Source organism: Lithobates pipiens, unplaced genomic scaffold (assembly GCF_037356315.1).
Source record: "Lithobates pipiens isolate NorthernLeopardFrog02 unplaced genomic scaffold, aLitPip1_a1.2 Scaffold_19, whole genome shotgun sequence".
Classification (NCBI taxonomy): Eukaryota; Metazoa; Chordata; class Amphibia; order Anura; family Ranidae; genus Lithobates; species Lithobates pipiens.
The window spans coordinates 386,952,276-387,024,364 of NW_027507764.1; the positions used below are offsets into that span (position 1 = coordinate 386,952,276).

The following is a 72,089-nucleotide window of genomic DNA, read 5'->3' on the forward strand; positions in this document are numbered from 1 at the left end:
CGGGAGCCTCCTTTAATAAGGGGGCCCCAGATACTGGCCCCCCACCTTATGTGAATGAGTATTGGGATACCATGTACCCCTATCCATTCACCTGGTGAAAAAAAGTGTAAATAAAAAAACACAACACATGTTTTTAAAATAATTTATTGGACAGCTCCGGTGGTCTTCCGTCTTGGGGGGTCTTCTTGCCGGACTCCTCCGCTATCTTCTGCTATCTCTTTTACTAGCAGAGGAGCACAGCTTTCTTCTTCGTCACCGCCGTCCGGGGGTCTCCTTCCAACTTCGGGGGACTTGTCCCCCTCTTCGGGGATCTTGTCCCCCTCTTCGGTTCTTCTTGCTGGGCCACCGCTATCTTCTGCTAACTCTTCTACTAGCAGTGGCCGCCTCTTCTTCCGAGACGGTGACATCGCAAGGGGGCGGGGTCACCACATGGCATCATCCGGTGTCCCCACCCATTGTCCCTATATAAGTCGCCGCACAACGCCTCCCTGTCATTGCGGCCAGAGAGAGCGTTGAGTCAACATCTCAAGGAAGAAGAAGAGAAGGCGGTGACAGCGACAGAAGACCGGGCCACCGCTAGTAAAAGATCTGGAAGAAGAATTCAGAGGCCCGGCAAGAACAACGGAAGAAGGGGACAAGAAGTCGGAAGAAGAGGCAGCGGCGACATTGACTTCCTTCGCTAGTCCCGTCTACCTGGAGCCGCGTTCAAAATGAACAGACTTTCCTGTGTGTGGGCAAGTCCATTCATTTCAAAAGTCCAGCGGACTAGCGCACAGAGGGGCGGATTGTCCGCCGTACTGCCGAGTCTGGCGGACAATTTTGAGTCAAAACTTCTTTCTAAGTCCACCGGACTTTTGGAAAGAAAAAGTCCGCCGGAGCCCACACACGGTCTGAACGTGTGTACGCGGCATAACACTTAACAAATGCTCCTATAGCGTTAGTATGGGTATTAGACTCACGGTAATGAGCTTTAGTATGGGAGTTGGACTGGCGTTTAACAAGCATTAAATATGCTCCAAAAATGCCCTATGGTGATGAGCGCTAAGGCGTGTTATAAACACTCCACAAATGCCTATTCCAATACAGAAAATAAACTAATCTTAACACCCGGCAACTGCCTGCCAGGGCATTTGCTAAGTGTTACCATAGACTTGAATGGGAGGCATTGAAAAGCTTCAAATGCCTCCTGACCCCACATGAGGCTTCCATTTTGAAGTGGCGCGGCGCTAACGCTTTATGTTTTGATAATGTGAACAGCACTGTATGTTGTCCATTGTATCATTTGCATAGGCATTTGAGGGGTGTTTTTAACGCATCTGGAACGCCTGCTTTTAATGTCAGTGTGAACTTAGCCTAATGCCGTGTACACACGATCGGACTTTTCGATAGACTGAATTCCCGTCTGACTTTTCGACTGACTTTCGACAGACTTCCGTCGCTTCGGACTGTCTACACACAATCACACCAAAGTCCGAAGGATTCTAACGTGATGATGTATGACCGGACTAGAATTAGGAAGTTCATAGCCAGTAGCCAATAGCTGTCCTAGCGTCGGTTTTCGTCCATCGGACTAGCATACAGACAAATGGATTTTTCAACCGGACTCGAGTCTGTTGGAAAGATTTGAAACATGTTCTAAATCTAAAGTTCGTCTGATTTTTCGACAGCAAAGGTACGATGAAGCCCACACACGGTTGAATTGTCCGACGGATTCGTTCCGTCTGACCTTTGCTGTCGAAAAGTCCAGCCGTGTGTATACAGCGTTAGGCATTCTATTAATTTCCTCCACTTTATTGACCCATAGTTGTAGTGAGTGAGGGGGTTCATCTCTCCAGTAAGCGCTGGATGCATGCTTTAGTAGCATTAAAAAGATATCTCAATTGGAGACATCTGTAAATTTTAAGAGGTATCTAATTGTTATGAAGTAGGAAAAAAAAAAAAGTTTCCAAGGTATCTGAAAGTCTTTAAAGCATTTTGAACGTACTATGCTCAGTCCTCCAGAAGGAGTAAAGTGATAATTTCCCACACCCGCGATCACGCTGTGAGCTGAGATGCGTGAGGGTGCCTAAATCTTATTGTCCATTCAAAGAAATGCAGTTCTGAATTAGAGGTGATAATTAATAAACTAAAAAGCAAGTGGGAGAAAAACCTTTTTGTGTTTTATTTGCAACAAGTCCATATTCCAGGGCAGGCCTTCGGGGAGGAGTTGAGAGCAGACTCCAAGTTACATGCAGAAAGAGAGACAAGAAAGGCACCACCAGATTAAAAACCGTTGCATTTATTTAAAACACACAGGTGCATACATCCACTTACATATGTTATAGGGGATTTTCAGCACAAGAGTCCTCTGTGGCGTCAACCAGCGTTAGATAGCCTATAGATGTTTTCGTTCAGATGTAAGGTCCCAACCCGCAGGATAGGAAATTTTATTTTGTTTTAAGTAAATGCAACTGTTTTTAATATGGTGGAGCCTTTCTTGTCTCTCTTTCTGTAGAATGAACAGCAGCCCAGCGTGTCTCGCAAGAGCAGCACAATTCGACCGTGGGTGGTTGCGGGAATTGATGCGATTACCGCACCCACAACTGGAATGCACAGTCCAGGCTAGTGTGAACCTAGCTTAAAATGGGAGTACTCAGAATCAGGTGTAATCAGCCTCAAAATTCTTGTTTAATTAAGCTTTGACAACAAAACCTGGAAGCTGATTGGTTGCTATGCAGAGCTGCACTAGATTTTGCCCTTTCCAGCATTAGGAAATAACATGTTGCATATGTTGGCAAATGTAAAGCCTCACTGCTGTATCAAGGCACCTCTGCAAAGTGTGGCCTCTAACTAAAAACTGTCTGAGTTCTCAACTATTGGACATAAATAGAAATGCAAAAATTGAACACGGGCTTACCAAGAAAAGAAATAACTCAAGGCAGCTGAAGTCCCCGTGGTGTTGATTTGGACTCCATAGGTTCCTTTCCTCTCAAAAGTACCCTCTTTGAGCTTGGTCTTGTATGGCATACTCCCTTTGACTGCCATTTATTAATACACTATAATTGAAAGTTTTGTGTACTCATATATTTAAAATTTGCATTCCTAATAAAACCTTTATCACAATAAAAATGACGTATGAAGTTGTTCTCTTCATTTTTGAGACTTTGCCTGAGCCTCTCTCATCCTATGGAATTCCTTACCCCAATCTTTCTGAAGGTCCCCTACTGTGATTCTTGAAAACCCTTCACTTCAGAGAAGCCTATTCTGCCCCTATCTAATAACTAATAACAGTTAAAGTGTAACTAAACCCAGGACCCTGCATTCACTATATCTAGTCTACACAGTACATAGAACATGGGCATGCAATCGTTTTAGTATATATAGACTGCTACCTACCTTATCAGCAGTAAATAGCAGTCTTGTGACTAGTATCAGTGTCTGCTTGAGCTTGTAGGAGGAGTTTTCTTTCCCCCGTGACCCTCTGTCTGGATAGTGCTGATTGGCCCTGTGCTGTTCACATGCACTCTCCCAAGAAAAAACAAAAACTCCTCTCTACTAATACACACCAAACTGAGCATGTGCAGCCTGACTTCTAATGCTCTGTTTTATCACAAGATGGGTTGGACTCAGTTAAAGCGGAGTTCTACCCAAAAATTTAACTTCTGCTTTAAGGGAGGTGACCCCCTGACATGTCACATTTGGCATGTCATTTTTTGGGGGGGGGGGGGCCGGTACCCTCTTTTTAGAGGGTTCCAGCTCCTGCTTCCCCCCCGTGCACCGGAATGGAATCACTTCTCCCCCCTCCCTCTTGGCAATCATCTGGGACCTGTGACGTGTCGTGCCCTGGTAGTCATGCCACGCGGCTTGCACATGCGTAGTGGGTGCCCAGCTGTGAAGCCACAGCCAGGTGCCCACAGTTACAATGCCAGCACCGCAGAGAGGAGGGGGAGATGAGCAGGCCTTTGTACCCCCGCATTGTTGGACCATGGGACAGGTAAGTGTCCGATTATTAAAAGTCAACGGCTGCAGTATTTGTAGCTGCTGACTTTTATTTTTTAAGCAGAACTCCACTTTAAAGAAGAAGAAGATCAAAGAAGACAGGGCCACACAGCAAAATGCAGAGGATTAACCCCTTAGGTTCCACTGTGAGTATAACAAGCATGCTTTGCTGCATATACAGACTTATTTTACTGTTGTGGGTTTAGTAACACTTTAATACCTTTGGTATCATTTCACCCTCCCTTTTAGATTGTAAGCTCTGATTCCTCCTGTAATGAATTGTATTGTAACTGTAACTGTACTTTCTGTCCATACGTTGTAAAGCACTGCGCAAACTGTTGGCACTATATAAATCCTGTATAATGATAATAGTAATAATGTATGTTATTGACTTATTGTTGAAATAAATTTCTAAAGTGCTTAAAGCGGGAGACCCACACTTTTTTTTTTTTTTAAGTCAGCACCTACAAATACTGCAGCTGCTGACTTTTAAAATAAGGACACTCACCTGTCACAGGGTCCAGCGATGTCGGCACCCAAGACCGAACTGTCCCTCGGTCCTCGGATGCTGCCGCCGCCATCTTCGCTATGGGAATCAGGAAATTAAGCCTTGTGGCTTCACTTCCTGGTTCCCTACTACGCATGCGCGAGTCACGTAGCGCAATGTAAATGGTCCGTGCTGTCTCTGGGACCCGTGTTTCCCCCAGCGGACAGCACGGTGGGACGGGAAGAGGCATAGACTCCCATGGGAGTCTTAGAGAGGTATCTGCACCCCCCTCCTCCTGAAAGTTGCCAAATGTGACACCAGAGGGGGGAAGGGTTCCGAAAAGCGGAGGTTAAATTTTTACGCTTTAATAAAGTTATATTTATTGAAGTATTTATCTGAACCACCGTTTTTAAGCAAATAGTAATTTGTGTGTAATACGTTTCTATTTGACAATGAAAAATATTCATCAAATGTATGTTTCCTAACTGAAATATATATTAATGTAAAGGTAAGTTAGGTAACCTTTGTTTGCAATGTGTCCTTTGATGCACATGAATAGTAGTTGGATTTAACAACAGCAATATCTCAGAAAGAAGTGAAGGTTTTATTTTTTATTTTTAAATAAAATAAATATGTTACTCCTCTAATAAAATTGATTTCAATACTATCAAAACATAAGTAGATCTGAACATAAGCATACATACTGTATACAGTGTAGTAACAATGGCATCAGTAAAGCTCATTTGTTAGAATAGATTTAGTCATGATAAGTACTGACAAATGTCTGGGTATTGTAATTAATAAGAATATTCAAAATGAATAGTGCTATCTACAAAGCCCTTTGGGCTTATTTAAGAGAAACCTGACCCCAGACTATGGACATTATTGGTTTTACATTATTTTAACATGCATTAAAAGGGCTTTAAAGCAACTCATCCTTGACCTCTCTAGCTGCATGTACTAAAGTAATTCATTCTCAAAGATCACAGGAATTACTCTAAAGTTTTTTTAGCTGGTTTGTAGCAGCTTAGAAGCACCTTCTGTGTGTTTAGATCGGAAGGCTGGCGAGCCCTCAATATTCTGCTTCCATAATAACTAAAGGGGAAAGGAGATGTGATTGCAGTGCCTCTGTTGTAAACATGAATTTCTCCACAATGCCTAAAGCTACGGAGGTGAAGGAAGACTTGTTTTAGTGTGCTTTTAATGCAAATATTTTAATGTACATGATCTGAGCAAAGGTTCATTTTAATATGTCAATGCAAAGTACTGTACAGCCATGTGAAGTACGCTGCTTGTCATGGGTACTGGTATTGGGTACTGGTACTTCACGCATCCCTCTTTCTCTTCTCAAAGGTCTATGTGTTATTGATTCTCATAGCTCATCTGCTTCCATATCCATGGGATTGACATGACCATTGGTTTGTGATGTATTTACATGGAATTCTTTGGACAGGTTAACCTTGTTTTCTGAGATCAAGGGTCTCAACTTATTACACGAGAAGAGCAGAGCAAACCGCAAGAGGCAAAAAACAGAGCTTGCTGCAATGATCACAACTGCAAAAATAAATAATATTAGCATTAGCAGTCATTGACAATAATTAGATACTGTATATAAAACAATCATTGACATTTTAGGCAAAGGACTATGTCCTTATATGTTTTGTTCACATGAATGAGTTATTAATGCTTGAAAATATAAGAATAAAAGTAGGGTATTTTGCCTATTTGGATTAATACATGGATTGTACAATAGCCAATACAAATACTGTACGTACAAGTATACTGTATATATTTTCCTGCCAGACCTTACAATATTGAATATATTAGAAACTGGAAATTAGACTCACATTTCCATTTTGTTATATTCATCAACATATTTGAGTTCATAATTCACTTGGTATCATATAACTAATGCATTCTTTTTAAACTGTTTTTCATTTTCCCAATTTGTTATCCACCATGTGATATGTATACTGACCTCTGCAGCTGCACAGCAGAAACAATGAAGTCATTGAAATTTTCCCTTAGCAGCTCAGCTCATCCTTTCCCAGCTGTATTTTAGTGGCCTTACAGTCCTCTATTCTTTAATTTTGAGGCTTTGTTCAGAACTATGTGAGCGCATTCACATGCGCTTGTCGCAGGTTGGGAAAACCATTAATTTTAATGGGCTGCCCTACCAGCTAGAAGCATGGAGAAGATAGTCCCAAACCATTTTGTTTAAATCGTGCCATACCAGGGTGCATACGAAAATTGCCACAGGTGCTGATGTGTGGGGTGCCTTTAAGAAACAATGACACACCAGGGTCTGCTAAAGTGCAGTGCATTTGTCTTCAGGTAGTGAACGCGTGCAATTTTGCATGTGTTCCCCAGCTGAAGAAATGTGAACCTAGCCTAACACAGAGCAAAAGCTCTGGGAGGTAAGAGTAAGGTTAGGTGAGCTGCCTAAGTAAACAGTGTTAGTCTGTCCGCTGTAAATTTTAGGGTTGAGTTGCTCCAGAGTGCCTGCAGGTACAGAGGTCAGTGAGGGATCCAGAATTCAATTACTGTGTATAAGAAATGTGCAAACACTCAATATTCTGGCCACAGATTCACTTTAAAAGCTGGTAGAGGATGATCAAAATTTCAATGTGTATGGCCAGTTTGGTAGTTATAAAGAATACTTCTCTCTATGTCCAAACACAAAGCGGGGTCTAGAGGATTTATGAAAGCTGTCTTTTTTTCATTTTTTTTTATAAAAGTGCAAGTGGTTAAAGAAAAAGAGCCATAATTGGTAATTTCCTACTACTGAATACCTGGCAATAGCTGTAAGGATGTACATTTCCACAGTGTCCTATAATACTCTTCAACTCTGTAGTGTGACACATTTCCTTTGAACTTATGCCCCATACACACAATTGGAAATTCGGCCAGCAAAAGACAGATGAGAGCTTTTGGTCGGAAAATTTAACTGTGTGTATTCTCCATTGGACTTTTGCTGGCAGAATTCCTGCCAGCAAAAGATTGAAAGCAAGTTCTCTGTATTTCAGTCGGAAAAAGTTCAGATCGGCAATTCCGAACGTCTGTAGCAATTCCAATGCGCAAAATTCCTACGCATGCTCGGAAACAATTCGACGCATGCTTGGAAGCATTGAACTTCATTTTCTCGGCTTGTAGTAGTGTTGTACTTCAGAGCTTTTGTGTGACTGTGTGTATGCAAGCCAAGCTTGAGAGGAATTCCATCGGAAAAAACATCCAAGATTTTTCGGACGAAAATTCCGCTTGTGTGTACGGGGCATAAGTGATGTAATGTAACACACTTCACATTAGCACTTAACATGTGCATGTGGAAAGTTTATAAAACTCGATCTACAGTACATGAACCATATAAGAGTAAGTGATGGGCAACTCACCATTTATTACATCATTATCTGTCATTTTCGAAGACTCTTCTGCCCCAACAAAGACTCCAACTGAAGCAACAATTGCTACTGGGTAAATTGTAAAAGTATAGCGCACATATTTTTCAAAAATAAATGTTTCCATCAAGAACCTGTGAAATAGAACATAAAAATATTTGTACACTGTAACAGTATTATATGTAAGCCTATATACAAAGGGGGAAACAGTAGAGGACCTAAAGAAACAATAAAACTTAAAGATTAGCTGTGGCAGACTCTGATCATATATGTTTAAGAGCTGCATCTGGTAGCCGACAGCATAAGCAGACATAGTTAACAGCCTCCACTGTCAGCTACCAGATGCAGCACTTACTTTACATCAGCAGAGTTTGCTATTGGAATTAAAGTAATAATAAACTACTTTTTTGTTAAGTACTTTCAGCAGCTGATGTCATAACTTACTGGGATGCAGTTTCTTTATCTTTTAATCCCTGCCTATGTCCCTGTTTAACCACTCGCACTATAGTTGAATGACGGCTACAGCGTGTTTGTTCAGTTCTGGGAGGGTGTCTATTGACATCCTCCCAGAACTACGCCCCCAGCAAACCCGCTACAGTGTGCATCCCGCACTCTCTGATTGCTGTATCCTTCGGACACAGCTGATCACAGATCGGGGTAAAAGGCCAATCACAGCAGCCTTTTACGACGTGATCAGCTGTGTCCCATCACACAATGTAAACACACTTGCCGATTATTGGCATTCCTTTGTCACGCGCTGTCACAGCGTGAGGAGAGGAGAGCCGGTAACCGCCAAGTGTGCCGGGTGACATCTACACTGATAATCAGGGCACTTATCATCACTGTCCTGATTATCTGTGCAGCCCCAACAGTGCCAATCAGTGCTGCTTATCAGTGCCCATCAATGCCTCCTCATCAGTGCTGCTTATCAGTCCCAATCAGTGCTGCCTATCAGGGCCCTTCAGTGCTGCCTATTAGTGCCCATCAGTGCAGCCTTATTAGTGCTCATCAGTGAAGGAAATACTTATTTGCTAAATTTTATAACAGAAAAACATTTTTTTTCTTTTTAATTTTCTGTATTTTTTCCATTTGTTTAGCAAAAAATAAAAAACCCACTGGTGATTAAATACCACCAAAAGAAAGCTCTATTGCTGTGATTTTTTTTTATGTAATATGGGTACATTGTTGCATGACCATGCAATTGTAATTCAAAGTGTGAAGCTGAAAATTGGCCTGGGCAGAAAGGGGGTAAAGGTGCCCAGTAGGCAAGTGGTTAACCACTTCCCACCCAAGGATGTCATATGACGTCCTGGACTTTCAGTGGCAATATCTGAATGATGCCTGCAGCTACAGGCATCATTCAGATATCCTTGTTTTCAGACGGTGATTCTGTGCACCATAAGAATGATCATAGCGGCAGTTCTGCCACTAGAGTGATCTTGCAAGCGATGGGATGGGACGTCCCCCCTCCCGCCGCCATCTTCAATAAAGTTCCAATAAAGTTTCTTCGGGCTCTCCCGTGCCATGAGGGACCTGGAGAAAGAATTCGGCCTCCGCCAGGTGACAAGCATAGAGATTTCCCTATGACGGTCGGAGAACTGGGCGCGACGTTATGACGTCACGTCCGGGCCGTGGATGTAAACAAATCGGCTGGTAAGCATGGGATTTTTTGCCCGATCTCATGCTTTCCAGCCTGGAGGAGAGATGTAGGGTCTTATTGGCTCCACATCTCTCCATAAAGAGGACCTGTCATGAATGATTCCTATTACAAGGGATGTTTACATTCCTTGTAATAGGAATAAAAGTGATAAAAAAAAAAAAAAATTTGTAAAAGAAAGTAAAAATAAAAAAATAAAGTAATATAAAAAAAAAGTAAAAACGCCCCTGTCCCTGGTAGCTCGCACACGTTAGTCCCGCTCACATATGTAAACGCCATTCAAACCACACATGTGAGGTATCACCATGTGCGTTAGAGTGCGAGCAACAATTCTAGCACTTGAACTACTCTGTAACTCTAAACATGTAACCGGTAAAAAATTTCTAGCAAAACAATTATGATTTTTTACATGTAGGAGAGGAGTGCCAGAATAGGCCCGGTATGGCAGTGGTTAAGCTGGTGCCATGATCGCTGCCTCAGTTTTCCTGTTTTAGGGTGGCTCCTTTCTCTGGCACCATTCTATGGAGCCACAGTTGCATGTAGGTTCTAGAGTTGTGTCTCTCTACAAAATGTACACCAATAGAAACACACAGCCCCTTAGCCTAGGATGGTAAGGCACCCCCCTGCTAGTTCTCTCCTCCGCTGTCCTCCATTCACAGCTTGTGTTTCATTCAGAGATGCTGTAGTATGGCTTCAATGAATGTAGGAGTTAGGCAGAAAGGGTGGGCATAGTTGGGCACTCTTGATGAGTGCCTGCCACTGCTCTCTCAGCTCTATTAACCCCTGTTGCACTGCAAGATTATGGCAGTGGGGATAGGGTGGTTTAGAGGAGGAAGATTAATGCCGCGTACATACGATCGGACTATCCGGCGGACAAACCGCTGGACTTTGCAGCTGAGGTCCGCCGGACTTTTTTCCAAAGGAGCGGACCTGCCCACACATGACCAGACTTTTCCGGTGGGCTAGGTCCGGCGGACAACCCGCTGGACTTTCTGCCAGAGTCCCGGGTACCTGGAGCCACGTTCAAAAGTCCAGCGGACTAGCACACAGATGGGCAGATTGTCCGCCGGACATTTTTGAGTCAAAACTTCTTTCTAAGTCCGCCAGATTGTCCGATCGTGTGTACGAGGCATTACATGAATGCAGGAGCCAGCGGCACCATGCTGCATGGTGCATGTGAAAATATGCCGCAGGCGCTGATGCGTGTGGTGCCATTAAGAAGTACACAGTAAGTAAGGTTCCTTGTTGTGTTTTTTTTTTCTTCTTCTTTTTTGACTAAACGTGGGCTAAGACTACAATAATAATACATTATGTGACAGTGCTAGAAAAAATTGAACAATGTTGCTATGCATATTATGTCAAAACTACTTTTTGAGCTGGCTGCATAATTTGTGGTGCTTTGTAATAGATTCAAGGACAGACACCAAGTTGAGATCACTGCTCATTCAACTCATTGCCACAAGAGGGCAGTGTAGTGCTTCTCTATTTCCTCCAACTAATACAAGTTTGCCTTGTAGACTATTTTCCTATACAATATAGAAGTATAGTTTTTCCAAACTTGCATTAGCTCTACTGGATAAAGATGTGATCAAATACCCACAACTTCATATATTTAACTGCCGATAACTGAAATTCACAGACTCTTACCAGAATAAGACAGCAAAGAAAATAAGGGAAAGAACAATGGTGCTGACATCAGGATCAATTACATTAACATTATACTTGAGTACTATTCCAAAATTGATAATCGTTGCAATGGATGTCCATGTGGCATAGGTTGCCAATCCATTATGTACCTAGAAAAAAAAATAATAATACTGGTTACGATTCTATTCCTGATAAGAATTTCATTAGACACCATAGTAATGTATATATGTACATATGAGCTGGTTGGTTTTTGCTTAAGTTACTAATTACTTCCTAATTTGGGTACTCAAAGGTTTTTTTGTTTACTAAATGTATACACAATTGGACCGGGCAATAAGCCTGGTCCAATTAGGTGTACCTTTAGCAAACATGCAGGATCTAGTTGACTATTTCTTGTACATATTGGAACAAAAAGGAACATTACTGTCACCAAGCAAGAGAAAAAAAGAGATGGCTTGATGTTTCTTGAGCTGTAAAGAGTCTCCTGACTCTTCTAAACAACCTGGACCCCTTAACCCTACAGTTCTTTTGCTGAGTTTAGTCACACAGGTAGACAGTAGAGGGACAGAAAATAAGGAAAACATTAACATAGTTTGTACATTTTGAGACTCGGGGGATGATTTACTAAAGGCAAATAGGTAGTTCACTTTGAAAGTGAATTTTCCCCTAGCTTAGTGAATGAGGTGAAGCTCTACTGACTTCCACCATTCATCCATGTCCAACCAAAAATTTTGTTTGTTTAGAAATTGTACCACAAATTCACCACATTCACTAAGCTAGGGGAAAATCCCCTTGAAAAGCGAACAGCCTATTCGGCTTTAGTAAATCAACCATTTGTGCAGCTCCCTAACCCTGCACTTACTTACTATATCAGTTGTAATATATTATATAATGGTGGACATGGTACCACATGATTTGAGTTTGTTTTTTTTTGTTTTTTTGAGGGGGGGTGGTTCCCCCACCCCCCTTAATTCTTCAAGTATTTTATTGTAGCTTTTAATTCTTAGATTTGATGGCTGCATTAAAGAGGAAGTAAACCCTGATGGGTTTACTTCCTCTTTTTTTCCCTGCAAAGGTAAAGCATAATGGACTACTATGCATCGCATAGTAGTCCATTATGTGTCACTTACCTGACACAGGAGCCAGCGAAGTCGCCGCTGTCCCCTGTAGTCCGCCGCATCCATCTTGCTGGTGGCGTCTCGCAGCTCCGACGAATGACAGCGGCGAAGCCGCGATGACATCACTCCCACGCATGCGCACGGGAGTCGCGTCTCGCAGCTCCGCCGCTGCCATTCGGCGAAGCCGCGATGACGTCACTCCCGCGCATGCGCACAGGAGTCGACAAATTAGGCAAATCCATTCTTGGACTTGCCGCATTTAGTGCGCCTGCGCGCCGCTGTCTACGGCGCATGCGCCGTAGACAGCGGTGCCCATTTTCGGGCAAATATCTCCTAAACCATATAGGTTTAGGAGATATTGCTTGGACCTACAGGTAAGCCTTAATCTAGGCTTACCTGTAGGTCAAAGTGGTCTGACCCCTTTATTTTCACCTGCAGCCAGTAAGTCTTATATTGCGACTTGAGTCAAACCATTTAACACTTGCCACTTTAAGCAAGCTGCTAGCAGGCTTCAGCAGGCTTTCAACAAGCTTTAAGAAGTGCTGAAGTCTGCTAACAGCTCGTTTAAAGTGGCAATCGACACTCCAATTAGGATCTGTGTTCAACTTTTACAAACTGGAGCTGAAAAGTACATTTAAAGCATCTTCAAAGCTTGCTTAAAGCTCTGCACATACTTTGTCAAAGCTGGCTGTTTACACTACTCTTATACAAGCTGAAGACCCTGTGAAACTAGCCTTAAAGAGGAGCTCCACCATGAAGGGGAACTTCCGCTTTAAGCACTCCTCCCCTCCTATGCCACATTTCTTGTGTAATTTTTTTTTTGGGGGGAGGGGGATCGGGTGCCTAGTTTTAACACGCATGCTCTGCCATTTCGGCTTTGACTGCCTAGGCGATCAGAGCAGAAGTTCTCCCCCCCCCTCCTTGCAACCTTCTGGGACACATCACATGTCCCAGAATATTGCACGACCATTCGGGAGGTGCAGTACGACTCACATATGCACAGTGTGCACCGGGTTGTGACAACCTGGTGCCCACAGTTGTAATGCTGGCACCAGCGGGCAGAGAGGGAAAGAACCAAGGGTTCGGGCAGCCACATCGCTGGATCTTGGGACAGGTGAGTGGGTGTTTATTAAAAGTCAGACGCTACACTTTTTGTAGCTGTGAGCTTTTTTTTTATTTTTATAAATTATTTATTTTCTTTTCACAAGGATAGTTTCACAGTTATGCATCGAAATATCAGTACATCTTATCTTCCATTTAACATCTTCCCTCTTTAACACATATATCAATAAGTAAAAAATTCAATAATTATACTTTCTACCACTGGTTCAACCTTTCTTCAGATTTACCACAGAGAGAAAAAAGATACTGTACTCTACCCTTGTTACTCTTTTTCTTGCCCCTTTCTTTTTTTCCCTTATCCCTTGGCCAGGGACTTCCCTGCCCACGAGGTCTACCTTAATCACCAAAAATAAAAAAGTAGCTGTGGGCTTTTAATGCACACAAAAACGACTGGAGCTTCACTTTAAGGATGGGTAAGCTACAATATATACATTTTTGTTTTTGGGTTTAATACTGCTTTAAGCCTGAAACATATTTCAGTTGTATAAATCATAGTGTGTTTCACATGTATTAGGGACCATATTTGACTAAACAGAAAGCTGGCCACACTCGTTACAACCTTAGATGGAACCATAACTATTTAGCATGATGATTTACCTAATATTCCATTCTATTAATATCCTATCAAGTAGGTCTTAATACAACACAATTGTGTTGGCAAAATCTAAAGAAGATTTTAAAATGAGTTTGTAACATATGTGGCCAGGTTGACACTTCCAATAAAGTTTCTTATGACAAAGAACTGTGCTACCACAAAAAAGATACAACCATGGCTACGCAAAGTCAAAGGCACAGATCTTATTTTTTCATTTAATTTTTTCATTTAAAGGGTTCATATATTATGAAAGTTTCTGCTCTTACCAAAATTCTTATACACCACAGGTCAAAACGTTGGTTCTGTAACATCCAGGCCCTATACCGATAACATCTCCTGTAGGAGATGTGAAGCATCAAGAAGCATGTGATCGGTATTAAAGCCAAAAAGATATTGCCAAATATAAGAAGCCTAAAGGTAAGCAAGAAAACAAAGAAAAGAAGGTTACATGGTTGCTGTATTTCATAAGGATACTTTTTACACAAAAAAGCCTAAGAAATTATAACTTTGTATGCTTGATGAGTAACAGTATTTTCTAAAGTGTGGCCTCTCCAAATTAGGACTTCCACTTCCACATGAGCAAAAAATGAGAGGTCATACAGAACTCAGGTCATGGCGTCATTTCCTCCCCTTTGCTAACATAGCCTGGCCATCAGTATTTACAACCTCTGTGACAGCAGGTCATATTCACTACTGCACACGCATGGTAAGGCCAGGGCTACCCTGCGAGCATATTCTCTCTGCTACTTAGAGTTTTATCTACTCACCAACAGTTGTCTTAGGATCAAATTGGTGTGTTGTTAAGAAATTATTGCCAATGAGTAGTTTCTTAGTAGTAAAGAGGATTAATGTTCAGTGTAGCCCTACCCATATGTTGTAGTAGGAATCAATGGAATTCCCATCTCCTCTTACCTCTTGGTTCTCTTAAATATGTGCTTAAATATGGGCTCATCTACTGGCAGACTGGAGTAACTGAGTATGATTGAATCGTGCTAGTATGTTTGACTGTCCTCCAGTGTTGCACATGTCTATGTATCCCTAAATAACGCCCCTCAACCCTGGGAAAGAGGGTGGAATTTTTTTTGCAGTTAAATGTATAGTAAATATACCACACAACAGGTTTCTGGAAATTCCAACTACTGTCAAGCAATTGTTCGTCACAAAAGTAATTAAAGAAAGGTTATAATGGCTAAAAAAAAATTTTTTTTTTTAAACTAATGTGTTATCTTTTTCACAGTTTAGATAAACTCTTTATTGAACACTTAATAAAGAGTGGACCTTTGTAACTGGTGTCGCAGCACATGGATATTCCTGAAAAGAGCATACTAGAAACAGCTTGCTTATAGAATCTGTTTGTCTAATTGATTGTCTTATGAAGTCATAGAGAGCAGACAGCAAAGAGGGAGGGTGATGAGTCACTCTTCTGTACCATTCACATTTGTTTATAAATTGGAACTTGAGCTATTGAGCTCTGTAAACAATATTTTTCCACAAATGCATTTAAATATTATCCACCTTTTGGCTGAACATTGTAAATATGAAATGTTATTATTTAATATGTTATATATTTATCTTACTAAGACATAATATGGAAAAATTATTTTAATACATTTTCCAGTTCTGAAAATATATACAAGAACACTACACAAGTATACTGGTTTATATGATTGTGGCATTATATCCTTTATTTACTATTTACATTTTTACTGAGTACTGGGAGCACAGTATCACTATACTCCCAGTGTTTTGACAGCAGAGATGCCCTCTGCTACACAGCAGCCTTACAGCCAACCCCTTCTTTCCACTGTCCAGTCACAAAATTCTTTATTTGCATCTACATAACACAAAGATTTCTGTGATTGGGCAAAAGGAGAGAAAGGGCGGGCGATGTGGATGAAAATGATTCTGCAGATGCTGTATCAAATGTGTCAAGTGTTGGAGCACCAGAAGTATAGCAATAGCTGTACTCCTGGAGCTCAGTAAAAATAAAAATTGTAAATAAAAGACATAAGTCCACGAGGTGGTATACACTTTGTTGAACTTAACATCTTATAAGTCAGCAGATTTTTATAAGTGTTGGAGTTCTGCTTTAAGGCAAGTTTATATCTTTTTATAGAGGGACATTTTAGGCTGCCCATCTCTGACCACCAGTGTTAAAGGGATGTAAATAGAAATGCATTACTTGCCACTGATAAGGACCCCATTAATTAATTTTGCTATGGGGCCCTGTGATTTTTACCTACACTTGTCAGGAAAGACAAAGTATACCCAGGCGCATAGTTATGTGCAGACAGAGAATACCTATTGGCCAAACTTATTGTCAGCAAAGAACCAACATGCATAGACGCATGAATATGCGCAAGCGGTAAATTCCTGTTAGCCAAATATGCACTCGTGCCACTGTGCATGGGTGCATGCGCTTGCACGTCGGCATGCACGCCCGCCACTGGATTGACACTAAGTGGGCTATTTAAACACCTCTGCTGCACTAGGACCTTGCCTTATGGTCTACATCGCTCTGATACATGTTACCTTTTCCTGTGCTTGATCTCCGGTTGCCGTTCTGCTATATAATCTGAACACGCTTTATCTCTGCCTGAACCCGACAGACCCCTGGTTTGCTCTTTGACCACATCCCTGCCTGATCCTTCAGCCTATCTGCTTACCTTTGCCCTCTTCAGCCTGAACCTGACTATTCTTCTGCCTGCTGCTCTGTATCTGACATGCCTGCTGGTTACTGACCCTGCTTGCCTCACTCTGCTCCGTGTCCAGCCCTTGGAGGCCATCCCTGCAGCCTGGTAAATACCTGCTGATTGCCACCTGCCAAAAGCTTGGTGCCTGTGACCTGCCAGCTGCCAAGTGCCTGCTGACCATCTTCCAGCCCACTGTACCTGCTGCCCTGCATCACGTCCAAGCCTGCATCCAAGTGCTCACAGACCTCTCATCTGCAACCACCATGACCAGACCTGCCAGGCACTCATGCCACTCCAGGCTCATGTACCTCCTGTTACCTTATCAGTGGTACTGAGCCAGAGGTGTAAGATATCACCTTCCTCTCCACATCAGACTCTATCACCAGGTACGTGACAACACCCTTCCATGTTCCAGATGGCAGCTTCTCAGTGCACATGCTATCTATTTTTTCTGTGTTGGGTAGTCCATTTAAAGCAATTGTCATATGCAGTACATGTTTGCATCATAGTACATAATTGTGTTTTTCTTTGCAGTTTAAATGATTTCCCATCTTTGAAAATACCTAAAACATTTCTGTTTAATTGATTACGGTTTACCCTGTAAGGCCTAGATAACTAGGACTTCCATACTGCTCCTCCAGTGAAATTACTGCTGCAAGAGAATATACAGCTATTTTCAAGCAGCAGCAAGCAATGAGGTCTATTCAGCTCCAGCTTTTATTTAAACACAGAACAATTCATTTTTATCTCTGCAAGTGATATGAGCTATTTGTGCAGTTCATTGAAGTAATCTGCTCTCAATGAATTGCATAGAAATACAATCTGAATGCATTGTATATTAGTAAGATAGGATGTGTCTAGAGCTCCTCGTTTCTTATGAAACAAAACATTTGTTTAGCAAAGACCTCACAGATATAAACATGTAATACAATATGCAGAAGTTCCTTGCAGGGGATTGGAGCAAGTTTCTGATTGGTAAGGGCTGATAGGTTTATGAAAGAATAGCATGCCAACCGTTCAGTGCATTTTTATTAGACAATAGAAAGGATGTGCTTCATGCATCATACTCTATCCTAAACAATTGTACTCTCATCCTTCTTGCTAACAGTTTCTTATGCCGCGTACACGCGAGCGGAAAGCTTTTTGTTGTATAATCCGATTGGGTGTATGCCTCATCAGAATTTTTTTTAAAGAAAATTCTGACGGACCTAGAAATGGAACATGTTCTAAATATTTCCGACGGAACCAATTCCTATAGAGAAAACCGCTCGTCTGTATGCTGTTCCGATGGACCAAAAACGACGCATGCTCTGAAGCAAGTACGAGACAGAAGCTATTGGCTACTGGCTATTGAACTTCCTTTTCCTAGTCCCGTCATACGTGCTGTACGTCACTGCGTTCTTGACGATCGGACTTTGGTGTGATCGTGTGTACGCAAGACAGTTTCAGTGGAAAACTGGTCGTGTGTACAGGGCATTAGGCCCCTTTCATACTTGTACAACTTATCCCACGATTTGGGACTGCAAAGTCGCATGACAAGTCGTTCTCCATGATTACCAATGACTACCATTCATATTACTATGACTTCAAGTCGTGCCATATCGAATGAAGTTGAATCAAAGTAGGATCGCTGTATTGGCGAATCTGACTTTGGCTTCCGACTTGTGCTCTGATGACCTTGAAGGGGAATTCCACACCAATTTAAAAAAGAAAAAAACGGCACGGATTCACCCTCCAAGAGCATACCAGGCTCTCCGGTCTGATATGGATTTTGAGGGTAACCCCCATACTGAAAAAACAGAGTGGGTCCCCCCCAAAATTTCTACCAAACCCTTATCTGAGCACACATCTGGCCGACAGGTCAGCAAAGGGGCTGGGGATGAGCGAGTGCCCACCCCCTCCTAAACCGTACCAGGCTGCATGCCCACAACATGGGGGGGGTGAGTACTTTCAGGCAGGGGGGCCCTACGCTCCCCCACCCCAAAGCACCTTGTCCCCATGTTGATGAGGACAAGGACCTCTTCCCGACAACCTTGGCTGTTGGCTGTCAGGGGTCTGCGGCAGGGAGCTTATCGGAATCTGGAAGCCCCCTTTAACAATGGGGCCCCCAGATCCCGTCCCCCCACCCTATGTGAATGAGTATGGTGTACATTGTACCCCTACCCATTCACCTAAAAAAAAAAATGTCAAAAATAAAACACAGTACACAGGTTTTTAAAGTAATTTTTTAGGCAGCTCCAGGGTCTCTTCCGATTTCTTCTCTCTTCTCTGGCTCTTCTGCTTCCTACATTGATGTCTTTTAAGTTTCTCCTCCCTCTGTCTTCTGTCTTTTACTGGGTCTTTTGCTGGGTCTTCTCTGCTGTATTTTCCCTCTGTTCTTCCGATGTTGACTCCACGCTCTCTCCCGCTCTAATGTTGGGTGCGCGGTGTGCCACTACTTATATTTGCATGGAGTGGGGTCACTGGAGGCCCACCCCTTATGATGTCACCGCCCGGGGCATGATGGGTGGTAATGTCCCCCGGTGACCCCACCCCATGCAAATATAAGTAGTGGCACACCGCGCACCCAGCATTAGAGCGGGAGAAAGCGTTGAGTCAACATCGGAAGAAGAACAGAGGGAGAAGACAGCAGAGAAGACCCAGCAAAAGAGCGAGAAGACAGCGTAGAAGACCTGGCAGAGGCAGAAGACAGCAAACAGAGAGAGAAGAACTGGAGAGGACTAGAAGACATCAGTGGAGAGCGGAGAAGAACCAGCAGAGGCAGAAGACATCAGTGGAGGAGGCAGAAGAGCCAGGGAGGGGAGAAGTCAGAAGAGACCTCGGAGCTGCCTAATACATTACTTTAAAAACCTGTGTATTGTGTTTTATTTTTGACACTTTTTTTAGATGAATGGGTAGGGGTACAATGTGAGGGGCAGGGATCTGGGGGTCCCCTTGTTAAAAGGGGCTTCCAGATTCCCGATAAGCCCCCGTCCGCAGTTGTTGGGAAGAGGCCTTTGTCCTCATCAACATGAGGACAGGGTGCTTTGGGGTGGGAGGCGCAGAGCCCCCTGCCCCAAAGCACTCACCCCCCCATGTTGAGGGCATTCGGCCTGGTACGGTTCGGGGGGGTGCTCGCTTGTCCCCACCCCCTTTCCTTACCTGCCGGGCTGTGTGCTCGGATAAGGGTCTGGTATGGATTTTGGGGGGACCTCTTAAAATCCATGCCAGACCGAAGGACCTGGTATGTTCTTTGCAGGGCAAAGTCCACAGCCACACAACTGTCTTGTCGAAATCGCGGCAAAATCGTGCTACTTTGAAGTCGCACATGTGTGAAAGGGGCCTTAGCAAGAACAGATCCAAGCCTTTCTTTGCTTACCCCCTGATCTGAGAACATTGAAGCTGAAATGTTGAAATAAAACCTTTGTGTTTTCAAGATATACCCATAGCTCCCAACTGTCCCTGTTTTTGAGGGACTGTCCCTGGTTTGGAACAAAGTCCTTCTTTCCTCCCCATCGGTCCCTCATTTTGGTCTGATCTATATAGTTGTATATAAAATGCACTTTTTTCTTCCAAAAAATGTTTTCCAGTGCTAAACCTTTCATACAATTTCAAAATTTCTGGATTTGTAAATGTCATAACACAGTATAAAGGAATAATAGTGGTTAAAAAAAAGGATTTGTGTGTTTAACAATTTTTTGTATACTGTATTTATCAACGTATAACACACACTTTTTTTTCCCCTTCCCACAATCAGCGGAGATCCCCGCCAATCTCCGCTGATTGTGAGTAGGGATGAGCCGGACACTTCCCGGTTCGGTTCGCAGCAGAACATGCGAACAGGAAAAAAATTTGTTTGAACACGCAAACACCGTTAGTAAGTCTATGAGACATGAACAGGAAAAATCAAAAGTGCTAATTTTAAGGGCTTATATGTAAGTTATTGTCATAAAAAGTGTTTGGGGACCTGGGTCCTGCCCCAGGGGACGTGTATCAATGCAAAAAAAAGTTTTAAAAACTGCCGTTTTTTTCGGAGCAGTGATTTTAATAATGCTTCAAGTGAAACAATAAAAGTGAATTATTCCTTTACATTTCCTTTAAAATTCCTTTAAATTTCGTACCTGGGGGGTGTCTATAGTATGCCTGTAAAGTGGCGCTTGTTTCCCTTGTTTAGAACAGTCCAAGAGCAAAATGAAATTTCTAGCGGAAAAAAAGTCATTTAAAAGTATTTGCAGCTATAATGAATTGTCGTTCCCAGCAATACACAAAACAGCATGGAATTCCCTCACAGGGGAACCCCGAACCAAAATGTAAAAAAAAAAAATGCACGCCCCCTCTGACGCTACGGAGAAGCTGTAGGGATGTCCCCGTGCGTCAGAGGGGGGTGGGGTCATCTGGTGACGTCACCGCGTGGCCCCGCCCTCAGTTATAAAAGAGCTGTCACCTGAGAGGCCCGTCATTAGGCGGGTGCCTCCCATGGAGGCAGATCGGTAGCTGCGTGTGGCTTTTTTTTTTTCGGTCCGTCTGAGCGAGAGAAGAAGAAGATGAATGGACTTTGTGGGACTCTTTTATTTCTTTATTTATTTTTTAATAAAGGAATTGTCCCAAGCCGTGTCTTGTGTTTTTTTAACATTTTCACACTTTTTTGTGAAATGGTAGGGGTGAATTTGTACCCTGTTCTGGGATCTGGGGGTCCTCTTATTAAAGGGGGCTTCCGGGATTCCGGATTCCGATAAGCCCCCCCGCCCGCAGACCCCCACAACCACCGGGCAAGGGTTGTGGGGATGAGGCCCTTGTCCCCATCAACATGGGGACAAGGTGCTTTGGGGGGCTACCCCAAAGCACCCTCCCCATGTTGAGGGCATATGGCCTGGTAGGGTTCAGGAGGGGGGGTGCTCTCTCGTCCCCCCTCTTTTCCTGCAGCCTGCCAGGTTGCGTGCTTGGATAAGGGTCTGGTATGGATTTTTGGGCGGACCCCATGCCATTTTTTTTTTAAATGTTGGCACAGAGTTTCCCTTAAAATCCTATACCAGACCCTCCTAAACCTGCGGTGCGTGTTATATGCCGGCGCGTGTTATATGCCAATAAATACAGTAATTCTCCTTTAAGGGGGCATGGCAAGGGGTGTTTCCTATGCCTACATATATTTGCTGATAGGTGTCCCTTGTTCCCATCTCAAAAAATTGGGAGGTATGTATACCTTATTTTAGACACAGTGATATCATCACTGGGCCTCTGTGCTTTTCTATGTAATGCAGACAGATCATGGCTGGTGGGTTGGGGTGGGGGTTACCACTTTTTCTTATTTTTTGTTTTGTTTTAGTATACACAATATGATTGTAACAGACCTGGGACATCTTTGGGCACTCCAAACAGAATAGTAATGTGGCACACATAGTGCTCCCTCATCCAACGTTCCTGTCTGAACAATGTGTCTGGGTGGACTGAAACCCGGATACATGATTCAAAACCCGGACTGTCCGGGTGAATCCCAGACAGGTGGCAACACTAGGGCAGAATGTTGTATATAGCTTGCTAAAAACACAACAGCACCCTGCTTCAGTACTCCTCTCAAGATTCCTCAGCCCTGGTAAAAGCAGACAGCTGGCTCTTAGGTGGTGTTATGAAAATATCAAAGCAGCTCAATGGGTGGATGCTGGTCTAAAGAAGTGGAAGTTCCTGGCAGACTGCATTCATATGTGATGCTGATCCTACATGATTGGAAGAATTATAATCCAGTGCTGTATGCTGGGTTGGTGATGTCACTGGGGGGTGGTGTCACCAGGTGATGTCGCATGGTGGCCCCCTCCCTTAGCTATTTAGAAACTATCACACACCGGAACAGGAAGATGGTACGAGCCCTTGGCACAAACTGTGCTTTTTTTTGGGCCAGTGGTGGCAGCGGGTGCCATGATTGAAAATGAATCGACACCGGGGGGACATTGTTTTTTTGTTTTTAATAAAGGAATTGTAAAAAAACTGTGCCTGTGTATTTATTTATTTTTTACACTTTTTTTGGTGAATTAGTAGGAGTACAATGTACCCCATACTCATTCACATGGGGGGAGAGGGAATCTGGGGGCTCCCTGGTTATAGGGGGCTTTCAGATCCCGATAAGCTCCTTGCCCCCAGACCCCCACAACTATCAGCCAGGGTTGTGGGGAAGAGGCCCTTCTCCCCATCAACATGTTGAGGACATGTGGCCTGGTATGGTAGAGGAGGGAGGGGGTTCACGATTTTTCGCAATATTTTATTTTTGCTGTTAATGTTTTTTTTTTACATTCAGTTATCAGCGGGGAACCCCGCTAACAGCTGACGAGTCATCTGTTATTGGGGATGCAGCAACCACTCCTTAACAATCAGCTAATGATAAAGACTCCGGCTCCAAAAATGTATATCTGAACTGTATCTAAAATTGCAGTTGATCTGCTGAACATCTGTTTAGGAAATTCACCGTAAAAACGGAGGGGAAATTTGCACCGGATATGTGTGAACCTAGCCCTAATCTCTGACCTAGAGGAAAGTGTGTAGCAAGTGAAGACAGAATGAAATCAGAGCTCCTGATATGCAATCTGGTCCTGTGTCAGTGACTGCAATAGAATGACAGGCAACCAGTATTTTCCGCAAGGAAAGGTCAGCAGTTGTAGCCTCCATATTTCTCTCAGTACAGGTCTTCTTTAACTAAAGTAGTTTGCCTTTAATCTATGTGACTGATACATTAGCTTATAATATCACAAAGCGTATGTCTATGTCACGATAAATCTAACCTCTACACTATTAATTATCCACTAAAGCCTTTGGAGGTGACCTCTGCTGGATGGAAAAACTGTCCATTACTGCCAACAGACCAGGGTGGCGTGAGGCTGTTTTGTACATTTTCTGTAGAATTATCTGAAGCTTTCTAATGAGGTTTCACTGATGGTACCATGTGATACTTCTGCCACAACGAGGGAGAAGGAAATGGACAACTTATGCCAGCCATGCACACTTCTATTATGTCATGAATGTATGAACAGATAATGTTAGGGCAAACTCACAAAGGTATGTCTGAGGAAGAAAAGGGACAGAGATTAATTCTGTATTAGACCCTTGATCTGAGCTTTAAACTTCCAATACATTTCAGACTATGCTCTAACTTGGAGAATGCATTAGGCCCACCACAGGCAGGTAGATCTCCGACCAAGAAGGACATGAAGAAAGATATCTGCCCATCCTCAAACTTGTTGTTGGAATGCCTAGGCTAGTCACAGCCTTATTTCTGGATTGACGAAAGCGGGGTGGCAGTACATAGACATTATGCTATACTTGTTCCTCTTTTTTTTTTTAGAAGGGATCAATTGATACCTGCTAACAAAAAAAATCTAAAATATGTTGGAAGTGACTATTATTGTTCCCTAGAAAGACCTCTAGGGCCTGATCCTTACCTGCCTATCACAGTTCTGAAATGTGGAATATCTTTAGCACTTATCAGCCTTATATGTTAAACCTAACAGTGGTTACCAAGGGTCCGGCTGAGAATTTTTGTTGGCATATTCCAAAACACTTTCATGTGAGCAAAATAACATCTGAGGAATTAAAGTAGTTTTAAAGGCTCAATGTTCTTTAACATGTAATATTTCTATGAGCTCCCTCCCGATCCAGCGATGTGCACGTGAGCTGAGCTTCTCTCGTGTCTCTCATTCCTCATTGGCTGAGACAGCAGTGCGACCTTTTGGCTCCTGCTACTGTCAATTAAAGCTGAGCAATGATTCTGTGTGTCTTATGGATGCATGGGGCGGGACTCAGGAGCGAGCACGCACCAGTGCCCCCAGAGCAAGCGGCTTGCTATTAGTGGGCACTGGCTGAAGAGGAGGAACGCCAGCAGGGGACCCAAAAAGAGGAGGATCGGGGCTGCTCTGTGCAAAATCATTGCACAGAGCAGGTAAGTATAACATGTTTGTTATTTTTTTTTTTTTTATTAACCTTTAATGTCAAAGATATTGGCCATTGGCTCCAGCTGCTGTCACGCCCGGCCTCGGTATTCAAATTGACGGTGCCGATCTGGCTAGGAAGCCAGGATCTTTTTTTTTGTTTTTTTTATTCTTCCCAGCCTAGAGGTGAGATATGGGGTCTTATTGACCCCATATCTCACTGTAAATATGTCTTATCATGCCATATTCCTATTACAAGGGATGTTTACATTCCTTGTAATAGGAATAAAAGTCATACATTTTTTTTTTTAAATGAAAAACTAAAAAACTAAAAATAAAATTAACAAAAAAAAAAAAAAAGTAAAGCGCCCCTGTCCCCGTGAGCTCGCACACAGAAGCGAACGCATACGTAAGTCCCGCCCACATATGAAAACGGTGTTCAAACCACACATGTGAGGTATCGCCGCGAACGTTAGAGCGAGAGCAATAATTCTAGCCCTAGACCTCCTCTGTAACCCAAAATATGTAACCAGTAAAAAAATTTAAAACGTCGCCTATGGGGATTTTTAAATACCAAAGTTTGGCGCCATTCCACGAGCGCGTGCAATTTTGAAGCGTGACATGTTGGGTATCTATTTACTCGGCGTATCCTCTTTCACATTATGCAAAAAATTGGGCTAATTTTACTGTTTTTTTTTTAAAGCATGAAACTGTTTTTTTTTTTTTTTAAACTGTTCAAAAAATTGCTGCGCACATACCGTGCGAGATAAAAAGTTGCAACAAGCGCCATTGTATTCTCTAGGGTCTTTGCTAAAAAAAAATATATAATGTTTGGGGGTTCTATGTAATTTTCTAGCAAAAAAATTAGGAATTTTACATGTAGGAGAGAAATGTCAGAATTGGTCTGGGCGCAAAGTGGTTAAGGGGAGTTCCAGCCTGTACAAATTTTTTTTTTAAAGTCAGCAGCTACAAATACTGTAGCTGTTGAATGAATGAATGAATGACTTGTATAGCGCTACCTATACGAACTGAATCGCCTCAGGGCGCTGTTGAATTTAATATAAGGATACTTACCTGCCCAGAGATTCCATGATGTTGGCACCCCAAGTGGATTCGTCCATTGGCTCCGGGTGCAGGTGCCAGCATCTTCACTAAGGGAAACAGGGAGTGAAGCCTTGTAACTTTACAGCCTGTTTTCTACTGCGCATGCACGAGTCACGCTGTGCTTTATGAACAGTCTTCTGGGACCTGTGTGTCTCCCAGAAGGCAGCAGGGGTAAGGAGGAGGGACCTGACATTTTGTCGATTGCTGCACAATGATTGCGGCAATCTTACCCGGACGTGGGAGCTATTACCTGGTTTTCACAGGTATCCGCTTCCCCCCTGCACCCCGAAAGGTGGCAAATGTGGCAGCGAAGAGGGGGAGGAAGCAAATAAGCGGAGCTCCAACTTTTGGGTGTAGCTCCTGCTTTAATTTATGTGTCACACATTTTATAGAGCCTGCCTTCTGATTTGCAGAGGAGGTGAGAGGAGGAGTTTCAGGAGGCAGAGTAAATACTGGAATTACTGCTTGCAGGGAGCAAGGTACCATGGGACATGTAGTCATCAGACAGGAATAACTCATAACATAAAAAGGAGATTTTTCAAGTAAGCTGATTTTGGATTGTCAAAATGACTGTATTGTCTCTATTTTTACAATGCTGATGTTATAAAATAACAGTGTATGCTGTTTGATCATAGATTTCCTTTAGTATACAATACTTTGTAACATATCAATGCATTATTATTGATGTAACACTTTATATGTTTCAAGAAAAGAACTTACTCTCTATCCCACAGAAAGAGCCAGCCAATATTTATGAGATTGTTAAGTATCCATAAGGCAAAAAATTCAGGCGGATGAATGGTTGGTTTGGCATAAACACGACCCATTTTATTCCTAATAAAATGAAAGAGATTATCTTTATACAATTGCACAGATTTGTATTAATCTATAGAAATGTCATAAGAAAACTGCACAGACCCAGCTGGTAATAAATAATCATTTTTAGTTGTTTCATAATATTAAACACTTCTTATAAGTTAGAGCTTATGTCAGGTTTGTATTACCATCAGAGATTTCCCCATATGTACTGTCAGGACAGGAAATCTCCCAAAGAGGGACACAAAGAAAGAGAAATGTGAAGGCTTCACTGTTCTATCCAAAACTAAAACAAACTTGGGTGGAGTTAGGCTTTAAGACTAAGTGCAACCTTTAGTAATTCCCTAAAACATAAAGTAAACCTTGTACAACATGGAAGATGTCAAACTGAGAATATCATGAAAAATGCATTAATCTGGGTTCACTATGAGAAAATTAGAAGAAAAATTCCATACGAGGCACAATTTGTATATAGTGTATGCAAAACTTTCGACATACGATTCAGACTTTCCAAATGAAAATTTCTGAAAGGACAAACTCCCAAATTTTTCTCGTAAGTGAACAGAACAAACAATTTTCGTTTAATGTGTACTGTTTTCGTACGAGAAAAATCATATACGAGAGACTGCGTATGATCAGAAACAATAAACAAAAGAAAAAAGCTTTTGTCATATACGAGAATTTTGGTACATTACTTCCATCCTTGGTTCTGACTTGCTGTGAAACATCGAGGTAAATCAACTTCTGTACAACCACAGTACCCATACACGGAGCAAAATTTGTCCAGTTCCTGCTGAATGCACTGAATTTCGATCCATGTATAGCCAGCTTAAAGCAGTGCAAAGTGGACTGACTACATGCAGTGTACTCTCATTGCAACCAGTCACAGTACACTAATCTGACTGTTTGTTGGTGCACTTGCACAGTCATTCATAGTACAGTACTTCTGAATGTGTAAAAACAATGAAATACTCATTTTATCCATCATGCCCATGCACTATTTAATATGTTAGCCAAACTTCTTGTGGATTGATGACAGTTGCTTGTCATTTATCAGTGAAGCACCCCATAGTTGTGTTGCTAGAGTGCTAGGAATTTTGTTTTGTTAGTGTAGGTAAATTCAGGCTTGGCTAGGGCAGGCTCCCTCAAATACTCAGTGTCAGCCCAGCTAGGGAAGTGGAGTTTGGATGGAAGCTGGAGATGGAGGAGTGTTTGGCTGTCGTGGCCCTTGAGGGTAGCCCCCTAGTCTGGGGGGAGGGGGGGTTGACCCCGGGCCTGGGTTTGAATGCGGAAGGGACCCTCTTCACGACACATGGTGGTGTCCTGACTGGAGGCACAGGAGCAAGTGGAGGACAGCAGAAGAACACTGCCGGGCAAATCTCCAGGGAGGAGACAGCCAGGTGGGCTGGTGAGTTTTAGTCAGGAGAGGACTGAGAAGCATGCCTGGGAGGACGGGGAGAGAGAAGTCTGGGATGGATGCAGAGCAGGGCTGGACTGGGACAAAAATTTGGCCCTGGACTTCATCCAGACCGGCCCACTCCAATTTTGCAAACACGCACAAAAACAGTATGCTGCGCACTTGCACGAGAGTGACGTCATCACGGCCCGGCTAGACACATAGCAGGAGTATGCAAACTCAGAAGCCGACAGCACACTGCTGGTGATCTTTTATTTTCCAGCCCCCCCCCCCCCCCTACCCCCTGGTGTCCCCTTGTCACCTGCCCGAAGTCTGGCTCTGCATTATATATTTTAAAATAAACAACTAATGCGCACACTTATTTTTGATCAACCGCAGTAATGAGAAGCTGCCAACATCAAACAGGTTTAGGCCCCTTTCACACGGGACGGATCAGTAATGATCCGCCCCGTGATGATCCGCTCGCTCAGCGGCGATCGCTCCGCTGTCCCCGCTAAGCCGGCTGCGGACAGGGCGGTCTCCGCACACTGTGCGGGGACCACCCTGTCAGCTCTCCGCTCTCCTCTAAGGGGATCGGATGCGTACGGACCGTCTGTCCGTCCTAATCCGATCCGCTCTGCAGACGGATAGAAAAATAGGATTTTCCTCCGTCTGCAGAATCGGACTGTTGTGATGGCGGAGGAAATCGGGTGTCTGCGGATGCTCATCCGCATACACCCGCTATCCCATAGGGATGAATGTATGTCCGTATTTCATCCGCAAACGGATGGATGAAATACGGACATATCATCCGCATGTGTGAAAGGGGCCTAACACAAACCCACAGATAAATTGAATATATAGCAAAGGATGTGATGCTAACCAAAATAACATAAAAAAAAAAATCCATTTGGTGCAAATAATGATTCAAATAATACAAAAAATCCAACATAGCTAAAAGTACATCAAACGTGTCAATTAATATTGAAATGTGCATAAAAAAAATTATCAGCAAAAAATTCATATATAAACCATTCATTATAATTAAAACCATTTTATCCAAACTATGTCCTTGGTATTAAAGTGCAAAAAGAGTGCAAAAAAAAGGGGGGTTTTTAATAAGCATTTTTTATATATGATTTTTTTGCTGAAAATATTTTTATGCACATTTTAATATTAATTGACAGTTTTGGTGAACTTTTAGCTATGTTGGATTTTGCATATTATTTTAACCATTATTTTCACCAAATTGATTTTTTATGTTATTTTATTTAGCACCACATCATATATATATATATATATATATATATATATATATATATATATATATATATATATATATATATATATATAAAGAGAGAGAGAGAGAATATGGCTATATATATATATATATATATATATATATATAGCTGTATATAGAATATGGCTGTGTGTATGAGAGATAGATAGATTTTATATATATATATATATATATATATATATATATATATAAATAAAATATATAGCCATGTGCTATACACAGTATTCAATGGGCCGGCCGGTTACCTGGCTGGGTTCCTGCAGCACCGCCATCCTCCAGGCTCCCTCGTCTGCTCCGAGGACTTCTCTGCCTGACGGCTGCTCTCACGGCGGCCCCCGGCTCATTTAAACTCACAGCGTCCTTTACCGCGGGGGCCGCCGGAGATAGCCGAGTTTTGTTCGCTGAAAAGCGCTGTCGGAGAGGAGCAGGGCGGGGGAAGCCGAGCGGTGGCGGAAAAGGACGACTGTGGGCCGGAGGTGGCCGAAGATGTGTGCAATACTATTGTTGTGAGAGCGCCGAGTGGGGGCGGAAAGAGACGAAGTGCGCGGCGCTGCGCTCGGAAGTACAGCGGTGCTCAAATGAATGGCTGTGCGAGTAGCGCAGCCATTCATTTGGCTAGGCTGTCACTGAAACCGGCCCACTGAGCCATCGGCCCACCGGGAATCTCCCGGTAGTCCCGATGGCCAGTACATGCCTGATGCAGAGTCCGTCTAGGAGAACTGTAGAGTCTTAGCCAGGAGAGCTAAAGAAAGGGGCAGCTGCTGGCAGTGCCTGAAAAGGTGGTACTAGGGTCAGTAGCCATAGGAGGACAGCTGGGCACTAGGACTTTGCTACTCAAACAAGGCACCCAATGCCACAAAGGGCATTTGCTACCGGTTTGACTGAGTCTTTATCAGATCATCCAAACAGTGCATGCTGGTCTTGGGAGGTGTAATTCTACAAACAGGATTTGTGCTGGAGGTAGAGGAGAAGTGTTTATATGGACTGTATATAGTTGTGTCTACTGCTTTGATCAAGTGGGCATCTCATAATATCCCTTTCCCTATCCAAGTTTATTCCCCCCAATAAAACATAAAAACAAAGCACTGGACTGTTCTTCTGACTGAAGTGTGCTGTGAAGATGTGGTGTGCCTGGCTGTGTAGGGTGCAGAATCCCTTTACAATTGCGGGTCCTTACACAACATGATCCGATCTGACTTTTTCCGATTGTTTGTAGAGAATTCCGAGCAGACAAAGTGCCACACATGCTCAGATCAAATTCCTAGACCAAAGCTATTGGCTAATAGCCTGAACGTAGTCCCGTCGTAATGAAATAATGTCATCACGTTATGAACAATCAGATTTTCTGACAACTTTGTACGACCGTGTGAATGCAACACCAGTTTCGGACAAAATCCGTTGGATAAAATCCGACGGATTTTGCTGTCGGAATGTCCGACCGTGTGTACAAGGGCTTAGGGTGTCTCCACTCTGCATGGAGGAGCAACAGACACACCTTTGGACTGCAGCACTGAAAATCTGGGAAAGGATAGTGTTATGCTGCGTACTCACATAGCCGACTATCCGATGGAGCCGGATATTAAAGGGGGCTCCCGGATTCCGATAAGCCCCTCGCCCGCAGACCCCGACAACCAACGGCCAAGGTTGTCGGGAAGAGGCCCTTGTCCTCATCAACATGGAGACAAGGTGCTTTGGCACCCCCCATGTTGAGGGCACGCGGCCTGGTACGGCTCAGGAGGGGGGGCCCCTTGCTCGTCCCCCTCTTTCCTGGCCGGCCGGGTAGCATGCTCGGACAAGGGTCTGATGTGGACCTGGGGGGGCCACCACTCTGATTTTTTTTGGCGTTGGGGTTCCGCTTTAAGTCCATACCAGGTGGCGGGGCCAGCGACGTCTCCTTCGCGGGCCCCGCCTACCTGGAGACCCACTCGAAATGAGCAGACTTTTCTCCGGGCGGGAAAAGTCTGTTCATTTCAAAAGTACGGCGGACTGGCGCACACACGGCCGGATTGTCCGCCGAAATGCGAGTCCGGCGGGAACATTGGAGTGCAAAACTACTTTCTAAGTCCGCCGTACTTTCGGGTCAAAAAAGTATGCCAGAGGCTACACACGGGGGGGATTGTCCGGCGGACTTCAGTTTGCTGGGCTTTTCCACCCGATTGTTTGATCGTGTGTACGCAGCATTAGATACACTAGCAAATTTAGATGGGCTTAACTAATGAATTAAAGCTGATTTCCAGGTTTTAATGAAGTTTAAATAGTTTGCTTGGACCAAGATGGTCCAAATGAACAACTTATTTGGCAATTACCTGCACCAGCTGTCAGCACTTTGTGAACTGTATATAGCCTCATCTACTGTACATAGAGTATGCAGCGATGTGTTCTGGTATTCTATCAGATTAGCAAACCCATCAGATCAGCGAACGGAAGTGACATTTCGTCAGCTGCGCATGTGTTCCACGGTTCGCTAATCTGACCAAACAGCTGCATCGGACATCTTACTACACCCAGCTATGGCTTGAATTTTTGAGTAATTTTAGCAATAAAGTGAGCTCGCTGCCACCTTCTGACTGATTAGCAAACCTGGTAGCGGTGGAAAGCATGCGCAGCTGATGGAACGTCACTTCCCTTCACTGATCAGATGGGTTTCACTAATCTGATAGAACCTTCACAGTGGGAGGAAAACTTCCTGTCCTGCTTCCGGAACAAAATCAATACAGGCTGAGCACTGCTCAGTCATTGACAGGGAGCTTTGTGTTCTATAAATTTACACAAAGCGTCCTCTAAATGGCTGAGGCAAAGAGGCGTGCAGATGATATGACGATCTCTGCCTCAGCCAATCCGAGGAAACTTTGTATTCATTCATAGAATACAAAGCCCCCTGTGAATTGCTGAGCAGCACTTATCCCAACTCTATTTTGTTCCAGGAAAGGGAGGGGAAATTCCCGTCCCACTGCAGGAACACAGCACTGTATACTATATGTAGATGAGGCCACACACAGTTTATACTGCGCTGACAGCTGCTGCAGGTGTTAGTGAAATAAATAGTTTGCTTGGACCACCTTAGTCAAAACGAACTATTTCAAAGAGAGGTATAGCCAAAACCTTTTCGGCCATACTTCTTATATGGGTCACAGATTGCATTTATTTCTGCACTCCTGTAACCCAGATTCTGCCAGCAGCAGGTTAAAGCCTGCTTTCGACTGACATCACAGAGCCAGTGACCAGCAGCTGGTTCAGCACACCACTGATAGCCTGAGCCAAATGCTCCCACCCTCCATTCCTGCCTAGAGCTCCAGTGAGGTTGGCAGGGGCAGAGCAAGGAGCAGGTCACAATCACTGATCTATGCTTAGTAAGGACCAAGAGATCAGTGGTCATGTGATCGCTCAGTTCTTGGGATTAGAGCCGGTGTTCTGAACACCCCCCCGGCGGATAAGGACCCCCCCCCCCGTACTGTGCAGGCGCAGCGCTTGAGCAGTACGAACCACAACGGAGCTGCCAAAAATAGCTGAAGCTGAACACATTGAGTCAGATGTACATGGTGCCTGTAACAGGGCCCCTCGCGGGCTCGCCACGCTTCAGGCATGGCCTCACTGCGCTCGGCATATTATTATTTTAACTCTTTGTCCACTTGGATGGTGGGGCTTGAACCTGGACTCAGGGAAAAATGTAGTGCACAGGCGGCATGTACAGCTAACTCACTTTGTTCAGCTTCGGCTATTTTCGGCGGCTCCGTAGTCATTCGTACCCCGCAAGTGCAGCGCATGCGCAGTACAGGGGGGGGTCCTTATCCACTGGGGGAACTTTCTTGGCAAGACACCGGCAGGGACAACTGCAGGACCAAACCGATGCTGCAGCCTTATAGATGAGTATGTGTGTGTTTCTTTTTCCTATCACACCTTTCTCTTTTAACTCCTTGGTGACAACAGTATGCATATATGTGGCCTCTTGGTGGGTGCAACTTAACGCAGAGCAGGCGCATATATGAATCCCTGTGCAAACTACTTACCTGTTGAAAGCTCGCTCCATGCATGCTCCCAGCACGGTAGCTGGCAGGGATCAGTAAGCTTCCGATGCATACTTGCAATAGGGAGCTTTCTGATCATGTGACCATTGTGACAGCCAATCACATTGGTTACATGATCCGAATGCCCGCCCTTGGTCCTCCCGGCATCTGAAACCTCCTAAAGGGCCGGGGCTACTGGTGCTAAAAGGTTAAACTTCACTAAAATCTGCTGTTCTGCTTGTAAGCCAAACCCCAGATAACACCCTTAAGGGTCCTTTCACACGGGGCGGATCAGTTCTGATCCGCCCCGTGGATATCCGTTTGCTCAGCGGGGATCACTCCGCCGATCCCCGCTGAGCAGGGAGATGACAGCTCCGTCTCTGCACACTGCGCAGGGACGGACCTGTCACAGCGCCGCTCTCCCCTATGGGAGATCGGATGACGACGGACCGCAGTGCCCGTCGTCACCCGATCCGATCCGCAGACGGATGGAAAAATAGCTTTTTCCTCCGTCACACTTTTTCGGATCGGAGCGGGTCGGATGTCAGCGGACATGTCACCGCTGACATCCGACGCTCCATAGACCTCTATGGAGCACCCGTTCAGGTCCGCCTGAAAAACTGACAGGCGGGCCTGAACGGGACGTTAGTGTGAAAGAGGCCTTACAGTTTTCTTTTTCCCCTTTGGGATAAAGGTTTTACATAAATAAGTAAAAGCTGATCATTGCAAGCCCCTCTGTCAGTGTTAAATAGTTTATCTCAACCTTCTAACTGCCTCCTTTGCTTGACGGTTTGGTCTGTTAAATTATATTGAAAAATTACAGACTTGCTGGTTGGCTATCACCAGTTAAAATTAAAGGAAAACAAGCCAGAAAAAAGGAAACTAATGCAACCACCAAATCTAAGGATTGGTCAGATGCGATAAAATGGATTTTTGTTTTTTTTGGTTTAATACTGCTTAACATATTGGAACATGACATTCAATAACAGAATTACTAGCATGATCAACAGGTGAAAATAAAGGAAATAAGCCAAAAAAATGAAGCCACTATATCTATGAATTGGTAAGCTACAATATAATACAGTTTTGTTTTGGAGTTTCATATCGCTTCAAGCTCCATAAATTCCCATTTCATTTTACACCCAGTATCCACATCACAGCTGTTCCTTCTACTGATGTTTTTCCTAAGCTGACTACAGGTTCTACAACTATTCCCAATTTCTTGTGTATTTTATATTTTTATCTCCATTATTTATTCTCTTCTTTTTTTTTTTAAACAGGAAATGTCTTCTTCTCTTTAGTACAGTCTGGGTCCACATATATCAGCAAAGGAGCAAACAAGACATTTCTATTCTCATGCTGCTGCTACCATCTAATTATATATTTTTTATCATTATTTTTATTTAATTAATCATTTATTTCATAATTTATTTAATTTCCAATCCTGTAGTTTACTATTTACCTTCTGAACAGTGTGGAGAAGACATATACAATCCATAGTCCATTCCAAATATAAATTACAGACCAGATAGAAAATGTCCAGCCAGCAGGAGTGACATTGAGAGGATATTTGGCAGAAATGTTGGCAGCCGTTGTTTTGAATAAGCCTGAAATGTGAATTACACATAATGATCACTGATAAAAAAAGACAGAGTATGTCATTTGTCAGAAAAGTCACATGATGGCACAAACATAGCATTACATTACCAGGTTTTTGTTCTGGCGCACCGGAATTTAGGTTATTAATATTTCCTGTTACATAGTTATATAGTAGGTGAGGTCGAAAAAAAAAAAAGTCCATCAAGTCCAACCTATGTGTGTGATTGATTATATGTCAGTATTACCTTGTATATCCCTGTATGTCATGGTCGTTCAGGTGCTTATCTAATAGTTTCTCAAACTACTGATGCCCCTTACTGAGACCACCGCCTGTGGAAGGGAATTCCACATCATTGCTGCTCTTACAGTAAAAAACCCTCTACATAGTTTAAGGTTAAACCTCTTTTATTCTAATTTTAATGAGTGGCCACGAGTCTTGTTAAAGAGGAAGTAAAGCCTGAAAAAAAAGACACCCTGCAAGGCAAAGTCATAACAAGCTAACTTAACTGAGATCGAAGCCCCCAAAGTGACCCTCGTCCACGTCCTCCGTCGCTGCAATGATACCTGGAGTGACTTCCGGGTATCGCGGCTCTGGTGCTATGACTGGTCGGAGCCGCAATGATGTCACTCCAGCGCATGCGCATGGGAGCCATCAGTGGCGGCATGTTCGCCTACACTTGTGGCGTGCTCTGCGCCTGTGCCGTTGTCTACGGCGCACATGCACCGCAGACATCGGTGCCCGGTTTTTGTAATATATCGCCTTAACTGCGTAGGTTAAGGAGATATTTGTTGCACCTACAGGTAAGCCTTAGTCTAGGCTTATCTGTAGGTTAAAGTGGTCACAGAGGGTTTACAACCACTTTAAACTCCCTTCTGCAAAAAAGTTTAATCCCTATTGTGGGGTCACCAGTATGGTATTTGTAAATTGAAATCATATCCCCTCTCAAGCATCTCTTCTCCAGTTCAGTGTTCACAACCTTTCCTCATAACTAATATCCTCCAGACCCTTTATTAGCTTTGTTGCCTTTCTTTGTCCTCACTCCATTTCCAGTACATCCTTCATGTGGACTGGTGCCCAGAACTGGACAGCATACTCAAGGTGTGGCCGGACCAGAGTTTTGTAGAGTCGAAGAATTGTTAGGCCCCTTTCACACATGCGGATGGTATGTCCGTATTTAATCCATCTGTTTGTGGATGAAATACGGGCATACATTCATCCCTATGGGATAGCGGGTGTCTGCGGATGAGCATCCGCAGACACCCGATTTTGTCCGCCTCCGCAACAGTCCGAATCTGCAGACGGAGGAAAATCCTATTTTTCTATCCGTCTGCAGAGCGGATCGGACGAACACGGACAGACGGTCCGTGCTCATCCGATCCCCATAGAGGAGAATGGAGAGCTGACAGGGCGGTCCCTGCTCAGTGTGCGGAGACCGCCCTGTCCGCAGCCAGCTCAGCGGGGACAACGGAGCGATCCCCGCTGAGCGAGCGGATCTTCACGGGGCGGATCATTACTGATCCGTCCCGTGTGAAAGAGGCCTTAGCTTACAACATATTTTTCTTCTGCATAGAATGGAGAATAGTTTTAATATATGTTTTTTTTTTATTGCTTTCAGCATCCTTATTGAGTAGAGTTCCCAAACTTCTGTTCTTGAGACAGGAGGTCTCTGAGACAGGAAGTGAGGGGAAGAAACTCCAATGAGGAAACAAAGAAGCAATAAAAACACTTTCTTAGTACAGGGAAGAAGGGGTTTATTTCTGTGTATGTCTCGGGACAGTTCTTTCACTTGGTTTTCTGCTGACTTCTGGTAACTTGGATGGCAAATCAAGAGAAATTTGTTCGAGACATTTGCCTTATGTTTGATACAAAAAAGATAGAAGTTTTAAAGTGGTAGTCCTTTCAAAGCCAAATGCTGCGTACACACGATCAGAATTTTGTTTGGAAAAAACTCTGATGTTCTTCCCAACGGAATTCCAACGGGATTTCGCTCAAGCTGTCTTGCATACACACCATCACACCAAATTCCGACCGTCAAGAACGCAGTGACATACAACACGTATGATGGGATTAGAGAAAGGAAGTTCAGTAGGCAATAGCTTCCATCTCGTAGTTTAATCTGAGCATACATGAGTATTTGCGCGTCGGAATTGCATACACACGATTGGAATTTCCAATAGAAACTTTTTCCGTTGGAAAAATTGAGAACCTGCTCTCAATATTTTGCTGGTGGAAACTCGGCCAGCAAAATTCAGATGGAGCATACACACCGTCGCATTTTCCGATGAAAAAGCTCTCATCAGTCTTTTGCTGGCCGAAATTCCAACCATGTGTACGTGGCATAACTGTACTTAAACCTGCTCCCACCCACATCCAAAGCCTATTCTAACTACAGTGGAGGGTGCTGCAATCCGATCACATGATCGGCTTCAGTGTACCAAAGAGACAGCCAACAACGGATTCCCCATAGTAGACCTATGGGTTACAAAGTCGCATGCTCATGTCGTTCTGCAGCCATTGTCGGCAATCTCTCCTGGCCGCTGGAGAGATCATGTGACCAGACCAGAGCGCCCTCAACATTGGTAAGTATAGACATCTTTCCTTTACAAAGTAATTAGAATAGGCTTAGAATGGGAGTGGGGACAGGATTAAGTATAGTTAGGATTTGACTGAACTTTTACCTTGAGGCTGGGTTCACACTGCTGCGGGGGGAGATCCGGATGTGATTCGCACCGCAAATCACATCCGATCTCCGTAGCGATGCGAGTTCAGCCATACAGATAGTATGGCTGAATTCGCATCGCTCCCGCAGCAAACTCGCACGGGACCCTTTTTTTGGTCCGCAACAGAATCGGATCGCATGGGGGTTCACACCATGCGATCCGATTCCTGTGCGAGTCGGCAGATCGCACTGCGATATGCGGACGGATCTGGGGGTGTCATTAACATATCATTGACACTCCCAGCCGTCCGCATAGGGCAGTGTGAACTGCCGGCGGGAGTAATGCGATGCGAGAAAACGCCGCGGATTTGCGGCGTTCCCGCATCGCAGCGGTGTGAACCCGGCCTTAATCTTAATTTTTGATAGAGCTTAAAAACCCACTAGGTTATTACTACCCGTGTCTCCAATTCTTTATCTGTCTTGGTGGCCAACTTCATTGGAACAGGGAATGATAGAAAAGCCAACATTTTCTGTTATTACATTTTCTAATGGGCATACTTATTGCTGTGACAACCATCAAAGAGGGTCTTCATTTTGGAGAGATTTTCTCTCATTTCCTGTTGTGTTTATGAGACAAATACTGAATATAAATCTTCCCAGTGGGGCACAGACAATTAAAAAATATAGTTTTAACCCTTCCCCACTCTTTAAAAAAAAAAGAAAAGGTTTTGGATTTAAATATACGTTTATATCATCTACATTGTGAGTACTCTAAATAATGTAATGATGAAAGATTGTTTTGTAACAATTGTGGTATCTAATTTGTATCTCTTTGGAGAGACTTGCTTTTACTTCATGTCCTGTAGACTCAAAGGTAAGTGAGAGGATATCTTTCTAATATAAGGGAAATCCTTGCTTAGGGAGTCCTTATGAGAACAAGTGTACCTATTGGAAGATTTCCCCTATGTTTCTGTTCTGGTGGCAGTTTTGTATTTACAACCACTTCACTGCCACGAAAATTACATAAAGCTAATCTCCCTTAACAGGAACACAGACAACAATAAAAACCTAACAGGGGTCTATCCCCCTGCCACTCTATTCAAGTAAAAAAAAAAAAAAGTTTTTCCTTTAGTTTTAATATAATGTCTTTTAAAATCATGGACATTTCTAGGGACATTATAAGGATCCTCCAAGTCTAGATCTGTCCCTGTAAAATAGTGACAGATGGTGTTTTGGGTCATTTAAGTCTGTCACGTGCCAACAAATCTTTATATATGTGTCTGCGATAAAGACTTGTATACTTGTACAATTTACACTTTGGTTTTAACTTCCGGAAGTTGTCAGATAATGATATTTTGTGTCAGTTTATTTCCTGCTTTCTCTGATTACTTGTTCTATTAATAAAGTTATCTTTTTAGTTTAAACATCTAAATAGTGAACATGTCTTGCCTCTATAGCAGAGAAGTATCACTGTATTTATCACTTTATCTAATAAAAATGAATACACATATATTGTACTCACCATTTAGTGAAACTGCAGATATTGCATTGAATATGACAGTGCAAATATACGAGACGACCGAGAGGCAGATAAGGGAAACCAGTAGGATGTTAAGTGCCCTCATCGTCTCCACGTTAGTTTAGGGTATAGATATGACTTTAGGCTGAGAATCTTCAGGTGGTTGGTGGTCACTCCGCACTTCCTTTATATACACGAACTACGCCGACAGAAACTACACCGGCTTGATCTTATCTATGAGACTTTGTACTTGCGTAGTAATGAGCCTTATGAAACATCAACAAATCAAGTCATTTTTCAGTTTATTGCTGGCAATAAGGGACACTTGTGTAACAGCAAAAGTATTTAAAAATATAAAATCTTAGGTAAGATGCCCCCCCCCCCCCCCCCCCCCGAGATTTGAAAACAGTTATGTAACTGGTTACACAAGTTTTCTACTTCTACTTATATCTTTAGAATTCTTACTGAATATTGTATATTACACAGTTTAAAAATTAGGGATCTCATACATTTGTTAACCATGTTTCATGATCCATCTCTGTTAAAATGTTATTGATTTCTTATATGTGATTTTATACCTCCAGGAGTTCAGACAATACCTCTCTAATGCCACGTACACGCGACCGGACTTTCCGTCAGAATGAACTCTGATGGACTTTTCGACTGACCTTTCAACGGAGTTCCGCTGAAACGGACTTGCCTACACACGATCACACCAAAGTCCGATCATTTAACGTGATGACGCATGACGGGACTAGAAAAAGGAAGTTCAATAGCCAGTAGCCAATAGCTGCCCTTGTGTTGTTGTTGGTCCATTGGACCTGCATACAGACGAGCGTTTTTCTCGATAGGAACTGGTTCCGGCGGAAAGATTTGAAACATGTTCTATTTCTAAAGTCTGTCGGATTTTTCAACAGAAAAGGTCTGATGAAGCCCACACACAATCTAATTGTCCGACGGATTTGTTCCGTCTGAACTTCGCTGTTGAAAAGTCCAGTCATGTGTACACGGCATTAGGGCTCATTTACACTTGCGTTGGCTTCAACACACATTAAAGCGCCTACTGCTTCAACGTGTTTTTGATGCTTTGGTGGAGCATCAGGGATGCTTCCATGATGCTCTTTTGAAGCTTTGTTAAAGCTTGACAGATGCCCTGTGTGTGTGGATATATCATACCTGTAAATTCTCCAAAACATAGCGAAGCTAAAGCTGAATTAGAGCCTCTCAAAAGCTGCAGGTGCTTCAAGCGAGCTTTGTCATAGAGTTCTATGGAGCTTTGGAGGACCACTAAAGCGACATGGGGTATAATTTTTGAAGCAAAGCAAACGCAAGGTGTAAACAAGACTGTAAGAGAACTATTTTTTTTTTAGTGACAGGGGCCTTGACTGGCATTCAGAGAGCTTTAACTAAGCCTGTCAGAAGCCATGTTTTGAAGCAAGTGTAAACTAGCCCTTAGAACAACCTTTCTTAACCTTTGCAGCAGAGAGGAACCCCTGAAATAACTTTCTGGTCTCAGGGAACCCCTGCTAAAAATTACTATATCTACAACTCATAGTACATTAGTGTGATGGTCAGTGGGAAGAATGCTCCTTACACTTGTGGACAATGAGAAGAATTAGCCCCTTTCAGATAGCTAAAACGATCAATGGTGTCATTGGGAACTTATCTGAAAATCTGAAATTGCTCATTGCTCAAGGAACCCCTAGCAACCTCTGGAGGCACCCTTGGGCTCCATGGAACCCTGATTGAGAAACCCTGCCTTAGAAGTTTGCAATGGAAGCAGCCACCTCCAGTGCATATATTACATATTATTTCAAAGGCAAAAAAACTGAACCTTTTCTGCTTTATTCTGCGTAATTTAAAAACCCTGGAATCAGCATGTGGCTCGTTTGATTTCATCAGTGGCTTTTCAAATGGGTGTTTTGATTTGGTGCACATTCCATTTAAACTTGCTATAGATAACAATAATTCTACCCAAATTGTAATTTTACAGCAAATGGTGCAAACAAAATTGTTCTGTTTAAAATGCTATTTTATGCCTTGACATACCTCCATAGACCCAGTCTGTCTGGACAGTATGGTCACTTGGTGACACTGCACCATCCACAGGCAGCTTAACCACTTCAGCTTCAGAAGGTTTTACCCCCTTCTTGAACAGGCAGTTTTTGTGCTACGGCACTGTGTTGCTTTAAATGACAATTACACTGTTGTGTGACGTTGTACCCAAATAAAATTGATGTCCCCTATTTCCCACAAATAGAGCTTTCTTTTGGTGGTATTTGATCACCTCTGCAGTTTTTATTTTTTGCACTATAAACCAAAAAAGACTGACAATTTTGAATAACAAAAACAATATTTTTTACTTCCTGCTATAAAACATTCCTAATAAAAAGATTTAAAAAGATTTCTTCATCAATTTAGGCCAATTTGTATTCTGCTACATATTCTAGGTAAAAAAATCCCAATAAGCGTATATTGATCTGTTTGCACAAAAGTTATAGCGTCCAAAAACTATGGGATAGATTTAGGGAATTTTTAATTATTTTTTTTGTTTTTACTAGTAATGGCGGTGATCAGCGATTTTTAGTAGGATTGCAACATTGCAGCAGACAAATTGGACACTAAAGCCCCGTACACACGAGAGAACTTATGTCCGACAGACTTCCGAAGGAGTTCTGCCGGAGTTCCGACAGAGTTCTGACGGACTTTTCGACTGAGCGGACTTGGCCACACACAATCACACTAAACTCCGACGGATTCGAACATGATGACGTACGACTGGACTCGAATAAGGAAGTTCATAGCCAGTAGCCAATAGCTGCCCTAGCGTCGGTTTTAGTCCGTCGGAATAGCATACACACAAGCGAATTTTTCGGAGGGACCGGGTCCGGCGGAGTTCCGTCGGAAAAATTTGAAGCATGTTCCATATTCTAAAGTCCGTCAGACTTTGGCGAATCAAAAGTTCGTTGCAGCCCACACACGATCGAATAGTCTGACGGAATCATTCCGTCGGACTTTGGATGTTCAAAAGTCCGCTCGTGTGTACGCGGCATAAGTGACACTTTTTGGGGACCAGTAACATCAATTCACTGATCACTGTATAAATGACACTGGCAGGGAAGGGGTTAACACCAGTGCCAATCAAGGGGTTAAATGTGTGCCTAGGAGGTGTTTTTTAACTGTGTAGGAGGGGGACAGACTGGAGGAAAAGAGATATTGTGTTTCAGCCTAGCTAAAACACAAAGATCTCTCCTTTGCTCACTCACAGATCAACGGTTTACCTTGTTTACATAGGCACACCGCTGATCCGTCTCTCCACAGAACGAGATGGCTGATTGGGTGCCCCCTACGCCATTTACATAAAATAACATACAGGTACGTGATTTTGTGCATCCGGGCCGCCCTGTCGCAGTATATGTACAGGGGGGCGGTCCAGAAGTGGTTAAAAGAGAAGTTTGGGTTTTAAAAAAACATTTTTTACTCACCTAGGTCAGTGCAGCATAGATCTGAATCTGTCCCACATTGCTTCTAAGACTGAGAACTGAGTTATCAAAAACCTCTGATCATTCAGTTCTCAGTCTTCACTGAGCAGAGAGCTGGTGACTACCAGTCACTGGCTCTCTGCCCCTCCAGCACTCACTGGAGCACCAGGCTATGGATGGGGAGGGAACAGCTGCTTGCAGAGAAGCTTCACCAACTGCTGCTCCAGGCATTAGGGCCAATCCCAACTGTAAAGTTGGGATCTTTCCAGAGCCTGGACCGGCTGAGTGACATCAGCAGACAGCAGGCTTTAGCTCGCCATCAGCTGAAAACGGGACACAGGAGTGCAGAACAAACTACATACAGTATAAGTGGGACAGAACAAAAATCATACTGAGTCTTGGCAAAGACTCAAGTATTACCCCATGACATTGCCAGTTTTGCACCTATGCCTGTGTGGATATAATTCTTAAAAATAAATGAGCACTGCTCAGAGCATTGGTAACTTGAGTCTTTGCCGAGCACAGGAACAGCATGTGGAGGTCTCTTGCTCTTAGTGTTGGTGTAGTAGTAGTAGTATCACAGGCTCCATGCTTCTTTTCAGGCCTAGGAGTAAAGGCAACCCCACCACCCAATTGAGTTCCATCCACGATCAAAGAAAATATAATACCACCTTCCATTTTTGATTCACTAGTTTAGGCAAACTTGTCAGTCAATGATTGAAGTTTTGCCTTTAAATATAAGAGATTGAATGTGTAGGTGCTCCTTGCACATACAATTGAATCAGCAGTGTAACCCAGCTCCAGTTGGACATTTCTTTACAGAAGAGTTTTGTGACATATAAATAATCGAATACCTTCCTCCTTGCTAAATAGTCCTGCCTCTTTAAAGGGGTTATTCTATCATTGCTAAATTTGAAACAAAATGAGAAAACTATGAGCTGATTCTCGACGTGAAGAAAACATTACCTTGTATATACAGTATGCTGTTAGATTTCCCTTGACACAATTTTACTTAATTCCATTACATGCACCATTTAGCAGCCATATTCTGTTGAAAAACACTGACTTAGGTAAATTTACAATTTGTAATGTAGCTGTCAAGAACATCTCACATGGAAGCTGTTGAGATAGAAATACTAGCCTGTTATAGTATGTACTAACAAATAACATGTTCAGGTCTAATGAACGCACATATTTCCAACTGCCAAGTACAAATGAAAAGACATTTATAAGGTGAACATTTCAATGTGTAACTTGATAAAAGGAAAAAAACCTAAAGGCACCAACCCTAACCCACAGGCTGTCCAAGGATGGGCAGATGCCTTCCAAGAACTATAGCAAAAAAGATATTATCTACTGCTGTTTCTTATACACCTTGAGCAAATATTATGCTGTAAATACAGTATGCAATGCAATACCTCCTTCCCCTTTCTCAGTGAGGTTAACAAAGATTATCCAATGCGTTGAGCACTTTCAATGGACTCTAGAGCTGATTATCACCCCCTTGGGTAGACCTAATCAGCCCAATCCTCAAATAAACTCCAGATTGAGGGTCAAATCAGAGTTGGGATGGCATGTTTATGCCCACACTTTACATTACTTAAAGTGATAGTAAAGGTGTTTTGTATTTACATCTATACGCCTATTTACGCCTATAATAAGGCTTACCTGTACAGTACAGTAAATATCTCCTAAACGTGTACAGTTTAGGAGATATATACCTAAGCAGCACCAGTGATGTCACACTCAATGGACGGCGTGTCCTCCATTACGAGAGCCGTGCCGCAGGAGAACATGGAAGCTCTGTCAGCAGTGAGAGTGCACCGATGGAGGGCTTTGTTTTCAGGTAAGTCTTTCATAATGTGCTAGTATGTGATGCATACTAGCGCATTATGACATCAACTTGCAGGGAGATTTTCTTGTTTTTGTTTTCATGGTTTACTACTGCATTAAAATGGGATTAAACCCAAAAGCAAACATTTATTACATTGCAGCTTACCAATTCTTAGATGTGATGGCTGCATTTGTTTTCTTTTTAAAGGCTTTCTTTTCTTTATTATCATCTGGTGATCTGGCTAGTAAGTCTGTTGTTTTTCAAAAGAACAAGCTGTCCCACAGATGTAGCAGTTATAGGGATGAGACAAACCATTTCCATGCTGTAAAGCGCTGCACAAACTGTTGGTGCTATATAAATCCTGTATAATAATAATATTTACCACTTACAATGCATATTTCTTTTTATTTATGTAAAAACTTTTATCCTAAAAGGAAAAAAAAACAGCTGTAACTGCTTATAAAGTACTAGCTGGAGTTTGGCTTCATCTTGTAAATGTATCTAAATCTGCTAGCACATCTAACACTCCCCCCAAGACTGACAATGTTTCTGTCCAAAGATGTCTCCTGTGCTCCTTCATCCATGCCTATGTAAACAAGTTGGGAAGGTGTTTGAAGGAGGTGAAAAATATCTCAAAAAATACCAATTGAGCTTGACTGGGAAGTCCATCTAATACAGCTCCTAGTAATGGTGTGGCAACAATGCTGCACTGCTTCTGATTTTAGGGCAGAGTTGCCAGTCTCATAGGAGGAAACAATGTTGCAGGGGGTGTGGTTTTCAGCATTGCCACTGCTGATTTATAGGTTCGTAGCTTGTCAATCAGCACCTGGCCACACTTAGTCCTGCCCATTGTTTTCTGAATTGGCAGCGCTGCCTCTGTTGCTGAACCTATCCCACTCTGAGCTGCATAGATGGAGAAGAATTTGGCTCAGTTAGGGTAGGTAAAGGAAGTTTCTCATTTACTATATGGAGCTTTTCACATAGTAACTGGATTTGGAAGTTGTTTAGACTGTCATTCAGGAGATTTTGAGTTTACTTAAGTATATTTTAAAGGGTAACTCCTCTTTCATGGGGGAAAAATAGCAAATAAAGAAAAAAATAATATAGTGTACATGTAGCACCCTGATTGATGTTTAGGCAGGGTTGCTAGCAAATTTACCTGCCAAGTGATAGTTGCCTTGGCCGATTGATAGGAGGTCAGTTGATTTCGCCCTAATTCTGTAATTGCTGCACTTCTCTCTTCTGTCACTAGATGGCCGGGTATCTGGTGGCATTAGATAAGACAAGGGCATTGCAAGGACAGATTAGGAATAGATGGGGTGTCTCAGCCAATGGGAAGGGATTTTTTTGGGTACCTTGGTCTGCTGGGTGATGCCTATTTATTTGGGTGAGGACAGGTGATCGGGCTTCTGTGCCACCTGGACGGCAGTCAATGTTTGTTGTGCTTCCCCGGGCTGCTAGGCCAGAACCTGAGGCCTATCCCTGGGACATCTGGCTGCTAGGCTGTCTGAGGGCCTATCCAGCAGCAAGAGAGCAGTGTAGGGTTGGGATTGCGGCTTGCAATCCAACCAGAAGTGACAGTTCTACCGGCCGGAGAACCTGGTTGGAGGTGGAGGGGAAGCTGTTGCCACTAAGGTACCATCCACCTTGTTACCAGGAACCACCGTGAGTAGCAGAAGCAAGTACCAGACCAGTATTCTCACCAATGGGGGACAGTGAAGAGCCAGCGGAGGTGACGCTTGCAGAGCAGTCTTGTGCGCCAAGCCAGTGACCGAGTAGGCCAGTGGGGTGACCTTTGAGGAGTATCTGAGTTCCAAGCTAGGGACCCAGCAGGGACGCTGGGTGACACTTGAAGAAGATACTCAGTGAGAAGATTGGAAGAGTTCAGGAGATCCAGTGGCAGTGGATCAGTGGGTCTAGTTCAGGGCTGTCTTAAGGAGTGGGCACACCTGGGCACTGCCACGGAGCCCCAGCTGCATGGGGGGCCCCTGCACTTTCCCCAAAGCAGCTGGTCCTTGAGCCTACGTTGCCTGGAAATTGGGGGCCCCATGATGGCACTGATAGTGATGGATACACAGGGGAGGTAGGCTGGCAGCGGTGCACCGTGCTGTGCAGAACGATACCTAGCAGGGAGGGGCAGGGCCGGAGTGCCAGTAATGCACTGACCCCGCCCTGTGCAGCTCGAATGCTCAGGACTCTGAGGCTGTAGTACTACATGGATGGAATAATGGTGCTGGGGCATACAAGGATGTATAGGGGAAAACAATGCTGAGGTGGAATCTGGGGTATATGGGGGGTAGCAATGCTTGGGGTATCTTGGGTGGCTATAGTGCTAGAGGTATCCGGGATGTAAAGAGGCCACAGTGTAGGGGGTATCAGGGATGTAGTGGGGTCACAATACAAGGGGTATCTTATGGTATATGGTAACAGTGCTGGGGGGGGATATCAAGGGTGTAGAGGAGTCAGACTGCATGGGGGGGGGATATCTGGGGTATAAAGGGGTCAAAGTGCTGGGGGGATATCTGGGGTGTAGAGGGGTCAGAGTGCTGGGGGATATCTAAGATGTAGAGGGGTCAGAGTGCTGGGGAGATATCTGGGGTGTAGAGGGTTCAGAGTGTTGTGGGGGATATCTAGGGTGTACAGAAGTCAGAGTGCTGGGGGATATCTGGGGTGTAGAGAGGTCAGAGTGCTGAGGGGATATCTAGGATATAGATCTCTCCCACAGTTCTATTTAAGAGACAAAAAATCTCTTTGCATTCAAGAAGTGTCTGGCTCCCATTAATCTACCTTTCATTACACCCACCATGCCTCGTAACCCATTCTGCATAGAAGGATGTCAGCTGTCCCTAACTCTGGAGGTCACCATTAGACCTGGAGAGGCCTGGAACATTGCTACATATACAGTATCTCACAAAAGTGAGTACACATATTTGTAAATTTTTATTATATCTTTTCATGTGACAACACTGAAGAAATGACACTGTGTTACAGTGTAAATTGGTGAGCGTACAGCTTGTGTAACGGTGTAAATTTGCTGTCCCTATCAAAATAACTCAACACGCAGCCATTAATGTTTAAACCGCTGGCAACAAAAGTGAGTACACCCCTAAGTGAAAATGTCCAAATTGCACCCAAAGTGTAAATATTTTGTGTGGCAACCATTATTTTCCAGCACTGCTGGAAAGGGTTACTCTTGGGCATATAATTCACCAGAGCTTCACAGGTTGCCACTGGAGTCCTCTTCCACTCCTCCATGACGACATCACAGAGCTGGGGGTTGTGAAAGACCTTGCGCTCCTCCACCCTCCGTTTGAGGATGCCCCACAGATGCTCAATAGGGTTTAGGTCTGGAGACATGCTTGGTCAGTCCATCACCTTTACCCTCAGCTTCTTTAGCAAGGCAGTGGTCGTCTTGGAGGTGTGTTTGGGGTCGTTATCATGTTGGAATACTGCCATGTGGCCCAGTCTCCTAATGGAGGGGATCGTGCTCTGCTTCAGTATGTCACAGTACATGTTGGCATTCATGGTTCCCTCAATAAACTGTAGCTCCCCAGTGCCGGCAGCACTCACACAGCCCCAGACCATGACACTCTCACCACCATGCTTGACTGTAGGCAAGACACACTTGACTTTGTACTCCTCACCTTGTTGTCGCCACACACGCTTGACACCATCTGAACCACATAAGTTTATCTTGGTCTATTCAGACTACAGAACATGGTTTCAGTAATCCATGTCCTTAGTCTGCTTGTCCAGCAAACTGCAGGCTTTCTTGTGCATCATCTTTAGAGGAGGCTTCCTTCTGGGACGACAGCCATGCAAACCACTTTGATGCAGTATGCGGCATATGGCTTGAGCACTGACAGGGTGACCCCCCCACCCCTTCAACCTCTGCAGCAATACTGGCAGCACTCATACATCTATTTCCCAAAGACAACCTCTGGATATGACGATGAGCACGTGCACTCAACTTCTTTGATCGTCCATGGTGAGGCCTGTTCTCAGTGGAACTTGTCCGGTTAAACCGCTGTATGGTCTTGGCCACCATGTTAGGGGTGTACACACTTTTTGTGGCTAGCGGTTTAGACATTATTGTGTTGAGTTATTTTGAGGGGATAGTTACATTTATACAAGCTGTACACTCACTACTTTACATATAGCAAAGTGTAATTTCTTCAGTGTTGTCACATGAAAAGATATAATAAAATATTTACAAAAATGTGAGGGGTGTACTCACTTTGGTGAGATACTGTACAATTGTGACACAGGTCATATTTTAATTGAATGTTATTAAAAATTACATTTTCTTTTCAATGTACAGTCGCTGTAATTTTCAGAAAATGCAATGCAATATGGCTACCTGGAGTTGCTCTGTATACAGAATGTAGGTAAAAATGTAGGTAAAAAGAGAATGTTCAGGCTGGACAGTATGCATTTATAGAGAATGATCAGAGATTGTGAGAGAAGTGTCTCTCTCGCTCCACCTCTGTTTCTCTCCCCTGTCTCTCTCACCCCCTTTTTCTCTCTCAACCCCCTCTCTCACCCTCCCTCTCTCTCTCTCACCCCACCATCACCTCTTTCTCACACCCTCTCTCTCTCACCCCCTCCTCACCAACTCTCTCACCCCCTTTTTCTCTCTTAACCCCCTCTCTCACCCCACTATCACCTGTTTCTCACCCCCTCTCTCTCTCACCCCCTCCTCACCAACTCTCTCACCCCCTTTTTATCTCTCAACCTCCTCTCTCACCCCCCCTCTCTCTCACCCCCCCTCTCTCTCACCCCCTCTCTCTCTCACCCCCTCTTCACCAAATCTCTCTCACCCCTCTCTCTCTCCCTTTCTCTCTCTTACCCCCACCTCTCTATCTCACTCCCCCTTCTCACCTCTCTCTCTCCCCAGCTCTTTTCTCCTCCCCTTTCTCCATCTCTCTCCTGCTTCCCCATCCCCCTCTCTCCCTCCTCCCTGCTTCTGTCTCTATCCCTACACCCCCTCTTAATTTCGAATGGCTGTTCCTATCATATTTCAGGTTCTCAGTAAACAATTTTTATCCTGTCAGTAGATTTTCCATGTTTTCTCAGTGTGAAAAAAAGTTGTGGAGGGTCGGCAACCCTGTTGGAAAGGAGCGGAGTGGGAGCCGAACGGCCGCACAAGGTGATTACCTCCTCAAGTATCGGCATCTTTACTGTACTATGTAACCAGCAGACGCTACCTGGCATTAAGGCCCAAATTATGACCACAGGGAAAAAAAATCCTGGGGGGTGACACCATATTTTACTGCACCAGGTGACACCAACCCTAGTGACGCCATTACTTATGCAATACATAGCTGTCATTATGAAGCTTGTTACTGAGATTATTGATTAAAAATGTAAGCGCTAGTTTTAGAAGAGGTAAACCCTGAGGAGCTGGTCAGGACTGTTTCAAGCTCGAAAACGTATTTTGATGGAATGGAAATCGATCTCACCGCCCTCAGTCGCCTCGTGCATAACACACATGGGGAACAGTACATTTATCAACACAGGGGAAGCCCAGGTAGATTCAAAAGAATTTGGTCACCATGGCTGGATACTTCTGGACTGAGGCACAGGGAGTTGGTAATGCCCAGAATTCTGCAATGCCCTACAGGGGGTGACCTGCTCAGGTTACTCAGTACCGACTGTAATGTATCAATCGGTATGCTTTGGCGAATTGTAAACTTGAATATTATGCAAATTAACTTTATTGGTGCAAGGATAACAATGATATGTAAATGTAGCTATCTGCAAATCCACTGTATGTACATTGGAAATTGTTTAATAAACACCTTTTTGATAAAAACAAAAACAAAAAATGTAAGCGCTGCTTTTTCTAAACCATGTGAAAATGTGTGTCAGGTTCTCAGTATAAAATGTGTTCTGTCTGTAGATTTTCCATGTTTTCTCAGTTTGGCAACCTTGTTAAGAAGGAGCTGAGTGGGAGCTGAATGGCCGCACAAGTAACCCCTCAATTAACGGGCATCTTTACTGTACTATGTAACTAGCAGACGCTACTGATAGCCCCCCAAAAACCACACCCAATGTGTGCTGCTCACACTACACTTCTTCCTCTGGCATTGGGGTCCAAAATATGATCTTACACACAGGGAAAGAAATGATGGGGGGTAACAGCATGTTTTTCCGCACCAGGTTACATCAACCCTAGTGACGCCACTGCAATGCAAACATAGCCCTCATTATGATGAAGGTTGTTATTATGTAAGATTATTCATAAAAAATGTAAGCGCTGCTTTTTCTAAACAGTGTGTATTATCCCCCATTTGTGTGAATGTGTCTGGTAGGGTGGTAAAGACTGAGCAACCCTGCTCCAGAATAGCTCACACAACCATAGTTCAGTTATAGCAATCCTTCTTTATCATATTCTCTTTATCTTTTTTGGAAAGTGCTATAGATTTTCAGAGGAAGGGAATTATAAATTCATATGCAGTGCAATTATGTAAATGTATTTCTCTATCCATTGAGCTGCAAAATTGATATTGCAGTTTAATATACAAGACATGCTTGCAGATCATTTTGATTTCTAATAGGTAAGCATATAATGTGTGTACACGTGTAAGTCTTTCTGTAATAATCTAACATGTACATAGGGCTTCTTCCTGTACATCGATGTATCAGTATTTGAAACTGTCTTTATTTCCTGGAAGCCATCAATCAGATTCATTCTTTCAGATTCAGGTTGAAAGCCTGACAATGCTTGATATTCTTATTCTCTTTTGATTATTGTTCACAAATGAAATATATATATTTTTTTACACTGGAAACAGATATCTTCTGGACATTTTCAAATTATGCAACTGTGAAAGATCTAAGAATTATGCCATAATTACACATATGTAATCTATGTACACTATGGACATACCAATTTATATTGGAGGAATGATATCACTAATAATCCAAGTGGGGCGATAGATATTTTATCTTGGATCAATCTGCTAAGACTGCCTGCTAAATTCTATGTTATGCAAATATATTCAGCGCATGCTTTATGCTTTAGAGAGAGTTGGTCATATGTTTGTTTGGGCCGGTTACATCACTGTCGAGGCATTGAGCAGGCCCACACTGTACAACCCCCTAGGATAGAACAAGTATGCATGCTTAAAGTGGTCCCCCCCAAAAAAAATATGATAAAAATTCCCCCAAAAAAATAAAAATAAAAATAAAAAAATTAACTCACCTCTAAATGCCTGTTGCTAGGGGTCCCTCGTTGTCTGCCTCCTTCAGTGCCCGGGCACCCGACGTCACTTCCCCTCAGCGCAGTCAGTCATCTGGGACACATGACAGGTCCCAGATGACTGCGCAGCATGTCACGGTGCCTGGCGCCGCTTGCGCATGCGCAGTGGGTGCCCGGCTGTGCCCACAGTAAGAATTCTGCTGCCGCGGAGCGGGGAACGAGCTGGACTTCGTTCCCCCGCATCGCTGGACCCTGGGACAGGTAAGTGTCTGATTATTAAAAGTCAGCAGCTGCAGTATTTCTAACTGCTAACTTTTAATTTTTTTTTCTTAAGGGGCACCCCACTTTAAACATACTCCCCTGTCAGATCTGACAGTCTACAGCTACTAGCAAACCATATATGTAAACAATAGGCATTATATGATGGTCAGAGCATATTTTTTTAAATCTATCTAATGGTAAAGATATAGCTATGTTCTATGAAGTACATATAATATTCACAACAGTCTAAATCTTATCTGTCTGATTTTCAGTCATACAAGGAAATACACAATAGGACCAAACAGGAGTTTTGCTTTAGGTTAGCTAGTTAAGGGTATCACTTAAGCTTTAAACTATCCACATCATATAGGATACACATACTGATACCCAGATAAGGTATGTAGAAATGTGCTACTCAAGATTTCTGGTCATTGGGGGTATTAAAAAAAACCTAGAGAGGCACATAATTCTACAATCTTGTTTCACTCTGGGTATCCTGTCTTGGGAGCTAACACCTAAACACCTAAACATAACAGCAGATGGGTATCTAAATCATACTGGGCAATCTCTGTGCCTCCTACACACTGCAAAATCCCTGTGCACAATGAGCATTTTAGAGTATGAAAAACTTGCATCATTGGTCTACACAAGTATTTTCATCTGAAGGTCAAAGGCAACGTTTAATCAGGCTAGAGTCCAGCTAGTCACCACAACATGAGCACTCAGCTGATAATTTAGGAGATGCTTTCCTAGCTACTGCCCTGGCCTCATGACCTGACCTTTGCCAAGGATACCCCCTGTATCCTTAGCAAATCAGATCTCCATGATAATAAAGCCAATGCACAGAGCTAAGATGAGTTATTCAGCAAGGCATGCAACCTACCCAGCCATGCTGCATTCTGGCAAGGTTATGTAGTTACGAAATCTAAGGCTAGTTATTGCTGGCACTTAGAGCTACAAAATCACAGGCTCCTTTTATTGTCTTACATGCATAATTAAATCTTGTCTTTTTTTAATTAAATGTAGCACCCTCTAGTAGTGTGCTAGAGAGGATAAGTACATTTAAGCAGGCCTGGCTGGAAGCTAGGCCTGTTTTTTTTCATTCTGGGCTGAGAGTGGCTCAGGATAGGGCTGGGTGACTCAAAGTTGGTGTCATCAGTGTTAGGTTGCTCGGCTTCTGTAAGTAACCCCTGGTAGCCTAGGCTAGGATTGAAGAGCGGAGGTCCCTTTCACCGGTGGACAAAACATTACACATACACGCTATTGTACGTGAATAATGAATGTGCCTATTGAAGCACACACAACAATTTTATTTAGTTTGAACAGAAGGACAGCCCTGTGGTTTAACCAATCAGGGACTGCCACATAAAATATGCAAGATAGTATATTTTACTACGTCATCATGGTTTTTTTTGTACAAGCAATTTCTGCCTAGTAACAAAAAGCTAAATATATATATTCACAGTTTAGAATGTTTCTTAGATGTAATCCAAGATAGGCCTGTGGTCTAACGCCATAAAGTTACTTCTGCTCTTAAAAGGAAGTAGCTTAACCACATCCAACTGTTCTGAACAGATAACTAACCTTGTGATAAAATACATTGTACAAGTAAAAAACACATATGACCTTAAGCAATAGATTTCTATGTCATGCTAACAGTAATTTTCCAATACCCAAAATGGATGTCTCTTAACAAGATGGTTCCCTCATTACCTTATAATCCTCCCTTTGATCATTCTGTGATTTACATAATGATCATTCCTTTTCTAATTTAAAAGCACAGGCTTCATACTCCGAACCCTTGTGCTCTTGGTTTTTATACCATACCGTTGGATCCTTAACAATGGAAGTGAGTTTCAGATCCTTCGGAGCGACCGTGTTTCCCTTTTTACATAAACATTTGATTATCTTATAACAGGCATATAAAAATAGAATGAAGAGAATCACAGTGACAATTGTCATGGCAGCATTTCGGAGCCAAGATATTAATCCCCCAAAACTAAAACTGCTCGAGAAGGGATCCCAGTTTTTTCCTATGTTCCTTGCCTCTTTCTGTAGTTTATTTACCTCTTCCCTGTGTTGAGCAATAACGTCATAGTAGTCTGGGACTTCGATGCTGGTATTATGAATCCAGGTACAGCACTCATAATCCTCAGTAGTCTCACAGAGGCCAGTAAGGGCTGCACTCATACTTTCTATAGCCAACTCATGTAGTTCTAGTTGCTTCCTAATTGCCCTAGTTTCTAGATTTAGTTTGGTTATGTCATCAGAATTTTCCTCCAGAATCTCATCAATTATGCCAGTGTAATTATTTAATCTTTTCATTAGGTCAATTCCCCACCCTGTCCAGGAAGGGAACCATGCCCAGTAGTGATGGACGAACTTCCGACGGGACGTTTCGCGAACGCGAAACGCGAACGGACACAAACGTTCGCGAAAACGACCGTTCGCCGCGGGCTCCATTGACTTCAATGGGAGGCGAATTTCGCAAACCTTTAGGTCGAATTTGCGGCCACGGGGTAATTATTAGGGGGTAGCACGTAGTCCCACCACCTGGACAATAGCATAATACATGTATGAGGTGAATTTGGGATCGATAACTACAAGCATTTTTTTTTTATTTGGGAAATTGTTCTGACAATTCAGGACTATGGAGCTAATGAAGGCAATGGAGGAGAGGGAAGGTCAGGGACCAGGGTAGGCAAACAAGAGGGTGCAGGAGATACAGAGCACTGACAGCAGCACCGTAATACAGAGCACTGACATCAGCACCGTGACATACAGCGCTGACAGCAGCTCCGTGACATACAGCGCTGACAGCAGCTCCGTGACATACAGCGCTGACAGCAGCTCCGTGACATACAGCGCTGACAGCAGCTCCGTGACATACAGCGCTGACAGCAGCTCCGTGACATACAGCGCTGACAGCAGCACCGTGACATACAGCGCTGACAGCAGCTCCGTGACATACAGCGCTGACAGCAGCTCCGTGACATACAGCGCTGACAGCAGCTCCGTGACATACAGCACTGACAGCAGCTCCGTGACATACAGCGCTGACAGCAGCTCCGTGACATACAGCGCTGACAGCAGCACCGTGACATACAGCGCTGACAGCAGCTCCGTGACATACAGCGCTGACAGCAGCTCCGTGACATACAGCGCTGACAGCAGCTCCGTGACATACAGCGCTGACAGCAGCTCCGTGACATACAGCGCTGACAGCAGCTCCGTGACATACAGCGCTGACAGCAGCTCCGTGACATACAGCGCTGACAGCAGCTCCGTGACATACAGCGCTGACAGCAGCTCCGTGACATACAGCGCTGACAGCAGCTCCGTGACATACAGCGCTGACAGCAGCTCCGTGACATACAGCGCTGACAGCAGCACCGTAAGCAGCCCCAGGAGGAAGTCAGCACAGCACAGGGATGGTGTGATCCCCTCATAATAAGAACCCCCAGGAGGAAGTCAGCACAGCACAGGGATGGTGGGAGCCCCTCATAATAAGAACACCCAGGAGGAAGTCAGCACAGCACAGGGATGGTGGGAACCCCTCATAATAAGCAGCCCCAGTAGAAATATGACACCGCTCAACCTCTTCAAAGAGGAGGGTAGGGGCATATAGTACGGTGTGCTTTTTTGGGTCAGGGAAGTGAGCCAAATGAATTAAGAAGGTCTGTGTGCTTGATTCCAAAAATTGTTTATAGACATATACATGGTCTACTGATCACATGTGTTGAATTCCTCCGAGATCCATGCCTCATTCATTTTTAGAAATGTGAGGTAGTTAACACTGTGGTGAGCTAGGCGAGTACGCTTATCGGTCACAATCCCCCCTGCTGCGCTGAACGTCCTTTCGGACAGGACACTGGATGAGGGGCAAGCCAACAGTTCGATTGCAAATTGGGCAAGCTCTGGCCAGAGGTCAAGCCTGCCCACCCAGTAGTCTAGGGGTTCATCACTCCTCAGAGCGTCCACATCGGCCGTTAACCCAATGTAGTCGGACACCTGACGGTCTAGGCGTTCCCTGATGCTGGATCCGGATGACACCTGTCGATGGGTCGGCTGAAAGAATGACCTCATATCCGAAGTCACCAACACATCTTCAAACCGGCCTCTTCTTGCAGGCGCTGTTGGATTGGTACCCGCAAATCCTTCTCTGGGAGTGGGAATTGCTCCTCTGCCAGCGCACGCAAAAGCAGAATGCAGCATTTCTCGAAGCAAGGCCTGGAAGTGCTGCATTCTGACAGCCCTCTGCGACGGCGGTAACATTTCCGCCATTTTGTGTTTGTACCGGGGGTCTAAGTACGTTGCCACCCAGTACTGGTCCTTGACCCTCATGCTTTTTATACGGGGGTCCCTATTAAAACACTGGAGCATGAAGGCCCCCATTTGCACTAAAGTGGAAGCGGTGTGGTGGCCTGGCTCCTGCTCATCATCCAGGATAATGTCGTCCTCTTCATTCTCCTCTCCCCATCCTCGCACAACAGGGATCCCAGAAAGGTTTAAAGCATGCTCTTCTTGCTCCTGCTCATCCGCCCCGGCACCATCCTCCTCTGACTCCTCATCAGACTCCTGTTGTTGACTTGTCTCAGATAGAGTAGCCCCCCCTGGGAATTCATCCAGCATTGCGACTTCCTCATCTTCCCGCTCCTGCTCCTCCACAGCCTGATCAATGACACGACGCAATGCACGCTCCAGAAAGAAGGCATAAGGTACCATGTCACTGATGGCGCCATGGCTGCGACTGACCAGTTTGGTGATCTCCTCAAATGGCCGCAGAAGTCTGCATGTGTCGCGCATGAGCAGCCACTGGCGCGGTGAAAAAAAACCCAGCTCCCCAGAACCGTTTCTTTCGCAGAGTTCATACAGGTAGACGTTAACTGCACGTTTCTGCTGGAGCAGCCTATCAAGCATATAGAAGGTTGAGTTCCATCGCGTCGGGCAATCGCAAATAAGACGTCTGACCGGCAGATGGTGTCGCCGCTGAATGTCAGCAAGGCGAGCCATGGCCGTGTAAGATCTTCTGAAATGGGCCGAGATTTTCCTTGCCTGCCGCAAGATGTCCTGGACCCCAGGGTATTTGACAAGGAATCGCTGCACGACCAAGTTTAAGACGTGTGCCATGCACGGCACGTGCGTGATTTTGCCCTGTTTCAATGCGCTAAGCAGATTGGCACCGTTGTCACACACCACTTTACCAACTGTCAAATTGAGCGGTGTTAGCCACTCATCTGCCTGTGAACGCAAAGCTGAAAGGAGTGCCGGGCCAGTGTGGCTCTTTGCTTCCAGGCACAACAGACGCAGCACGGCATGGCAACGTCTCACCTGGCATGTGGAATAGGTTCTGGGGAGCTTGGGCGGTGCAGTGGAAGAGACGCTAGCAGCGGAAAAGGAGGAGGCAGCTGAGGAGGAGAGGGAGGAGGATGGAGTAGGAGGAGGAGAAGAAGAGTCAGGCCTGCATGCAATCCGTGGCGGTAAAACCAAATCTACACGGGTGCCACGGGTTACATGCTTGACGGCCGTCAGAAGGTTCACCCAGTGGGCAGTAAAACTGATATACCTTCCCTGCCCGTGTTTGCTAGACCACGTGTCTGTGGTCAGATGTATCTTGGCACCGACACTGTGTGCCAGAGATACATTCACTTGCCGCTGAACATGGCCATATAGCTCTGGGATGCCCTTCTCTGAGAAATACTTCCTTCCTGGGACCTTCCATTGTGGTGTTCCAATGGCCACAAATTTGCGAAAGGCCTCCGAGTCCACCAGTTTATATGGCAGTAGTTGGCGGGCTATGAGTTCTGACAAGCCAGCCGCCAACCGTTGGGCAAGAGGGTTATCCGGCGTCATCATTTTTTTACGCTCAAACATTAGGCCCACGGAAGCCTGCCTTTTTGCAGAAAAATGTGAGCTTGGCGTGATGGAAGGTGGAGTGGAGGACAATTGTGAGGAGAGAGGAGAAGGAGAAGTAGAAGACGAGGCTGGACGGTGAGAGCCTGCAGTGTGGCTTTGTGTGTTCCGTTGCTCCCACTGGGCTCGGTGATGGCTGCTCATGTGCCTTCTTAAGGCGGTCGTCCCTAGGTGAGTATTGGGCTTACCGCGACTAACGCGTTGACTGCAAAGATTGCAGATGGCAACGCTATTGTCAGCAGCGGACACGTTAAAAAAAGCCCACACTGCGGAGCCATGTGCCGGTGTCCTGGGAGCGCCAGATGTGACCGTACATGGTCGATGACTCGCTCCTGATACATTTGCAGTCTGCTTTGTCCCTGCTGTGCAATGTAAGTCATTGCTGCTTCTCCTCCCTATCTGCTGGTCCATATCTCCCTCTGAACTCCCCTCCTCTTCCTCTCTTGTGGGCACCCACGTGACATCACTAGACACGTCATCATCAACGTCACCTTCCCCACCGCTATAAGTAGAGTAGGCAGCAACACCGGGGACCAACCTCCTCCTTGGGCTGATCTGGGTACTGGCGTCAGACTGCTGAGTAGCGCTTGTTGCTACCTCCTCTTCCTGATCCAATACCAAGAGTGGCTGCGCATCAGAAATGTCCTCTTGATATGGATCGGAAAATAATTCCAGTGACTCAAGCGGAAGGTATGTGGTGGTGGTGGTGGTGGTCGTGTTGTTGGTGGTAGTGTCTTTGGGGGTGCACATAGCAGAGAGTGAAGAAGAGGGTGCAGATCGAGAGGATGAGGAGGGTGCAGAAGAGTAAGGCTGAGCGAGCCACTCAACCAAGTCTGGTGCATCCTTTAAAGTAATTGAACGCACCTTCTGCAACTTCCCACTTTGGCTCAAGCCTGTTGCTCCTGCCCTACCCCTACCACCCCTGCGGAAGGGCCTGCCTCTTCCTCTGCATGTCATTTTTTAAATGACCCTGTGACAAAACTCTTAGTCCCTATACCGCTGAAGGACTGCTGCAGTATAGGTGAGCGGTCAGCAGTGGTGCACGTCAACCCTATCTATTGTGGACCTATAGCGGTCCTTACAGAACAGCAGACTGTACCGCACTCAAGCCTATGTACCGTAGCACCCTATACCAAGTTACCAGTCCTTATAAGAACTTTTGTGGACCAAGCAGGTTGTGTATTAGTGTTTAGCAGACTGTACGTCAGTCCCTATACCGCTGAAGGACTGCTGCAGTATAGGGCAGCGGTCAGCAGTGGTGCACGTCAACCCTATCTATTGTGGACCGATAGCGGTCCTTACAGAACAGCAGACTGTACCGCACTCAAGCCTATGTACCGTAGCACCCTATACCAAGTTACCAGTCCTTATAAGAACTTTTGTGGACCAAGCAGGTTGTGTATTAGTGTTTAGCAGACTGTACGTCAGTCCCTATACCGCTGAAGGACTGCTGCAGTATAGGGCAGCGGTCAGCAGTGGTGCACGTCAACCCTATCTATTGTGGACCGATAGCGGTCCTTACAGAACAGCAGACTGTACCGCACTCAAGCCTATGTACCGTAGCACCCTATACCAAGTTACCAGTCCTTATAAGAACTTTTGTGGAACAAGCAGGTTGTGTGTTAGTGATTAGCAGACTGTACGTCAGTCCCTATACCGCTGAAGGACTGCTGCAGTATAGGTGAGCGGTCAGCAGTGGTGCACGTCAACCCTATCTATTGTGGACCGATAGCGGTCCTTACAGAACAGCAGACTGTACCGCACTCAAGCCTATGTACCGTAGCACCCTATACCAAGTTACCAGTCCTTATAAGAACTTTTGTGGAACAAGCAGGTTGTGTGTTAGTGATTAGCAGACTGTACGTCAGTCCCTATACCGCTGAAGGACTGCTGCAGTATAGGTGAGCGGTCAGCAGTGGTGCACGTCAACCCTATCTATTGTGGACCGATAGCGGTCCTTACAGAACAGCAGACTGTACCGCACTCAAGCCTATGTACCGTAGCACCCTATACCAAGTTACCAGTCCTTATAAGAACTTTTGTGGACCAAGCAGGTTGTGTATTAGTGTTTAGCAGACTGTACGTCAGTCCCTATACCGCTGAAGGACTGCTGCAGTATAGGGCAGCGGTCAGCAGTGGTGCACGTCAACCCTATCTATTGTGGACCGATAGCGGTCCTTACAGAACAGCAGACTGTACCGCACTCAAGCCTATGTACCGTAGCACCCTATACCAAGTTACCAGTCCTTATAAGAACTTTTGTGGAACAAGCAGGTTGTGTGTTAGTGATTAGCAGACTGTACGTCAGTCCCTATACCGCTGAAGGACTGCTGCAGTATAGGGCAGCGGTCAGCAGTGGTGCACGTCAACCCTATCTATTGTGGACCGATAGCGGTCCTTACAGAACAGCAGACTGTACCGCACTCAAGCCTATGTACCGTAGCACCCTATACCAAGTTACCAGTCCTTATAAGAACTTTTGTGGAACAAGCAGGTTGTGTGTTAGTGATTAGCAGACTGTACGTCAGTCCCTATACCGCTGAAGGACTGCTGCAGTATAGGTGAGCGGTCAGCAGTGGTGCACGTCAACCCTATCTATTGTGGACCGATAGCGGTCCTTACAGAACAGCAGACTGTACCGCACTCAAGCCTATGTACCGTAGCACCCTATACCAAGTTACCAGTCCTTATAAGAACTTTTGTGGACCAAGCAGGTTGTGTATTAGTGTTTAGCAGACTGTACGTCAGTCCCTATACCGCTGAAGGACTGCTGCAGTATAGGGCAGCGGTCAGCAGTGGTGCACGTCAACCCTATCTATTGTGGACCGATAGCGGTCCTTACAGAACAGCAGACTGTACCGCACTCAAGCCTATGTACCGTAGCACCCTATACCAAGTTACCAGTCCTTATAAGAACTTTTGTGGACCAAGCAGGTTGTGTGTTAGTGTTTAGCAGACTGTACGTCAGTCCCTATACCGCTGAAGGACTGCTGCAGTATAGGGCAGCGGTCAGCAGTGGTGCACGTCAACCCTATCTATTGTGGACCGATAGCGGTCCTTACAGAACAGCAGACTGTACCGCACTCAAGCCTATGTACCGTAGCACCCTATACCAAGTTACCAGTCCTTATAAGAACTTTTGTGGAACAAGCAGGTTGTGTGTTAGTGATTAGCAGACTGTACGTCAGTCCCTATACCGCTGAAGGACTGCTGCAGTATAGGTGAGCGGTCAGCAGTGGTGCACGTCAACCCTATCTATTGTGGACCGATAGCGGTCCTTACAGAACAGCAGACTGTACCGCACTCAAGCCTATGTACCGTAGCACCCTATACCAAGTTACCAGTCCTTATAAGAACTTTTGTGGACCAAGCAGGTTGTGTATTAGTGTTTAGCAGACTGTACGTCAGTCCCTATACCGCTGAAGGACTGCTGCAGTATAGGGCAGCGGTCAGCAGTGGTGCACGTCAACCCTATCTATTGTGGACCGATAGCGGTCCTTACAGAACAGCAGACTGTACCGCACTCAAGCCTATGTACCGTAGCACCCTATACCAAGTTACCAGTCCTTATAAGAACTTTTGTGGAACAAGCAGGTTGTGTGTTAGTGATTAGCAGACTGTACGTCAGTCCCTATACCGCTGAAGGACTGCTGCAGTATAGGGCAGCGGTCAGCAGTGGTGCACGTCAACCCTATCTATTGTGGACCGATAGCGGTCCTTACAGAACAGCAGACTGTACCGCACTCAAGCCTATGTACCGTAGCACCCTATACCAAGTTACCAGTCCTTATAAGAACTTTTGTGGAACAAGTGAGTTGTGAATGTTTAGCAGACTGCAGCAGAAGGGCAGCAGTCAAGTATAATATCCTTTCTATATTTGGAAGAAAGAATATTATACATGTACAAGCCTATTACTGTACCACTGATACCAGTCCTGAAAAGAACCTTTGTGGAACTAATAATAACAGCAAGTCTTTAAAATTACCCTCACTGCCTGACAACACTGCTTCCTTCCTGTCCCTATACAAATTGGCAAAAAAAGAGAACGATTAGTGGTTACTGGAACAGCTCTTTTGTGGACCTTGATAGTAACAGCTAATGATGATGATGATGATGATGATGATGAAAGACTAATCTGGCTGTCCCTGTAGCATACACCGTCCTTTCCCTTTCTCTAAACTAACAAAAGACACTCAGGCTGCTGCAAGAATCAGCAGCACAGCAAACCTATCAACACCTAACACCTATACCAGTCCTGAAAAGAACTTTTGTGTACCAAATAGCTAGTGGTTTATCTCTCCCTACTCCACACAGGAACCTGTCCCTATCTTAACAGAAGAAAGAATGTAAAATGGCCACCGGATCGGGTGTATTTATAGGTTAGGGGGAATGTACAAGTGTCCATGTGCTGTCATGTCTCAATTGGCTGTCCTGTATCACATGATAAACGTGTCACCAAAGGTTAAAGTTCTTGTATACATTAAACACGTAAGTCCGCCGCGGCGAACGACGGAAAAAGGCGTTCGAACGTGCGGACCGCGAATGTCGGAAATTCGCCGCGAAACGACCGCCGGGCGAACCGTTCGGCCATCACTAATGCCCAGGCCATATCTTTTCCTAAAAACAATTCTCGTTTATTACGGTGTCTAAGGGGATATCTAGGATGCATGCTGGCTTCAAGGAGGTGACTTCCCTTGTTATCCCCTAATACCCCCATAATAGGAACCAGGGCTGCAAGGTAACACCACCCCTGGGGTTTGGTTGGGATCCAGGGGTGACAGAGTTTGCCGCAGCATATATATATGGTATTTCCTAGAGCTAGGGGTCGTTTATGGAACACGTTCCTAAGAGTATCAGAAAGGCCAGAGAGCACCAGAATTGACATTAATTGGTGTATTGTAGTCTTGGTACTGGAGCTAAGAAAGTCTAAAAAGGTGGCATTTAGGGTGGGATCTGAAGTATGGAAGAAAGAAGGACTGTTAAATGATGTCATTGAAATGTTAAGTTTTGCTTGTTTGCAAACCTCGGCTCCATCTGTGGTGTTTCCCAGTCGGAAACACCAGTCTGGGAAGTGGCTTCTACCTATAATTTGGAAAGTGAGGGTTTTATTTGGACGGGTCCTAGTAACATTCGTTAGGACGATAGGGGGTGTTCCATTAAGGAGGGGGGTAAAATTCAAGGGGACTGCCATGAGAGGGATTCTAGCTGTACTGGGATGTAGCTTGCTGCAAATCCAGCATTTCTCAAAACCAGATTTTTGAGCATAGCTATATTTGAATTTTAGTAGTAACATCTTGTTAGTCAGTCCCTTAGGTGACTCATTAACGGGTACAATACTTCTACTATGTCTTTGGCCGGGGGTATTATTCATCTTAGGTGGTCCACATATCCCTTTTAATAGACCTAAGTCTTCTGGATGATATATACAGTTGGCTATAAACCATGTGGGCAGGAATACAAATAGTACCAGACTACCCCAAAGGCATACAGCCTTCCCTGACACTGATGGAGAAAGCATCTTTGTTTTTTTAAAGTTCTGATTATTTGTTATCTAAGAGTTCTGTTCTTCTTCTTCGTTTCTCATCCCGGCAGTTGTTGGCTCTGTTTTGTCCTTTTGAGGGGGTGTGGGATCTTCCAGGGAAATTTGTTCTATGCCTCTCTGAACTTCTTGTAGATCTTGTTCTTGGGAGTTGCTGCTCTCTGTCACTGCCAGGGGCTCTGGAGTCGAGGGAAGCTGGGGACACTTTTTAAGACGGCTGGCGTGGATCCAGGTGTTTCCTAGGTCTGTTAACACTGCGGTCCTGGATACCTTTTCCACCTTCCATGGTCCTGAGAAAGCCGGTCCGATACTCTTTCTTTGTGCTAATTGTTTGATCAGCACTTTATCCCCAGGGATGAAGGGATGCGTTGGTTCTGTGGGAAGAGGGAAAAAAGGTGACAGAAACTTGTTCGTTTATTTCGTGGAGCATACTTACCAGATTTTTCACGTACATTTCCTGTTGGGAATAAATGTCAATATCAGTGTCTTGGTCTAATGGGGGTAATTCTATGTTTGCGGGGATTCCCATGAGGACCTCAAAGGGTGATAATTTTGTTCTTGCATGTGGATCTTCCCCTCTTTTGACCAAAGACCTTCAGGGTCTTTGGTCAATCCTTCCTTTGTCCAAAAATGGACATCATCTTCTGTGGCCATTGATTGCATCTGTGCTATGACAGTTTTAAAGTTAGGTGCTGCGAAGTGTTCCTTGAAAAACATTGTTGTGGGGGCAGGTGGGTTAGGGGAAAAGGCAGCAGCTCTTTTAGCTTCTCTGTCAGCAAGAGCATTCCCTTTTGAAACACGACTGCTGTCAGAGGAGTGTGCCTTTACTTTAATTATGGCTACCTTTTTTGGAAGAAGAATGGCTTGGAGGAGAGCACTAATCTGTGTGGAGTTGCCAATTATTTTGTTGTCTGCTGTTTTAAAACCTCTATTGGCCCATATCACACCAAAATCATGCACCACTCCAAAAGCATATCTACTGTCTGTGTAGACGTTCACCTCTTTACCGGTGAATAGAATGCAGGCCCTAGTGAGGGCTTCTAACTCTGCTACCTGGGCTGAAGAAGGAGGTAATGATTTTGCCTCCAGTACGATGTCTGGTAGTTGAACAACTGCATAACCGGTTAAAAAGGTGGAGTCAGAGGGACGTGAGCAGCTACCGTCAACGAAAACATCCTCTGCACCTGAGATAGGGGTGTCAGTGAGATCCGGTCTGGGACTGGTAATAGCAGCAACCTTTTCCGAACAGTCATGTATAATGTCTGGGTCATGTGGTAAACGCAACATGGAATGCAAAAGGCGCACAGCGGGGTTGCTGGCAGGCACATATTTGAGTGTGAGGTTATCAGTGTTCATCAGTGTTATCTCATAACCACTAAGTCTTTGCGAGGTCATATGTTGGGTATTCATGTTCTGAATAAGATGCGTGACTGAATGAGTGGTATAGAGAGTCAATGGGTGACCTAGCACTAATTTGTTTGCATCTTGTACAGCCATTGCACAGGCAGCAAGATTTTGGAGACAGAATGGCATTCCCTGTACTTGGATGGGGAGTTTTTTTTAGATAGGTAGGAGACAGGGCGGTAGCCTGTTCCATGCTGTTGTGTTAGCACGGCGGCAAAAGAGGTCCCCGAGACTACACAGTATAGTTGAAAAGCTTTACCATAGTCTACCAACCCTAGGGCGGGAGCATTTGACAGACTGTTTAATAGAGCTTGAAAAGCTTGTAGTCTGTCTTCAGTCCAATCTATTAATTTAGGGGCTGTCGAGCCAGTAGCCTCTCTTAGGATACTATCACAATGAGAACAGTCAGGGATCCATTGGCGGCAATATACCATTGCACCCAAAAATGAGAGTAGGGCGGCCTTGTCTTTTGGGGGACTGAGAGCTCGAAGGGCTGCGGCACGTTTAGGTGACACCAGCCTTGTTCCTTCCTTTAGAATGCACCCTAGGTATTCTACCTGTGGCTGGCACCATTGTATTTTCTTCCTTGAGGCTAGATGCCCGGCGTGAGCTAGGTGTTGTAACAGTGATGTTGAATCGACCGCACATTCTTCAGCAGTTCGACTGCACAGGAGCAAGTCGTCCACATACTGTATCAGTACCGACCCTCGCTCAGATGTCCAAGACTTGACAGTCTCGTTGAGTACCATAGAGAAGGCGGCTGGACTGTCTACATACCCTTGCCAGGTTAGTTGGCCCCCGGCCCAGGAGAAAGCAAACATAGGTTGGGCTTCCTCTGCAATGGGAATGCTAAAGAAAGCATTCGCTAAATCAATTACTGTGTAGCATAGAGAGTCTGCCGGTATGCATGAAAAAATAAGTGATGTCTGAGACTAGGGGTGGGAGGGGAATCACTTGTTTGTTTACTGCTCTGAGGTCTTGGACGAGTCTCCACTCGCCACTGGCCTTCTTTACAGGGTAAATGGGTGTGTTCCAGGGACTGATGATTGGTCTCAGGATACCTTTTGATATGTAATCATTAATTTGAGGGGAGATGCCTTTGACTTTCTCTGGGGGTAGGGGATACTGTTTTTGATATTGTATCCCTGCATCTGACCGCATTTGGGGTGCATATGGTGTGCAATTAATAAAGCCCACACTACCTTTGTTTTCTGCCCAAATTGTGTGATGGTCAAGGGAGGAAGGTATCATGCATGTCTTTTTGGGAACCCTCTGTGTGCATGTCGCTTAGGGCCATGTAAGTCACATAATGGTGAACTAGCGGTAAGGGAACCTTCTTTATTAAACTTAATGATAATACACAGTTGTGCCAAGAGGTCCCGTCCCATAAGGGGCACAGGGCATGAGGACAAGACGGCAAAAGTTTGGGTACATAATTTCTGTCCTTCTGGAGTGGCTACAGTCAGTGGTGGAGTGATGGGATGGGTGACAGGTGTCCCATTAATACCAACAGAGTTTCCCTCGGTGCATTATTTGTGGCTGTGTAGGATATTGGGGTAGTGGTTGACGAGGGTTCTGGTATGGCAGATAACGGGGATACTGTGGGCGGGTCTGGGGGTTAAATCCCCTGCCTCTGCCTCTTGCTCTAATCTGTCCAGTCCTATAAGGGCACTGGGATTTCCAATGTCCTTGCTGTCCACAATTGCCTATATTTTCCAAGGCATTTGTTCCATGCACAGAAACAATCCTTCATGTATTGTGGGTCAGCCCCTTTGCAGGGAGGATAAGAATGCTTATGTACCTGACAAATTTTACTGACTTCTTGCCAGTCTTCCTCTGAACAAGGACCTTGGGGTCCTGGGTCATGGATTCCCAATTGGTGACACCTTTCCCGAACTTGTGTCCAAAATGGTTCTACCTGGGGGCCAGGGATCATATTACTGACAAATTCATAGGGTGATGGGGTGGCCATGGCTTGGGTTGCTGCAGTATTCCCCATCTAGTAGTCTGGGCAGTGTGTGTCTAGTGGCAGGACACAGGTGATAACACCCGGTTTGTCCAACAATCCGGTCTCTGGTCTGGGAGTAGGATCCCTGATCTTTTTTGGGGCAGATGGACTTATATAAAACTATGAAGATTTACCCTTAATATACGATGAAGGGTAAATCTTTCCTGGTGGCGGGATATACCCCTCTTACACCAAGTCTGCAAGAGAACCCCCCTGGTCTGGTGGTCAGTAAAATCCACTTGTCATCTATTCTTAGGAAGAGTAGACCTAACGTGCAATGGGGGCAGGCGGATGCTATGTCACTACAAGAGGGCTCCTCATATTCTGCACTTATTTAAACAACAACAATTATTTTCCTTATACTCTATATTAAAACTTATACTCTATATACTTACACACGTACCTAGAGAGAAACAGACATATTCTTAATATACTTTAAGACATGACATAACCGTATTGCAATACATTTATCAATTTATAGTGCACTTTTTTTTAAAAAAAAAAATTTTTTCAAATGGGCGTCCACTCCACCAATCCCTTTGTCACGGGCGTAATCTACTACTTCCCGTGTTAAAAATACTATCACCAATAGTTTTAAGTCAGACCAACCTAGTCGGACTCCCCTAAACCTATAAATTCCTTGCGAGCCCTTTTAACCTCCCGAGGGACCAGCCTAGTTCCTCGCGAAGGCACAGTTACTTCTTTTAATTTTAAACTAAGTTCGTAGCGGCCGCCCGGACAGAGTAAGTGTTTACACCATTCACCAATCAGGTAAAAAAGAGTAAAGTGACTTACCTGTCGCAAGACGAGACGAACCCCACTTTGCTGGTACCAAAACTGTTAGGTTGCTCGGCTTCTGTAAGTAACCCCTGGTAGCCTAGGCTAGGATTGAAGAGCGGAGGTCCCTTTCACCGGTGGACAAAACATTACACATACACGCTATTGTACGTGAATAATGAATGTGCCTATTGAAGCACACACAACAATTTTATTTAGTTTGAACAGAAGGACAGCCCTGTGGTTTAACCAATCAGGGACTGCCACATAAAATATGCAAGATAGTATATTTTACTACGTCATCATGGTTTTTTTTGTACAAGCAATTTCTGCCTAGTAACAAAAAGCTAAATATATATATTCACAGTTTAGAATGTTTCTTAGATGTAATCCAAGATAGGCCTGTGGTCTAACGCCATAAAGTTACTTCTGCTCTTAAAAGGAAGTAGCTTAACCACATCCAACTGTTCTGAACAGATAACTAACCTTGTGATAAAATACATTGTACAAGTAAAAAACACATATGACCTTAAGCAATAGATTTCTATGTCATGCTAACAGTAATTTTCCAATACCCAAAATGGATGTCTCTTAACAAGATGGTTCCCTCATTACCTTATAATCAGGAACTACCATTTCTTTCTAGAAGTTTTTCTGGAGAGAGAGAACTGGGAGGGGAGGTGGAGCCACCCGGGGTGTTTGAGGAGCCCTGACCAATCCCCAACAGTGGTGGCAAAAAAAAATTTGGGAGGCGGAAAACAGTATGCAAACAGTAAATAGTAAATAGATGGTGTTGCGCTCCACACAAAATAAATTAAGTCTAATAACACAATTAATAAATAATCGCATAAAATCTTGAAAACGCACTCATGTGATTAAAATTAAAATCACTAAATAATCGCATAAAATCTTGACAATGTGCTCATGCGATTAAAAATTCCATTAATTCTAAAATAAATACCAAGTGAATAATACAGTGCTTGAAATAAAGCTATTTCCTACTAATATTCATAAAATGAAGAAGCTAAAATAATCTATATAATCGTGATAAAGTGACAAGAAAAGAATCGCAAATCTTAAAATTGTCAAAGGAATCGTGACATCTTTTCTTGTCACTTTATCACGATTATATAGATTATTTTAGCTTCTTCATTTTATGAATATTAGTAGGAAATAGCTTTATTTCAAGCACTGTATTATTCACTTGGTATTTATTTTAGAATTAATGGAATTTTTAATCGCATGAGCACATTGTCAAGATTTTATGCGATTATTTAGTGATTTTAATTTTAATCACATGAGTGCGTTTTCAAGATTTTATGCGATTATTTATTAATTGTGTTATTAGACTTAATTTATTTTGTGTGGAGCGCAACACCATCTATTTACTATTTACTGTCACTTTGAGGGGAGGGTTTGCACCTCTGTCGGTGTTTTTTGCTGCAACCACACCAACCTGCTCTAACTTTACCACTATAGCGCGAGGATAACCTACCATTACTAGTATGCAAACAGTATGCCACCCCTGGGATGTTCGTTAGCACTTACCCCATCACCGGCGGCTTCCCCTGCTCAGTGGCTTCCTGTTCTTCTGCTGTTCTCCTGCAGCCTTCCATTCTCCAGGTCATCACGGCAGTGGTGGCTTCTATTTCCTCCCTCCTCCTTGGCGGCCAATCGGAAGTCTTCTCTTTTCGGCCAATCGGAAAACGTGTTTCACACCCACTACTGATTGGCCAGATTGAGGATCAGGGGCTTAAAAAAAACAAAAAACCTACCACTGTAATTTATGCACCTGGTGTCCTAAAAGGGGCCAGACGCATGAATAGGGGGGTGGCTGCCATGGATAAATTAATGCTATGCAGTTCCCCATTAATCTATCCATTCCATATAGGGGGGTGCAGTGGAGAGAGCCTCTAATGTCAGGGCCACCAATGATCCCCAATATGGATTGGCAGGGGACAAGCCTCCATAAATACCCAGGGTCAGCCCTGCTGGGTGGAGGGGTTGTCGGATGGAAGAGCTGGAGTGAGAGGGTGCGGAGGCTGTTCAGGCCTTTGAGGGAACTCCCCAGTCTGGGGGGGGTGTCACATTGGGCCTGGGCTCGGGTGCAGTCGGGACCACTTTCAGGAACACATGAAGAGGTCCTGGACAGGAGGCACAAGAGAGGACAGCGGGAGAGAGCACTGCTAAGAGACTTCAGAGAGGACAACTGGTCACAGTCAGGAGGGCTGGTGAGTGAAGCAGAGTCAGGAGGACTAGGGAGGCATGCCTGCGAGGACTGGGAGTTAGCAGTCTGAGATGGGTGCAGAACCAGAAGTGTGGATGGTGGTGGAAGGGGCAGTGGAAAGGGGCAGCTGCAGTCAGGAGGGCTGGCAGGGCCTGAAGAGGGCTAACTGGGATCAGTAGCCATAGTAGGGCGGCTAGCACAAGGACTTTTCTGCGGTCCCAGCCTGCAAAAGGCATTTGCTGAAGCCTGGCTGAGTCAGTGTCAGGACCAACCAACAAATAGTGCTAGGTGTTCCTGGGGAACCAAGTGATGTGCTGGAGGTGACTAGAAGTAACAGTCTGCAGCAAGCGACGTGCTGGTGGAGTAAAGAGTAATGAGCTTCAAGCAAGTTGTGTAGGAGGAAGCTGAAAGCGGAGTTCCACCCAAAAGTGGAACTTCCGCTTTAAGTACTTCTTACCCCCTGACATGCCACATGTCATATTTTTTTTTGGGGGGGGGGGGAAGCAGGTACCTGGTTTTGACAGGTACCCAGCTCCCACTTCTGCACAGGCTGCCTAGGCGACTCCTCCTCTCCCCCTAGGCAGCCCCTCCATCCCTGCAATCTTCTGGGACATGTCACATGTCTCAGAAGATTGTGCAGCCATTCACGACGTGCAGCGCATCTCGCCCATGCGCAGTATGCACCTGCTATGAAGCCGCAAGCTGTCAGAGTCGGGTGCCCACACTAGTAATGCCGGCGCCACAGACAGGCGGGGGAGAGGAGCGAGGCTTTCAGCCCCTGCTTCACTGGACCATGGGACAGGTGAGTGTGTATTTATTAACCACTTGCTTACTGGGCACTTAAACACCCCTCCTGCCCAGACCAATTTTCAGCTTTCAGCGCTGAATGACAATTGCGTGGTCATACAACACTGTACCCAAATTAAATTTTTATCATTTTTTTCCCACAAATAGAGCTTTCTTTTGGTGGTATTTAATTACAGCTGGGAGTTTTATTTTTTGCTAAACAAACAAAAAAGATGCAAAAAAAAAAATCATGTTTAATAGTTTGTTATAAAATTTTGCAAACAGGTCATTTTTCTCCTTCATTGAAATGCGCTGATGAGGCGGTACTGGTGGGCACTGATAGGCGGCACTGGTGGGCACTGATAGGCTGCACTGGTGGGTACTGATAGGCACAGTTAAGGCGACACTAATAGGCACAGATAAGGTGGCACCGATAGGCACAGATAAGGCAGTACTGATGGGCACAGATAAGGCGGCACTGATGGGCAAAGATGGGCACAGATAAGATGTCACTGATAGGTGGCACGGATGGGTGGCACGGATGGGTGGCACTGATAGATGGGACTGATGGGCACTGATAGGTGGCTCTGATAGGTGGCACTGCTGGGCACTGGTAGATGACACTGATGGGCACGGATATGTGGCACTGAGGTGCAGCAATGTTGTTGAGGCAGATTGTGGGCACTGTGGGCACTGATAGGTGGCACTGTGGGTACTGATGTATGGCGCTGTGGGCACTGATGTATGGCACTGATGTATGGCTATATGGGCACTGATGGGTGGCACTTTTTTTAGTATCTGGGTGGTACTGGCAGGAGGCAGGTGGGCACTGATAAGCTATCAGTCCCGATCACGGCCGCCGGTGATCGGCTTTTTTACCGGCTCTGTTTTGTCACATGATCAGCTGTCATTGGCTGACAGCTGATCACGTGGTAAGGGGTCGGATCGACCCCTTGCTCGGATCCGTGATCAGGCGAGTCTCATAGACTCGCCGATCACAGAGCGCGCCACGCGCGCCCCTTAGGGGGCACGCAGGCCGCTCGTGCATGGGACGACGTCAATAGACGTTGTCCCGGCAAAGCAGGTCCGCGCTGTAGCCGTCATTTGGCTATAGCGCGGATCTCTAGTGGTTAAATGTCAACGGCTACACTTTTTGCAGCTGCTGACTTTTAATAAACACAGAACCTGGTGGTGCTTGAAGGGGTATGTACAGGGAGTGTACATAGTTGTCCCAAAACCAATTGCTGTTTATATTGATCCATGCTGGGCATCCCATAGCTCCCATCCCCAGGTGAGTCATTGGATCTCGATAATCTTTCTTGATATCATATAAATTTTGCTGTACAATGACAATGTTATTCTTCTTTCTGGTATATTTAATTAAAATATTTTCTTAATAAATCATTATTATATCTTAATAGATTGCACGGGTGACGCCTCTTGAGAAAGCGACGTCTTGTCGCGAAACTAGTCGAGGAAAACGTCCAAACCCTGTACTTAATGACCCTTGCCTTTTCTGGAGGGGCATTATACATCATTGTAACAAACCTTTGTAATGATCATGTAATGTTTTTTGATATGTGTGCTGTCTTTTGGAATTGTCTTCCCTTTCTGTGATGTCATTGTTAATTAATATTCTGAATAAATGTGTTTTTTTGTAAATACTTTTTTCAAA

General features: G+C 44.4%; 1 protein-coding gene across 1 annotated transcript; it reads right to left on the reverse strand.

Annotated features, from left to right (window-relative positions):
* Window positions 1-5,048: 5,048 nt before the first annotated feature.
* Window positions 5,049-39,154, reverse strand: LOC143997012 (uncharacterized). Its single transcript, XM_077492368.1, has 7 exons — window positions 38,983-39,154; window positions 34,664-34,808; window positions 26,406-26,519; window positions 14,266-14,410; window positions 11,165-11,313; window positions 7,855-7,994; window positions 5,049-6,019 (listed from the first exon to the last, which is right to left on the reverse strand). The coding sequence occupies exons 1-7, from the start codon at window positions 39,083-39,085 to the stop codon at window positions 5,838-5,840; spliced, it is 978 nt and encodes a 325-aa protein (XP_077348494.1). The 5' UTR covers window positions 39,086-39,154; the 3' UTR covers window positions 5,049-5,837.
* Between the last annotated feature and the right edge of the window lie 32,935 nt (window positions 39,155-72,089).

What these genes read in the sequence shown, in the direction of transcription:
- LOC143997012 (XM_077492368.1), bottom strand. Translation starts at nt 39,085, where the DNA reads ATGAGGGCACTTAACATCCTACTGGTTTCCCTTATCTGCCTCTCGGTC. An exon ending in TTCTTTGCTGTCTTATTCTG is followed by an intron (nt 7,995 to 11,164) that starts GTAAGAGTCTGT and finishes TCTATTTCACAG; the next exon opens with GTTCTTGATGGAAACATTTA. An exon ending in AGATAATGATGTAATAAATG is followed by an intron (nt 6,020 to 7,854) that starts GTGAGTTGCCCA and finishes TTATTTTTGCAG; the next exon opens with TTGTGATCATTGCAGCAAGC.